Source organism: Barbus barbus (genome assembly GCF_936440315.1).
Source record: "Barbus barbus genome assembly, chromosome: 49".
In the NCBI taxonomy this organism is placed as follows: domain Eukaryota; kingdom Metazoa; phylum Chordata; class Actinopteri; order Cypriniformes; family Cyprinidae; genus Barbus; species Barbus barbus.
This window is the reverse complement of record NC_136727.1, coordinates 19,848,551-19,920,639: the sequence shown is the minus strand read 5'-3', so window position 1 is coordinate 19,920,639 and position 72,089 is coordinate 19,848,551. Positions and strand designations below refer to the sequence as shown.

General features: G+C 37.4%; 1 protein-coding gene across 3 annotated transcripts; it reads left to right on the top strand.

The window, feature by feature from the left end:
* The first annotated feature begins 14,036 nt into the window (after positions 1-14,036).
* On the top strand, positions 14,037-64,756 carry LOC306867563 (ephrin type-B receptor 3-like). 3 transcript variants are annotated; one of them, XM_079413296.1, is made up of 16 exons: positions 14,037-14,584; positions 42,909-42,973; positions 47,234-47,906; positions 50,966-51,121; positions 51,797-52,132; positions 53,885-54,009; positions 54,379-54,541; positions 54,715-54,823; positions 55,811-55,863; positions 55,975-56,097; positions 57,130-57,377; positions 57,754-57,969; positions 58,076-58,225; positions 58,310-58,503; positions 60,225-60,380; positions 61,686-64,756. In XM_079413296.1, exons 1-16 carry the CDS (start codon positions 14,527-14,529, stop codon positions 61,792-61,794), a joined length of 2,934 nt encoding a protein of 977 aa, XP_079269422.1. In that variant the 5' UTR covers positions 14,037-14,526; the 3' UTR covers positions 61,795-64,756. The 3 variants fall into 3 exon arrangements, with proteins under 3 accessions (XP_079269422.1, XP_079269421.1, XP_079269420.1); XM_079413295.1 differs by having other exon boundaries at positions 55,975-56,184; XM_079413294.1 differs by having other exon boundaries at positions 55,811-56,184.
* The last annotated feature ends 7,333 nt before the right edge of the window (positions 64,757-72,089 follow it).

The following is a 72,089-nucleotide window of genomic DNA, read 5'->3' as shown; positions in this document are numbered from 1 at the left end:
TTTTTCTTTCTTCAATAAATGTCATTTTAACAGTTTTGTTTTATATTTCCATGCAACTGTGTGGCTGTTATGTAACCTGGCTAATCTTGTAAATTGAATGAATTATTTTATAACATTAATATTTTTGGTAACACTTTATTTTAAGGTGTCCTTGTTACACATATTACATGTACTTACTATAATTTTAACAATGAATTATGCATAATTACATGCAAGTAACCCTAAACCAAACCCTAATCCTAATCCTAACCATATAGTAAGTACATGTAGTTAATTATTATTACTCAAGTATTTAAAAGTATAATTATGCTGTAACAAGGTACACCTTAAAATAAAGTGTAGCCACTTTTTTTTTATAACTTTCTGTTTTCATTTTAATTCCAGTTCAAATCTTTGTAACTTTGACTAGTCATAAAAGGTCCTCACTATGATATAATTTATTGTATTGTGTTTCTGCATTTTGTTTGTATCACTTGCCTTTGTGGGTTGCACCACATGACTTTAATTTGGTGGGCAAAATTAACAATTATTAACAATAATAGTGTTTCAAATAATAACAAATATTTAGAATTTTGAATCAGCTTTATATATATATATATATATATATTGTGACGAGTCGGCTGCCTCCCCCCTGTCCATCATCACCACCCCGTCCCATATTCGCCGCCCTTCACCAGGCTCCCGACAGGAGTGGGTGTGAGAGAGAGGAGGGGCGCTGAAACAGCCAGGGCTGGCGGCGTGTGATGAGGCGCACCTGACGTGAATAGAGCCTCATCACCGCCGCCGTTAAATGCCGAACGCGCCTCTCCTCGGGAGCCCGGTCTCTCCCCCGTGCATGCACGCTGGTGTCCTCGTGGGTCCAGGAAGGGAGCGTCGAGGAGGACTGCCGCACCCGTTAGGCGGCTGACGGGCCAGGATGCCGGGCCGCCGAATCCCCCAGAAGCGCCGGGATGCCCGAAGATGGACGAAGCCGCGCAAGAGACGCCGCCGCCACTCGCTCCCGGCCCCGAGAGGGGAGCGCGTGCGGCCGGCCACCGGACTCCGCCCCTTCCCTGGCCCCTTCCCTCCTGAACACTGCCCTCCTGCACAGCCCCGCAGCACGACGAGGACACCAGATCCCTGTTTATTTTGGACACTTTTCCCCCTTTGGACACTTTATTTTAATATATTGTTTAATAAAAACCTCTCCGAGGCTTGACGCCACGCCCACTGTGTCTGTCGTTGGCTCCTCCCGCCACTATATATATATATATATATATATATATATATATATACTTTTAGTTAGTTTTTTTGTTTTTTAGTTAAAGGTTTTGTAACGTTGTTGTTGTTTTTTTCATTTACCTTTTTCATTTTTAATAATTTCTAAAATGTCTATTTGATTTTTATTAATATTTATTTCAGTGTTGGTATACTTAGTAAAGCAACTTCAAATGAAAATGGTAAATATTAGCAAGAAACTGAAATAAAACAGGTTTAAGTGTTTTAGATTTGATTAATTTGAGTTAATGTTTATTTAAAATAACATAAATATTTCTAAATATTTTTAGGCAGTTGCACTTTGGAATAGAAATGTAAAATCAGAACTTGTGCACATTTTATGCACACAAATGCAGTTCAAAATACAAGTTTCCGTTCATTTTGTGCATGTAAGGTGAATGTCTAAAAGAAAAATAAATACATATTTTGAAAATGCACACAGTATATCACAAAATTCTCAATCTTCAAATAAGATTTCATCCACTAAAGGGGTTCAAACATCTGTGCAAGGATGAGGCATAGACACATAAGGCCCAGGTTTTTTCCCAGGCAAACTAGTGATGTTTTTCCACTGTTCCTGGTTGTTTTATACATCAGTACCTAATTTGTCAATTTACATTTACAAATGGTATGCAGTTTGCTCCTACTGGTTCTACACTTGTGCTGCACAAAATTAAGTTAATCGTATTCTAAAATAGGTAATTGCCAATACTTTCTGTTTCCTGTCTACTTTTTAAAATCGTGGTGGAGACAGTTGGGCAGCCAGCGCTTGGCTGAATAGGTGTACAACAGAACACAATGGCAGTATTCAAGTGAAGAAAAATAGATTGGAAATCAAGAATGATATGTTGGCAGCACTCAGACACTCTCATGAATAACTAAGTCTGCAGACTTAGGCATTAGAAAGATAGCAGGGCTTGTATCTTGAGGTTGGCTTCAGCCCGGGCTTATTTAGCTGTCGGTGGGCGTGGAAAGTGTCGGAGTGTCGGAGTGGCGCTGAAAGAAACCCAGTATTTATGTGCTGCGTGTCAACAGTGAGGAATGCCAAACACTGAACCGTTCAATCTGTCATGTGACATCATACGGCTGAACCGGGCCAAAAGTGTACCAGCTTAATTCAGGCAACAAATACACCCACTCTTTAGGGAGGATGATGTAAATTTTGACAAATAAAATTTTATTTGAGGGCGTCCTGTTTCCTCTTTCTGTCTGACACTGTAAAAATATTGCAGGTCGAGTTAACTTTTTAATTGGCTTTATTGAGTTGCTTCATACATGTACTTGGCAGAATAAATGGTGACATTAGTGACAGTCTTAGCTAACTTGGTGTATGATGTGAAATAAGAAAAGTAAGAAAGAATCTATATTTTATAAATGTACTAAAATAACTAAAATTGTACATTTATTTAGTACATTTATTATTTCAAAAACTTAAGTTTGTTAAATAATTATACATATATTAATATAATTTATGTAAATATAAATATTTTATATAAATATGTTTATAAATATATTAAAATAAATTGGTAAATTTGTCAAAAAAAAACAAATATATATATATATACACACTGTAGATAACGTTTATATAACATTTATTAAATAAAACACATTTTAATATTATTTACATATTTAGAAGTTAATTTCGAATGCAACAAATTAATTAATTAATTCATTCATTAAAAAAAAAATCTGAGAGAAATGCTCAGTATTAATGAGCATGTCACTTCTGATTACAAGCCAGTCCTCTTTGAGGCGACAGGGACAGCATGTGTCCTTAGTCCGATTCCAGGAAGTCTGTGGCAATCTAGTGGTGTATATCACAGAGAATTTAGACTAAACAAGGTACCAGGTGATGTTTAAAACACCAGGGAAGGGAAAAAGCACATATAAAGCAGTCCAGCCCGCCTGCGGACTGTCACAGCCAGGGTCCACTTTGAAATACCAGGTGCTCGCTTGGTGACGCCAGGCGTCCTGCATGTTTACATTTCAGCATAGGAGCCAAGAGAAACTCCAGACACCCTTGTTCTGTCGATTGAGAGACCTGCAGCAACGCTACACCTTCCCTAAGGTACTGCGGCGGAGATGGCTAAAGACAAAAAGGCATTCTGTCAATGACCACACACGTTCCCATTTTCAACCACTTGACCTCAGCTTGAATCTGACCAAATTGAGCTCGTTGCGAAATCAAAATTCCCAATGTATGTAAGCGTGTTACTGCCACAGAATAATAATACAAATAAATAAAGTGACTCAGTAATTCATAAATGGTAATTAAAAGGTAATTATCTCACAATTCTGACTTTCCCCTCACAAATCGAGTTTATATCTCACAATTCTGACTTTCCCCTCACAAATCGAGTTTATATCTCAATATTCTGACTTTCCCCTCACAAATCGAGTTTATATCTCACAATTCTGACTTTCCCCTCACAAATCGAGTTTATATCTCACAATTCTGGCTTGTTTTCATAAATTGAGTTTACATCTTGCAGTTCTCGCTGTTTTTCTTGCAATTGCGACTTTGTACTCAAATATACGTAAGTTTACATCTTGGAATTCTGACTTCCCTCTCGCAAATTGAGTTTGTCTCGCAATTCTGACTTTTTTTCTTGCAATTACGACTTTTTGTTATTTAGTTTACATCTCAGAATTATATATTTTTCACATAACTGAAAGTTTATATTTAGCAATTCTGACATTTTTTTTTTATTGCAAATTAAGTTTATATCTCACAATTCTATTTTTGCAATTGCGACTTTTTTACTAAAATATGGGTTTATATCTTGTAATTCTGACTTTTTCAAGAAATTTAGTTCACGTCTCCAGAATTTTGTATTTTTTCACATAACTGAAAGTTTATATTTAGCAATTCTGACATTTGGCTTGCAAATTAAGGTTATATGTTACAATTATGTCTTAATTTATTTTTTCTCACTAATTGAGTTTACTTCTTGCATTTGCAACTTTTTCCTCAAATACAAGTTTACAAATCTTGTCATTTTAACTTTTTCTGGAAATTTAGTTTACATCTTGCAATTATGTCTTTTTTCATGTTCATATTTCTCAATTCTGACATTTTTCTTGCAAAGTTTATTCCTCGCAGTTCTGGATTTATTTTTGCAATTGCGCGTTTTTACTCAAATTCAAGTTTACATCTCACAAGTCTCACTTTTTTTTTCTCACAATTGAGAAAATTTTTCCCAAAACTGCAACTTTTTACTCAGAATTGCAAGTTTACATCTTGCAGTTCTCACTTTGTTCCTCAGAATTCAGAATTTCGCTTTCACAATTCTCACACTTTTTTTCAAATTTGAGAGTCTATATTTTGTAATTCTGACTTGTCTTGCAATTTCTAGTTTATATTTTGCAATTCTGACTTATTTTCCCTCCAAATTCTCAGTTTCACAATTATTTTCCCCACAAATTTGTAGTCTCTTGACGTGATCGCATGCACACGTAGAATTAAAAAAAAAAAAAATCAGACTTGCGAAATTCTGATATCTATGTATATATGTATGATACCAGTGCCAAGTATATATTTCAGCTCTGTGACAAACAAATGAACAATAAAGTTAATTATTTATTTATTTTTAATAAAATTAAATACAATTGTGTGGATTGCTATTGACTGCAATTAATGAAAATTCGCCAAGCAACCTTAAATGTGCCTGGAACTTCAGAGGTGAAACAAACTGTAGTGACATTAAATTTTAATTGAAGTTGTTTTCCGCAGCAATTCCGGACTTGTGCACTGACAAACGTTGCTTAAGGGCAGTTTTCTATCAGATTTATTATTTCATAGTTCTCCATCAGCTGCGAGCAGTTAATCTTCAGCGTTTGATGGATTGCTATCTGTCAGTCTCATTTCCAGCACCTGTAAGGCGCACAGAATTGCCGTCCTGGTAGCGTCGGGCAGGGTGTGTGTATATATGGTTGGGGGTATGTGTGGATTACATTCTCTCGCAGGAATCTCACCCTTTTTCTTGGGTTGGAGTTGTGTGTCACAACACGCTCCAGTGAGATTTACAGGCCACACATTCTACAGCTGATATGAACCATAGTTTCCATGCTAATCCCTGAATATGAGAGCCAGAAGCCTACCATTAATGTGTATGTACATGTTATATCAAAAAATATACATTCAGGATGGAGTAGCACATCATTTTTTTAGGCAAATTGTGGTGTTTAAGATAATAGGTTAATGATAATGTTCTGTTTTTTTTTTTTTTTTTTTTTTACTTTTACAATTCAACAAGATATACAGTACAAAGTGTGGTTCTAGCACACATACATTTTAGTATGTTTTAAATGCAAACTAAAATGTACATTATTAACACACAGACCGCATCCAATCTATAAATACATACGATCAGTCTGAGACATGGGTATGTTTATGAAGCATTTTAGGATTGATCATAGGTTAGTTTTATTGTATTAAATACATGACAGTTGGCATTATAACAGTTTGATTCTGTTCTGTGTGATTTCTGCTGGCATATGTATAACTTATTTCAAAGGATTTCATCACTTTACCCAGGACTAAAACTTAAGATGTTAAAATTAATGAAAATTCTGTCACACTTTAATCGTTATTTAATCATTTAATTATTTCACATATCTTACATAAAATAAGAAATGCTGGACTGCAATAATTGTGAAACATTTATTGTATTTTCAGGGCTTGCATTGTTGAAGGCTTCAACATACTTGTATATTTAAGATCAATACACACACACACATATTGTCAGGATCCTACCCTGACAGTCTTGTCCCTGTTCAATGTTTCTTTGTTTGTTTTGTGTCTGAGCACATGGCTCTGTCTCTGTTTGTGTTTGCCACATGCTCCTCTTGTCCAACCTCCCTGTTTCCCATGGTCAGGCCCCCTTGTTTAGTCCTTGTTTGCTTGATTGTGTTCACCTGATCCTCGTGTGCTCTGCTGTTTTATATTGTGTTCCTTTCCCTTGTGTCTTTGCTGGTTCGTTTTGGTGTTTACCTGTTTCTTGGTCCTAAAGATATCCTTTGATCTTGCTCAAGTGATTTTTTTATATCTTATCTTGTTATTTATATCCTCGGTTCCTTTTTGTTTTCTGTAGTTCTGTCTAGTTCTTGTTTTTTTGATTGTGCATTCTTATATAGTTTTGTTTTCTCTTTTGATTTAGATTTTCTTTTGTCTGTCTTGTGTCGTCTTGAGTCTTGTCTTGTTTGTTATCGTGTTTTGCCCTGTCCTGTCTTTTACCCAGATTCCCTGGCCTCTGACCCCTACTACCTGGAAGCAGCCCTCCACTCTCACGAGTCAGGTCTTTGGTTCTGTGAGTCACTACCTGGCGGCTAGACTGGTGCGACTTCTATGATTCACTTCAAGCTACGGGGTCCCTGTCTTCCTGCCTTCCTCTGGAGCTGCTGCCTCCGTGCTTGAGTCCGCTGCCACCTTGGACGGGCTCGGTGGTTATCCCTCCTGCCTGTATTGTGTTGTCTGCCCTACCCCTCTGTTTGGACTGATTCACTTCTCACTCTCCCTGCTGTTTCTAGTCAATGTCTTGTCAATAAATTACCATTGTCCGCTCACTTGCATCTGGGTCCCATTTCTTGCAGATCCCTGACAGAAAAAAACAAGAAAACAAAAAGGAACCGAGGATATAAAATAACAAGATAAGATATCAAAAAAATCACTTGAGCATGATCAAAGGATATCTTTAGGACCAAGAAACAGGTAAACACCAAAACGAACCAGCAAAGACACAATGGAAAGGAACACAATATAAAGCAGCAGAGCACACGAGGTACAGGTGAACACAATCAAGGACTAAACAAGGGGGCCTGACCATGGGAAACAGGGAGGTTGAACAAGAGGAGCAGGTGGCAAACACAAACAGAGACAGAGCCATGTGCTCAGACACAAAACAAAGAAACACTGAACAGGGACAAGACAGACAAGACTGTCAGGGTAGGATCCTGACACATATATATTCAAAATAAAAGTTTTTGTTTACATAATATATGTATGTGTACTGTGCATATTTATTATGTATATATAAATACACACACATGCATGTATATATTTGAGATAAATATGCTAATATTTAATATTAGCATAAATTAAATTAAATATATTTATTTATAATATAAATTATATCAATATAAATATAGACATGAAATATTTTCAAAATATATACTGTATGTGTGTGTATTTATATCAACAATAAATATACACCGAACACACAAATATATTATGCAAACAATTTTTTTAGTTTGACAGCACTAGTGTATATATATATATATATATATATATATTATAAATGTCTTTACTTTTACATTTGATCAATTTAATGCATCATTGCTGAATAAAATTATGAATTTATTTTAAAGCAATTCTGAAAACTCACAGAAATAAATGACATAAAATAAATGACATAAAATAAATATTCATATTTAAGATGTTAAAATAGAAAACAGTTACTTTAAATTGTAATAATATTTCATAATATTACTTTCTTACTGTATTTTCAATTTTTGATTTGGTCTTGGAGAGCATAAGAAAGTTATTTCAAAAACATTTAAAATAAATAAATATATAAATAAATCTATATGAAAACCTGGTAACCAGTAAAATACAACAGCCAGCATCCAAAACATTGTAAGGCATTGGTTTAGTGTTTTTTAGCTTGAGATTTGATTAACTCAATACATCTTCCTGACTGTGGCATATTTATTGAGGTGGATTTCTCTCCGTTTGTAATTTCATGCATCCGCGATGAACTTTATCTGCATTTGGGTTGCGCTCATAAACGTTGCTCAATATCTCCAGGTGTTTGCTATGAAGCAAACTACAATAAGATTAATGAGGCTCCCAAAACAATCCGACACTTGGAGACAAAGAACAATGATCAAGTGTGTGGATGTTTTGTCATGTCGGAATTTCTCCTTCCTGAACGCGTGCATCAGTCAACAGATTCCAGCAAACATCAGCCAGACGCAGGGCTTTTGGGCCTTTTGGCTCTGCCAAAACATCGCCAACGACTCTGGTTCCCATTACCCATGAGCTCTTGAGCCGAGAAATGCGGGTGGTTTGATCACACGCCGCACAGCCATAGGGGAGCATGTTAGAAGTAGCATGGCTCTAATTTGAACCAGACACACTTGTGGAAAGGTGCATTACAGTAAACACTAAAGAGAGCTTTCCGCAAAGGTGCAAGAATGACTTTGCCCGCCATTACGCTGAAAACATTTTAAAACATAAAACAAATTAAATGAGATGACAGATGGGCTTTTAAAGCCTATATATACGTAATGGACTTTTCTGGATGAAGAACTTATCAACTTCCTTGACCTTGGGATCACCTCAATCCCGTAATAACCCAGTGATGATATCCGCAGTGCATTTGGAAATGAAAGTGAATTCCCTCTTGCCCCCAATCGTCCCGCTTCCTCTCAGGCTTTAGAGGCTGTGTTGACATTGACCTATTGTGATCGACTCTTAATAGCCGCTGCTGCTGTACGGGTATCGCAGTGGTAATACGGCAAGTCCGGGCTCGTTTAGAGGAATGTGTACGAGAGGTCAGAGTTCAAATAGGAGAAGGGGAATGAGATTGAAGGGACATCGCTTTGTATTTACATTTGGATTAGACTCTTTATGCAATATTGGTGGCGTTTGAGTGACTATTTATCAGCGTGGTAACAGGCTGAGAGACATTTACCATCACATGATAAAGGCCAATATATACAGTATGTTGTTGTTGTTGATTTAATTTCTTTTTAGAGATTTTATATATATATTTATATATAATTTGTTACACATTTGTTATTTATTATTACATATTATTATTATTATTATTATTATTATAGTAGTAACAAATAAATATATAACAAATAATAATTAAATACATAAATTTACTTTATAAATATCAAGTGTATTATTTTTGTCATTAAAAGTTACACTATATATTTAATATATTTATGTACTATAAATAATATATTAAAAGCAAATATATAAGACAATTAATTATTATAGTATTTGTCCATTGTAGGAAAACTATTATTATTATTAATAATTTAATTAATTAATGCACTTTCAAGTATATATCTGGCACATTTATTTATCTATAATCGTATATTTTTCTTGTCCACTGTCTACACTGTTATATATATATATTGTTGTTTTTTAAGTATTATACTATGACATGACATGACTTTCTGTAAGATCTTTGGCACTGATCTGAAACCTGAATGCAGGCGTTCAGTTCTGGGAACTGTATCAGTGTTGTCTGTTGGCACAGTCGGCTCTCTGTGGCACAGCAATTATGTTTTGTTCTATTAAACAATACATTTCCAAAACCCTGTACTTAAATGGGTGAAACCTGTCAGCCAGCATTTCACGCTCATGCCCTTACGCATATGAGCCCATACATGACAGGTGTGTGTGCACTGTTCGAGATGGTTTATAGGGACACACATTTGTATAATGACATGGGTGTGATAGAGATAGTACAATGTGAATGTGGTTTATGAGGACACTGCCTATATCCCCGTATTTTAAAAGGCTTAAAAAAATACTTAATGGTCTTTTTTTTAATATATTAAAATGCACAAAGTTTTCTGTAAGAGGAAGGTTTAGGTGTAGGGCGATAGAAAATACAGTTTGTACAGTAGAAAAACCATTACACTTATGGAGAGATCCATGTAAACCACCAATATGTGTGTGTGTGTGTGTGTGTGTGTGTGTGTGCGTGTGTTGGAAGGATCAGTACAGTACATAGTACACAGATTAGGCCATTTGAAATGCAGAGCGATGGGAAGAAAGCAACTGAAGGCAATGATAAAGACAAGGGGAGGTTTTCCGGAGGTGTCAGGGCATCAATTAACAGTTTTCCTCCAACGACACCATAAATTACATTTCTACATACAGTAACTTACCCACAAACAAGCACCTCACACATCATAGTCTTGTTTAAAACTGCTACTTCTAGATTTGAAAATATATTTCAGCATCCAAACTCATTTATGTGAGTTCATGCACATGGAGAAAATAAAGTGGCCAGAGCTGCGTTACAGTGCATTGAAATTACAAACGCCATCTATTTTCTGTCATTCTGTCATATTAATAAAATATTAGTTTGTGTCTAATAATTTTAAGAAAACTGTTTACAGAATAATAAGTTTAAGTATACTTTAAACTTTAAAACCTAGGTTTATTTATTATTTTTTTTTACATTAAATTGTCATCCTTCCCATATATATCCTGAGAAAATATTTTAGCAACCACAAAAATGTATTTCAGGAATTTCACGCAAATGGAAATAAGAACATCATGCATAGAGCAAATCAAATTTTTTAACAAGAATTCTGTAATTTATTTTTCTAATATTAATACAATATTTTGTGTATAATAATATAAGTATTATTTACAGAATAATGATAAATTCAATTATATTTTTACAGCTTTAATAGATTTTTTTTTTTTATTTTGTACAAGGAATTAAATGGTTATTAAAGCGTTAAAAAACTGCAAAACATTTAAAGTTGTAACTTCTGCACAACTTTGATTTTGCTTAAAATGCGTGTATATATATATATATATATATATATATATATATGTAGTTTTTTTTTTTTTATCCTACACCCCAGGCCACTGGCATTACTCATTACTGGTTCAAGTCCAGCATGTTTAGGGAGCCAATGCAAAGCCTAATTTTCCAGCCTAGAACCATCTTTTCTTGTCTTCTTTTGAACCTTGCAGAATTCTGCCAAAAGCAGGCACTAACTTCAGTAGACAAAGGCTGTATGTCTCACAGCCTGAAATTCATCTACACATTTTCACTGCATACACCCAGAAGAAAACTATATGCTCATACCCATATTGCTTTAGCTCTACTGTTAGTCCAGCATCAAAGTTAGTGGCGGTGTTGGGCAGGCAGGCAGTAGTGGAAGGGGATCGGGTGTAAGTTTGAGAAATTTCCATATGTCCACATGGCAATAAAATGTCTACCACTTTACTTATTGAGTTTGTAATGAATGCCAGGTGCGTAGTCTGTTTTTTCAAGGCACTCCATGGACAACTAAAAGAATGTTTAAAGAAATCGCGCTGTTAGACCAAAACCAGACTTTTCAGCTATTATAAAATATGCCGAATACTTATTACCATTCATAGGGACAATACAACTGAAAAAAAGAGTTCTCAATGAAATTCAAATAACATTTAACCTTTAAAAACAGTTCACATATAATGACAAATAACCAAGCAATAAAAGTTTTGCAAAACAACACAGAACCTACAGGCAATGAGCCAATCGCTCTATTAACTTGAATTTTCCATTCATGCAAAATAGACCCCAGAGTTTTGTTCAGAGTTTTAGCTCGACCTCATATTTATGGCTTCACACAACACAAACTTTTTTTTTTTTTACTTTAACAAACATTCGTATTAGAAGACTTCCTCAGTGTGCGGCTAATCCCTGTTCTCATGACCCAACCCTCTTGCAGATCGCACATATTATTTCATTAAAACACAAGACTGCCTACACAATAAATCAAATCTCACTTGTGTCTTTATACAAAAGCAGCTCTATAATAAATATATGACAGAAATGTGGAATTACAATTGATACTCTCTTCATTACACAAAATAGATAAATGTGTTGTTTTAATTTTAGAAAGTTCAAATCTAGTGCAACATTCTATTTTTAAACAATCTGGTTTAGCAAATAAATTAAAAACGATGCAGCTCCAGGTTAAGTAATTTATGATGCCAGAATAACTTTGAAGACAAAACGATAATTGATATGGATTCAGCTATATAAACACAACATTGTGCCAAACTCCTGAAGCACTTGGCCTCTCAAGCAGTTAAAATATCTAAATTTGATCTGAAATACTTTTGCTTTTATTGGCAATCAACATTAAGCTAAAACTAAATTGAACATTTGGTGTGAATCAAGGCTCTATACTGGGTCATTTTATATTTAGCCTTTATTTATACCTCAAAACAATATTATATTCTAATATTCTCATGAGAAGTACATGTTATACTGTAGTTACACTTAAAACACACTGCCACAAATATCTAGATATTTCTCTATTTTAGCCATACACTGTATATGTTTCAGTGTATTAAGATTATTAATCATAAATATCACAAAATATTTAGCTAAACAGGGGAATAAAAGAAGTCCAGAAAGAGAAACTGAAACATCTTACCACACTCATTTAAAAACAGCAATGTATTGTGAGAATTACATTAGAAAAGCTTTTTAGTATTTTAAAATCACTTTCATAGTGCATTATCGCAGTTCCTCTCACAAACACACAGATATCGATGCGTGCCTTCATTACTAGCAGACTGAACGGCAGTGCTCCCCTGTAGTCTTTCCAACAAAAGACTAGACCACGAATTATACGAGCTGCTGCAGTGCAAATGAACGAGATCATTCATTATCATTTCACCATTACTTAATTGACTTAAGAGAAATTATAGAATCCCTCAATTCATTTCCCCCCTATATAAATGTATACGTCTTCAATAGTCTGCATGTAAACTAAATCTATAGTCTCCTTTGTCTACTTTTTGTTTAATTTATTTTGTTCATGCAAAGCATATTTCTGAAAGTTGTAAAAGCTGTGTTTTCTTATACAAATACAAGCAGCTACTATATGTACAACTTACATTTATGAAATTGAGGTGTGTGATTCAAAGTTGGTTGCTAAACTAACACTGAAGATAAAGAAATAACATTTAAAAAATTCAATGGAATAGGAAATGAATTTATAGTATTTTTAAGTATAAATTAACCTATTCAAAATATATCAAATGTAATGCCTAGAACTTAAACGCACAGTAACAAAGAAAGGAAATACACATTCATTAGTAATAGTAACAGAGGTAATCATAATAATAATAATAATTTAAAATACAACTGCATTTTACAATTTTACAAAGTGCAATAAGGAAAACAATACTTTTAAGAAAGAACCCATTTCGTTTGGATACAGTTTCAATGTATGGAGGCCTCAAAATTGTTATCTAATACTTTTACCAGAAGTTAGAAAAGGCAGAGAGAAAAAGCGGTGGGATTTGAGTATGCAAAAGAGAGCAACAGCAAGATGAAAATAGCTTTGATGAGTATAGGTCCGCCTGTAAAAGTACAACATATAGTATCTTGGTGTAAACCCCATGTTAAAAGTATTTTTAGTGTCATATCAATCATAACACGAGATAAAAAAATAAAAAAATACAAATCAGACAGGTCAACGTGGCACATCTGAAGCGTTTCGCCAAACCTTTAACAATTTCCTCCTGCTGTGGGCTCAAAACGCAGCGTCCGTATAATTCAAATTCAGGATGTACTGTTAATAATAATAAAAAGATCACAGTGATTATTTACTGAAACATAGTTATGCATGTAAGTATGAAGTATCAATACAAATGAGCAAGTTTTGCTTATACTGTGCAATAGCCTACGTTGAGATAAATCTCGCAATAAATCTAGCTACGCATTCTTACTGTACTAAACGTACAACTCTAATAATTATTAAAATAATACGCGTGTGTACATTGTAACATAAAATGTTTCCAAAACAGCATATACATCAGATTTGTTCGTTTCCAGGAGAGTTTGAAGAGATGCAAGCACTCAAACCCGCAGAGCGGCGCTCTCACCCTGCCAACTGTGCCAGATCGTCAGGGGGCGTGGTCAGCAGAATGACTGACAGCTGATTCTGAGCGAAAACTCCTCCCCCCACCGCCTTTCGCTCTCCCTCTTTCACTCTTTCCCTCTTTCCTTGATTTCAGAGCAGCCGATCTTCATTCCAGTGCATATGGAAAGGCAGAGGAGCAGCGCTCGGAAGGTGAAACGCGCTCAGGGATTTTACGCGTAAAGCAGCTATAAGGTGATTTTTATACGGGACGCGCTTTATTATTGGACTACAACAGAATGATATTTGAGGAGGATTGGACATTTAAACAACTGTTCTCCTTGTAGGGATTTCACTGTGCAACATCTATAAACGGACACACATGTTCTCCACTGATGAAAAATAAACTGGAAGGAGCGTTTACCCGGTGGATGAGTTTTAAAGCTCTTTCAGCGCTGCTTTAGATATTTTGTGCACATTGGATTACATAAACACTGCTGCAATTACGGTTTATGGAAACAGAGCTGAGAAGAAGACAGCTGAAGTTGGAGAAGAGGGTCTCTGAAGCTTGACTGAGGGTCTGAAGGATTTTACAATCTCCTCCTGGAGCTCCACTTTCATGACCGAAGTCTCTGGTTTATAACAATGGATTATTTGCTGTTTTTATGCGGCTTTTTGCTGCCTCTGTCCTCGGCTGTTGAAGGTAAGATTGTTTTTTTTGTTTTTTCCTTGCAATGCTTATCAACCCAAACTAGAGTCCGGGAGGCAAGTCACGGGTCGATATTATTGATGCGCGTCTACAGGAGTTGCGCTTCAGACTCCGTAAATAATAACCGGCTTTTACGGTTTTAGTTTTATGCATTTTAATTAATGCAGAAACACGCGCCGGGTCCGATGCTTTCCTGGGGAATAGATATGGCCATTGAATGACACCAATACACATGCAGCTATACTGCAGAACTTCTCCCTCCTTATTGTTGTTTATTTTCTTTCACCGAGACAATAGTTTCTGTCTTTCGTAAAGGAAATGTCTCTACAGGGAGTCCTACTCCAACAGTCTCTCTGTCAGTCTCTGTCAGTCAAGATGCAAATCCAGGTCTCCTCAAAAGACACATGGTGAATTTTAAGCTTTTTATTTTTCTGAACAAATACAACGACGTTTGGGCAACTCCTAAATTGACCAAAATTGGCATTTTATTAGCTCCTTTGTATCTGGAGGTTGCTCTCGTCTTGTGAATTATGGCCCTTTTGGCGTACGTGTTCCTTTTAATCACAATTATGATTTTTTATTTTTTTTTATTTCATAATGGCTCAGATCGGTAGTTTAGTTGGCTTTTGATTCAATTAATTATTCGAAGTCTGGACCTCCATTAGACTGGGGGACCTTTTGACACCCATAAAGCTGGAAACGAGTGGGCGCTTAACAGATTTTGAGGGAGAACAACAAAGTCGATGTATTTATTTCTTTATTGGTATTTTTAACCATACAATTGGCGACAAGCATGAAATCGTGGACACTTGCTTATTGTACTGCTCCTCAGACGTGTCTATTGTGAGTCTACTAGTGCAATTCTTTTAAACAGCACATATTATTTAATAATACTTTTGATAGTATTAATGTCGAGATATAACTAGCCTTTTTAGCCACAGTTAATCTTTTTTATTATTATTTTTAAAAGATGAAAAAGCTTGCTCAATGTTGGTTTAGTACTATCTGCACACTATTACTAAGTAAATGAGAGGATATGTTGATTCCTTGTTTATTTTATTATTATTTGAATGTTTTAATGAGTGAAGTGGACGGATGTTGAATGCGGGTTGGAGTTGTTTGGAGCTCATACGGGTTGTTTAGTTAATTTTATTTATTAGTTTCCCCCAACCGTGGTGTATATTTCTATATTAGCTTTGTAAAAGTTATTTAAATAAAATGAGATTTATAATTTTGTCCGATAACATATCGGAACAAACTGAGTGAATGTTTATATGAAAGGCGCAGGGCCTCGATTATAGCCTGCATTGTCTGATATATTGTTCTACTCGTTTAGCTCGAAAATCAAGCAGAATATTAGCTGCCAATTGTTGTCAAGTATCATAATTATATTGTTTAATGAAAAGCATAATTTAACAAGTTGTTAGTGATATCAATAAATAACTTAATCAGCGACTCAATATATTGTTTAGGGTTGAAAGTACGACTCACCTTGTGTCCGTTAATAGATTTTACGAGTGTGTACGAATTAAATTAATATTCTAGTGTTCTAGCTGACAGCATACATGCCATATTCTTGGTCCCTGGAGATTTTCCCAGCGCAAGAGCCCACTGAATATATATATATATATATATATATATATATATATATATAAAGGATCAAAGCTGTCCAGCATGCTTTAAAATGTGATTTTTAATGCATTTCTTATTTCTCCAATAGCCTATCTATAGAATTAGTTACGCGTCACACCCTGTTTGATTCTGAAATCACACGCGTTTCCAAGTCTATCCCTCTTCTTGTCCAATCAGTCAAAGGCCTGGTTTTAATTCCCACTTCCCTGCTGTACTTATTATTTAGCACATAACTGCGCGATACACATATTTTATACTCATTCAGAGGTAAATACAGTAATTTAAGGCATATATCTCATCGGTGCTGTGGTAAAACATATAACGCGAGAGCGATGCAGACCATTTGACCTCATCAATCGATGTGCTAAAATACCGAATTTACTCTTGTTTATCTTTTCCCCCACATATTTACAGTATTTTAGTCGTATATTTGCGCCTGTCGGAACATTTCTGCTTTTTTTTGGAGCTTATCTACTCTCTCCATGTCCCATTGAAGTGGTAATTCAAAGGTAAATGCAGTTAACGCAGACAGAGCTCTTACTGATGAAATAACAGATTCATTTTGGGGGGTAAACAGCATTAACATGAGGAACAAGATAATAATTACAGGGCGCATTCACTGCAGAAGAGCCGTAACGTGAGCTTGAAGAAAGGCCTGAACGCGCAGCCTAACCAAAACATTTATTTGTATTTTTAGGAAAAAAAAAAAAAAAAAAAAAAGATTCAATTTACTCTCACATGTGAGGTTTTGGGAAGCTGGGATGTGTCCATTTTATTTAAACTATTTTGCATTTACTGGGAATGTTCGCACTTACCATTTATCAAAGCGCAGGACAGGCCCGTTTAAAAATGGAACTGCTGATGGCAAACAATAAATGATGAAAAACGTAAAAATAATAGTGACAGTCACATCGCATGAAACGTAGCTTAAAACATATATAATTGAAGCTAAAATCTTATTTTTGATGTTTTTGTCAAGTTACATTGTCGTTGTCAACGACTGTAATTTAGGTACATCGCCATTAGCTATTTTTCCGCTGCTATTATTTAAATAGCCTGTAAATATAAGAAAGTAATAATAATAATAAATATTATTATTGATAGCAGTATTAGTATTAGTAATAGTATATAGCCTATTATGACAGCTGTTGAGCGCAACACCCGAATTCTGCAAATCGAAGCGACTTCATCGATCTGTAAAATCTGCGGTCAAAAGAGGTCAAAGCATTGATCTGTTCTTCACACCATACACTCGGCCTACACTCCGCTGAGAGGCTCTTTTCTCAACTTATTCAATTACAGAAAAGCCGTTTTAAACATGAGCACAAGTAAAGTAAATAAACAAAGTAATGCGTAAATTGTTTTGCTAATCTGTGTTCACATCTAACTTAAAATAAAAAAATGCGAATTGTACAGTTTTGAGTATGTATAATATTTATCTATCAATTGATCTAAAATACGTAAAATCAAATGTATGTCTATATCAATTTTTTGACCTGGCCTATCTACTGTATCCATAAATGTAACCAAATATTCAAACTTGGAGAGGCCCAAATGTAAAAAGTTTAAGAAAACCCCATTCTGATTATTTGGTGGGACCTGTTTCCCTGTTTCTGATGGTGGGCCTGTAGTTAATGTATGCGCCACATAACTTGAGTGTGCGGCCTTGTATTCATTCCCTTTGTGTAGTATATATTTAATTGCTTATTCATTTATTTTCATAGATGTTCTTTTTATGAAATAAATATTTTTGTTTTTATATATTAGTCTTGAGCGAGAGCCATGGAAAGGTCATATGTTAAACAGAGGATAGGGTGAACAGATGTCCGCTGGCTTTGTTTCAGACTCTTATAAGGAGCTCAAAGGGGTCTCAGACTCAGGCTTAAAGATGCTATGAAAACCAGGCAGAATCACGAGTGGCTTACTGTGGTGGTCCTAGCCTATAAACATTAGCGCTGATAACCTTTTGAACGCAGGAATGCTTTGGCTGTAAAATTTGACGGCATTCTGAGCCCAGTGTGGAACAATAACATGTGCTGAAGGCCAATATTTAACCAAGTGCTCTGTTAATTGATGAAGAAGTGGACTGGACGCTGACTGGAATGTAGAATTCGCTCCTTTTGGAGTGTCCACTCAAAAGGGCCATCCTGGCAGCTGACGCAAAGGCCTTTACAGAAAAATAGGTCTTTGACACTCACGTCAGTGTGAGGAGAGAATGTGTCTGGGCCCGAACACTGCCAAAATCCCCCCGGTGCTGTCTGCAGCTACTGAAGCGGAATGAGAGAGAGAAATCGAGAGCAAAAGAGAGGCTGAAAGAAAGAGGGATTGAGAGAAAAAGAGACATCGGAGCTTGGTTTCTGTTTTCTGTTGGTCAGGAGCGAGATGGGTGGCGCTGGCAGGGAATATATCTGCTACCAAAACGCCCGTTGAAAAGGGGGGCGGTAGCGCAGAATACCCAAACAAAGTCACATGATGACAGGCACAATCAATTTTTCTTTCCATCCGAATGGTTTTCCCTCTCCAACTCAGCCACAGGGATTTTTAAAAGTTTAAAAATTTTGGAGTCGGACTGCTTGCGTGCATTGGTTCAGTGAATTTACAGTCAGAGCCAATTTGATTAGAAAAAACACAGTGGACAGTTTTTCCCTGCCCAGAAACAACTTTTTTTTAATGCTTTTGAAATTTGTCACATTCGTGCACCATCTATGACTGTTATAAGATGTGTTTTATGGACACCTGAGGATTGTACCTCTGTAAAATCTAAAACTGGCAGCATTTTGTGACATGGTGGCTGTGTAAAACGATTTGCTTCAGTTTCAAACCACCATATCAAAGCAGCTCCATCTTTCTATATGCGTGTAGTATATAAAGTACCTAGAAGTAGCACACGATGTGAGCTCTGACCATACAGATGACATATGATCAGACACACACATGTAGTCTGCTATACTCCTGAGAAATGACTAACACATTTTTTACAAGAATGCCATAGCCATTACTCTATAGTGAAGCCGTTCAGCAAGTAGGAGTTTGGAAAAGCGTCCAGACTTTTTGAGTGTGTTTGATCCTTTGCTGGACAATGTTTATGAGCTTTAAACCAGTCCGACCTGCTCTGCTGATAAAGCAGAAGACATCTTTGATAATAATGAAAGAAATGCAGCTTTTAAACCCAAAAACAAACTGAACGCGTTTATTAAGTGATAGTTCAAGTTCAAGTTTGTTTGTATAGCACTTTTTACGATACAAATCGTTGCAAAGCAGCTCTACAGGAAATTAAGTTTTCACAATATATTTATATATTGCAGAACCTTAACATATTTAACTTATGGCAAAATTTGGTAATTCTGTATGTTTTCTGAGCATTGGCATCCTCTGAGGGGTTGGCATTATCTTTTCTCAGGTGTTCGGTCATCTCAGATCATTTAAGGGTTGGATCCAGACTGAAGCTTCTGTAATTCCTAGTTACCACGGGATGTTAATCCAGTGACAGAAACAGGGAAACAAGTAGAGACATAATTAGCGTAGCTGCTGTTCCATCCAAGCAAAAATGATTTGTTCAACCCAAGCTAAAGAATAATAATAATGTACATTTGATCAGATATAACTGCAGTACAAGATTATAAGATGCATTATGTGAATGCTTGGCTAAAGAGATGTGTCTTTAATCTAGATTTAAACATAGAGAGTGTGTCTGAACCCCGAACGTTATCAGGAAGGCTATTCCAGAGTTTGGGAGCCAAGTGTGAAAAAGCTCTACCTCCTTTAGTGGACTTTGCTATCCTAGGTACTACCAAACGTCCAGAGTTTTGCGACCTTAGGGAGCGGCTTGAATTGTAGCATGGTAGAAGACAAGTTAGGTACGCAGGAGCTAAACCATTTAGGGCCTTATAGGCAAGTAATAATATTTTGTAAATGATACGGAACTTAATAGGTAGCCAGTGCAGAGACTGTAAAATTGGGGTAATATGAGCATATTTTCTTGACCTGGTAAGAACTCTAGCCGCTGCATTTTGGACTATCTGTAGCTTGTTTATTGAAGATGCAGGACAACCAGCTAGCAGTGCATTACAATAGTCCAGTCTAGAGGTCATGAATGCATGAACTAGCTTTTCTGCATCAGAAACAGGTTGCATGTTTCGAAACTTGGCAATGTTTCTAAGATGGAAGAATGCTGTTTTTGTAACATGCAAAATATGATTTTCAAAGGACAAGTTGCTGTCTAATATAACACCCAGATTTTTGACTTTAGAGGACGTGACAGTACATCCGTCTAGTTGCAAATTGTAATCCAAGAGATTCTGTGTACTGTTTTTTGGTCCAATAAGTAATATCTCGGTCTTATCTGAATTTAATAGGAGGAAATTATTGGTCATCCAATCTTTTACATTTTTTACAAATCTATTAGCATAGATAGTTGAGAAGTTTCATCTGGTCTTGTTGAGATGTATAGTTGAGCATCATCAGCATAACAATGAAAACTAATCCTGTATTTTCTAATAATATTACCAAGGGGCAACATGTATATTGAAAATAGCAGAGGACCTAGGACAGATCCTTGTGGTACTCCATACTTTACTGGTGATAATTGAGATGACTCCCCATTTAAATGAACAAAGTGGTAGCGATCGGACAGGTAGGATCTAAACCATCTTAAAGCCTGCCCTTGAATACCAGTATAGTTTTTTAATCGATCTATGAGTATGTCATGGTCTATAGTGTCAAACGCAGCACTAAGATCAAGTAATAATAGCAATGAGATGCAGCCTTGGTCTGAAGCAAGAAGCAAGTAATTTGTAATTTTAACAAGTGCAGTTTCTGTACTATGGTGAGGCCTGAAACCTGACTGAAATTCTTCATCGAGATTTTTTTGTAAGTAGGAACACAATTGAGCAGACACAGCTTTTTCTAAAATTTTAGACATAAATGGAAGATTTGAAATGGGTCTGCAATTTGCCAGTTCATTAGAATCTAGTTGTGGTTTCTTAATAAGAGGCTTAATAACCGCCAGCTTGAATGGTTTTGGGACGTGACCTAAAGATAACGATGAGTTAATAATATTGAGAAGCGGTTCTTATGCTACAGGTAACAACTCTTTCAGTAGTTTAGTGGGTACAGGATCTAATAAACGCGTTGTTGTCAGACCAGGCCTCTAGATGGTTAAAACATGCTCCTAATCTCCACATCAAACACCGAGAGCCCCAGACAGGGGCCCAAAAGCACGCTGGCCCTTTACCCTCTCTGCTAAATCTACACTCGAATTTGCACTTTTGAGCCATGCTGTTCAATTACACATCTGTGGACTTTCCTAGCCATTCATTTTGTTAATACGTTTATCTACAGAAATGAGTTCTGACTGGTTTAATTTTTCCATTTGGGAATATTTGAGGAAGTGGTAAAGGCTGGAATATTTTAATGTTGTGATTTATAAATTTCATGAATCTGTAAAAATACTACACTTACTTTTCTTACTGTAAAATAATTGTAAACTAATATGGTACAATATTTATATTGTGCAAAAAAGCTTTTAGAATATTTGTCAGTCTTTAATTAGAGTCTTTATTTTTTCACAGTTTTATTTTTACAACAACAATTGCAATAACTATATTGGTGGTTGTATAGTGTCCTTGTTACAGTATGATTACACATTTAGTAATATTAATTAACTACATGTACTTAATATCTGGTTAGGATTAGGATGAGGTTTTGGTTTAATTTTATTGTTATTTCTGTAGTAAGTACATGTAACAAGGACACTGTAAAATAAAGCGTTACCAACAATTTTTTTTTTAACTGTGGTATGCTTGTGTAAGCGTAATTTCTTTTAGCTGACAACACAACTGGTGTTAGACAGGAACTCTTTTAATGCTTACGTGATCTGACACCTCTCCATTTGGTGTCCGAGGTGAGAGTTATGGCACTTTGACATGTTGCAAATGCGGGTACTTGTGAAAAAGTTTGTGTCGTAAAAGTCCCTGAAGGCATTGCAAGTCTGTTTTGGCTGTATTTTGAGGGTTTTGAAATTCAGCTCGCTGGAAGTGGATCAGACGATTCATGTAAATGCAAAGCAAGTGCCACGTATGCATGTGCCACACTTTTATTTGGTGAATTCCTTCAAGACGTTGATGGCAATCTCACTGTGAAGATAACATTTTTGTTTGATTATGAACTTAAGATATTGCACAGTGTTCTATGTAATTTATTAATGACTTTGCTTCTGGAAGTATAAGCAGATATGCTTTTTCTCTCTGTTGCTCTAACACCACATTCAGTTTCAGCAGGGCCACCATCCACATCCAATCAGGGATTCTGAATTAATATTTTGTGTCTGATTCATTTATGGCTTTTTTGTCAGGCTTGATTGATCACACTTCCTTCTCACTTAGCCTTTCTGGCAACTGCCCTTTCAAAATGTGCCAAGCCTTCTAGAGCCTCTCATTACCAGCTTTTTAAGAGTGACAGGATAGAAGATCCAATGAGTTAGAATATAGTATCTGTCCAGTGATCTTCCTGTCAACTTCCTGTGTAGCTGGCATAGGCCAGAACTGCCATGGAAAAAGGGAGCTCGTCACGTCTCAAGAGCAACTCTGGAGATGAAATGACATGTTTCTGCAGCGACCTCAGAACTGCCCTTTTCCAGTTGTGTCCCAAGTCTAGAGAACATTAGAGGCACTAGATATAAGGCAGACAGTCATGCTCCTGGCGTTCTACTTTTCAATCAAACCCTTAACTATAGACCCAGCACCTGAACTAGATAATCAATGTTTTGAGTGTTGATTAAAAAAACACAGTTGTGTTACAGCACTAAAGGTAGATCTCCAAGAGGAGGACTGAATACCCCTTGATATAAGGTATACTGAGCACCCCCCCCCCCCCCCCCCCCAGTAACTTGCGAACCCCGACGAGTGGCTTATCTGTTAATAAAATGCCCTCAACCTGAACGGGAGAGATGAGGACATAGGCGAACAAAGGGACAGAAAAAGACAGAGAATTGTCCAGTATCCAAAAGGCACTTGGTACAGTATTGGTTGAGCAGTTCATCTGAAAAGGTGCTGAGAGGAGAGACAATGGAAATATACTGGAGCTGGTTAGATGGGGTTATGGATGCAGTGGGAATTGAGGCAGAGCTCAGGACAGCGAGAGCAGAGAGTTTTCATCTTCGGTCTTGGACAGCTGCCATGGATCTATCTCTGCATCTTAAATTTGACTTGCTCGGCCTAGCTATGCCTGAGAGGAGATCATTGTTTCTGCCTTTTCTCTCTGTCCGTCTTTCTATCTATCACTCTCTTTTTCTGAGCTAGCCTAAGAAACTCTTGATGGGCAAGGAATATGCAAGGGTTTTTAATGAATCTGAAAAGCCAGCGAGCATCAGTCAATGACGGCCTTGAGCCTGCACATGAAATTGGGTCCACCTGACAGCGGGAAAGTAGAAAAGAAGTTTAGAGGCTGCATACAGAATGAAGAAACTCTTGATGCAGGAAAAATAGCTTTCCAATGTAAAAGACAGATGTGATCTCTTATGTCGCAACAGTTGGGGGCTTGAAACTGTCACTCTTTTCATTGGTATGCTCATTTGTAAATCTGCAACACCATCTAGATGCACGTCGACTGTAAAAGGGATGACAACCTGGTGAAAACCCAGAGGACAAGTGTGGGAAGTTCAGAGGCCTCTTCCCCCAACAGGTGGGCTTTATCCAGACAGAGAGGCTAAAGACAATGCACCTCTTTCTCTACTCTGTTTACTGTTCCCTGTTCCACATCCCTGTCACTTCTTTTCTGCTCTTTTCCCACCATCTTTTTACAGCAAACCCCCCCCCCCCCCCCGCTCTCCCAAGGCACCTTATGTGGCCGTTTCTTATCAGGGAGATAATTCTAATTGTGGCATTATTTTCCCTATCTGTTATCTCACCCTTTCAGTGATATCAGAATGCCAGAACAGGTCTAGAAGCTTGGGGACAGGGCCTATTTACCCACCTTTGTTGTATTCAGTCAGTGATAAGATTTGTGACAATGTGTGTGTGTTCCTACAACTCTATCCTGTCACAGTATCCTATGGGAGCTAAGTGGTATGTCTATAAGCAATGTAAGTCAAGCTCTTGCGGGATAGATTTGACAAGTTCAGTCTCTTGATACTTCATTGCCCATGGCTTTTAAGAAAATCTCAGCGCAGGTTCCCACTCTTGACATGTTATGTGAAATAATGAAGGTGCAAAAGCCTCAAACCATCGTCATCCCATGCACGGCTTGGAGGAGAGTCAAGCAGAGGTCTCTAACTAAGAACAGGAGTAAAATCAGCATGCTGACGTGACGCAAAGTCTCGTGGGGTGTGAAAGCAAGCATATTGACGTGAAATGGAGCTGGCACTAGAAACAAATTAAAATATTCCATGGCCAGATGGGGATGGTGAACTGAGGGGCCATATTTGTATCATGGGTGTGAGACGCACCACAGTGAAACAGCTTTATTGCCACTTTTGCCCCGTTGTGTCCTCTGGGAAATGACCTAAAAGGATGGTGATGATTAGCGATTCAATTTAGCCAGCCGTCGGTCAATATGGCAGGCCGAGAGGAGATGGTTGTTGATGCTGCCTTGCCATCGAAATAGGTGGCGATCGAAATGTCTAGGGACTAGATTTCCCTTCCTTGGTTAATTAAGCAAGCAGTTTGTCACTGTTCTTACTTATTCATAAATCTTTCCTTCAATTTGAGACAACTTGGTCTGAAGGAGCTAGCTAAGTAGGAAAGCACTTAAGAGTAATCTATAGAGTTCATCACTGGGCGCAGCTTTGTGCCTGGTTAATTAATCAAGACACTGCAGTGGTGTCATAAACACGAAGACACTTACGTATATCAAGGGGGTAATATCTAGAGATTTTTCTTTTAGCTTAAGCATTTTTGCCACTTTTATTGATTCAGAACAGGAAACGAGCCATGATTTAAAGTGTTGTACAATGTTTGCTAACTGCTATGTCACCACAGCAACTAGAAATGTCCAATCATCCATCCATTCTCCAAACCGCTTATACAATGTAGGGAGCGGGGATGCTGGAGCCCATCCCAGTGTCTCGGGCCAAAGGCAGGGCACCACCCTGGACAGATGGTCAGTCACAGAGCGAGCAACTTGTTTGTTTAAAAGTTTGAGTGTTCCGGAATGCAGAAATGGTTGGAAAATACATATCCTACCACAATAGATTTCTGAAAACCAAATTTGGCGTCAGCGCACTACATACATGTTTATTATTAAAGGATGAGAAATCTGTTTTCTTATTTTTTTGTTCTTTGTGTCATCCGTTTGCATCTTTTATACTCGCCTGTCCTCAGGTTATGAAGTTCAGACTCAGGGAAGCATGTCCATGCATGCACCACTCATAAGTACAGGGTTGTCACCAGTAAATATGGTCATTCCTCCAGTTATGGAACTCCTGTACAGCTGACTTCTTCCTATGAGTAATCTACGCCAAGGTTTAGTACACACCCTGTGGTTCTTTTGATGAGCGCCTCCATGTTGAACTCATCCTGCTTTGAGACCACCAAAAGATGTAAGGTACCTGAAATGCAGAAGTTCACGTGTAGGTTCCAGGCAGTCAAGGTGTGGTTAGCAGGTCTGTAATTAGAGTTGAGGCCACTGTGTCTTCGTGACAGCATGTCTATCTTTGTGTGCGTGCTGGATTTAGTGGATCTTTGTGTGTGTGTGTTCAAGTGTGTGAAAGAGAACAACAGCAGAAAATTCCCAGACTTCTCATTATCTCGATACCTGTCTATTGCATCTCTTAGCACCTATACTTCCTAAAATGAAGGCCGTTCTCACATAAAATTATCTTTCACATTACCGCACAAACCAGCGCTTGTACATTTATACCACAATATAGAGACTTTATTGGTTCAGTGTAGACCCCGTTAAAGCCACCGTGTTTGATTTATCAGTCAATGATTGACTCAAGATTACTATAACCTTCCATGTCACCTGCACTACAAACAGACGCCCAGCAGCAGCCCTACATTTCTCCTCTCTTGTACACTGTTCCTGTTTATTCAACTCTGTTGTCTCATGTGTCTACTTGCCTTGGTTCTTCCATCAGCTTCACTGTCTTCACTGTGCCATTTTAGTGCGATGGCTCCAGATACACCCACATTTGGACTTTATAGATTTGATTATTATTCAGATTATGAGTGGTAAGTGTTTTATAACCCAATATGGGCCTAAAAGTGTTTTAGATATTACATAACCACATAGTGAAAGCATATATTAGAATAAAAAACTGAGTTCTCATGTCCAACTCAGACCTCCCTCCATCCTTCTCTCCCTCCCTCAGCCTGCTCACCAGGCCCTCTACTGAGACCCATAAATCAATGGAGCTCAGTAGCCTGTCGGGGGTTTACCGTCTGTGGGGGGTATCGGTGGCCCAGGTTCCCCAGCCGCTGGCTTTAGTTACACATCAATGAATGGTGAATAATACATTAGTCAGCCCCTGACAGTATAGTTCTAGGCGTGCAGGCAGACTGAGCCTCCCCTGGCCCTTCATCAGCGCATCTCTGTCATAATCAGCCTCTGGAGATATACCTCTTAGCTTTGGCCTACCTCTCTTCCACCTGATTTACTTATTGTGTATGCAAATATTATGATGTTTAAACACCTGCTCTGGGGGTTAAAGGGACAGTTCTCTCTAAAATAAAAACTCTGTCATCTGTTGTTCACCCTCATGTTCATGCAGTCCAAATAGTTGTTAGGATGAACTGTATCTATAGAATATGGCGTGCAGATGGCAGTGTATGTAATGTAATAAATGCAAATAAATTGCACCTTTCCTTTCGTTGAGGCCAGGAGCTGCAAGTGACACCCATAACGTCTAGGTTAATGATTTGAAGCAGGCAGGAAGTATTGCGACTGACCCAGGTCATCCAGCAAAGACTGTGGAGATGGATTGTTGTGGAATAAATGGTCCCAGATCTGTCGCCTACTCAGCACAGTTGCACTGTGTACTGATTCATATCCAGAGGTTTTCAAGTGGCCCTTCCTTGCACGCACAATTATAAAAAAACATTCACATGTATCAAGGCTTTTATTTAATTGTTCGGAGACATTTAGACCCCTGGCCATATGGGGCACCCTAGAATTGGATGTCAACCGTTCTATCAACCTTCTCCAGCATAATTGCCCAGAAATGAACTTCCATTGCTAATACCTTCTGTCACAATCTGTGAGTCAATTTGCTGTAAGTGAAACACTTAAGTGCAAGATCGCCAATGACCTAGACGTCCATGTGTCCTAATCAGGCAGTTGTTTCTTTTTTAATCAACAGTCTCGGGGGTGGAGTCCGTGAATAAATTACTCCAATGACCGTCTTCCATTCACTCTGCCAGCCTGTGTCTGTGCGTTAAAGAGCCGACAACCATTCAGAAAGGTTTAACGAGTCAAGTTATTACTGCAGCCAAGTGTGAGATTAATTAACTGAGCAGCAATTAAGAACATGGCTGAAAATATCTAACAGATAAGCATAGGGAGAATCGCAACCAACATTTTTATTTTTTGCTGTAGCCAACAGGGAGGGTACAAGGAGTAAACAGAAATAACAAGCTATAACCTTCAATTAGAACCCAGTCGCATTGGAAAAACATGCCCGTGGCGACGTTTCTGGAAAGTTATATTACGTTTCTTTTTGTTCGTTTCACGGCACGTTCAAAGTGAAATGTCCAGTTGGTGGCGCTAAAAGTGTGTTCAGGTTTTGCTGAAACAGGTGATATCCGGTAAGTGGTGATTTTATGTTAATGCTTCATTGCATTTTGGATATATATCGCCTCACCTACGCTAAACCTGACACTAAATCTAACCGATGGTGTTTACAAAAGCAAGAGTGATTTTTGTTTGGTTATACAAGTCTTTGAGCTCTTTTATCATGACTCGTGTTTCACAGGACGTATCCAAGCTCTTCTACTACATCAAAAAAAAAAAAAAAAAGCCATACACATAGTGTTGGAATAAATGGTGTTGGTGTTTTTCCATCTCTAGAGTTAATTTCAACTGGAAACTTCAGTGATTTGTATGTACAAGTACATTTTTGTAGTTAGAGGCATGTTTTTAGCGCTTATGTTGCCAAATTAACAAGTAATACAATTATATAATTATACAGTTATTATGATTCACCTAGTTAGGATGTACCTGGATCAGCCAACTTTACCGGTCCCAGAACCAAATTTCCATCAAATTATCAGTTCCCTGTCTTGAGCTGTACAATGTTGATCGAGGAATATGCTTTTTGGAGTAGCATCACCTTGTACTTGTATATGCATGTATATTCAGCTGTGGGAGCTTCTGAAATTTGAATATATCTGCACCCTACTTTCTTTTATTGACATATGTTCAAAGTGCCAGAGCTTGGTAGAAATTTCCAAAAAGAGTGTTCTCAAATATAGCATGAATGATAGCGTCCCTTTCACTCAGGACAGTTCCAAACCATGCTTTAGTCATTGAGCGTATTCAGATGCTCAGTGTGGGTGTGTATTTGTTTTTGTGTGAGTATTTGTCGGCTCAACAGTCATAAAGGCCCTACCCATCCAAATTCTTGTCTGTAACTGCCTAACCTTTCTTTGTTGTTGCAGTTCTGACCTGAATCAGATAATAAGTGGGCAGGTAAACATTAACGATTGGCTTAATGAGCGAACGTGAGAAGAGCTAGATGAAAGAAGCCTGCGCTGCCTCAGGGTAATGTGTCATATGTAGCAATAAATGTAAAAAAAGAAGTCCAAAGAACTTAACATAATAAATCCTATTACGCCGTTGTGTAGTTGAAGCCATTAGACATGTTTTCTTTGTTCTAGCAGGTAAACCACAACATATCCTGATAATTAGCATGCAGCATGATAGCCGAAACTGAGCTACGGATTTGTTCCCATGTCTTCAGGAGTAGCTGCCAATGCTAATATGTGACGGCACTGGGAAGTTAGCAGGGTTCTGGCCCTCACAGCTTGGGTTTTCTTCTCAATAAATGAAAAGGAATCACAACCTCACTGGCTGCTCCAGATGGTATATTTGAAACATTACGAAGCGATCAAAAGCCACTGGAACGCTGGAAATGTGGACCACGTCAGTCCAGTAGCTGCTAACAAACAGCTGTCCCGTGATGCAAAACAGAAATCTCATATTTGACAGCCATTAGAGGTTATTTGTATGTTTGCATAGTAAGACGAGACTGTGTATTTGGCTGATGACTATATCAGGAGTAATTTTACCCAGACATATATCTCATTATATAATTTGAAGCAGAGCCATAAAAAATTCTAACCAAAGCCTTTATGTTTATATATACTACATTTTTAGATCCTTCTGAGAGACTGCAAGGACGAACCCAAGATTTTTATTTTTTATGGTTTTATGGTTAAAAAAATCGGTTCTCGGTCTACTTGATCTGTAATAATCAGTATCGACCCTGAAAAACACATATTGGTCGACCCCTATTTCAAATGTCTTTTATGTAGGCTATATTTGTATGTTTTATAGCTTGCCACACACCTAGACTTCCAATCTTCAAATATGGGAAATCTTAACTTCCAACTTTTTGTATCTTTAAAAAAATGGTCATAGGTAAAGAAACACTGTGATTTTGTGATCCCCATTCACGCTTTTGCATTGTGTGCACGCCATTATCGATCAGAAACCGAGATCTCCGCTTTGACGTCATCCCCAGCGTCCTTTCACAAACATCTTATCTCAAGGTAAAAGTGGTTGGAGAAAATGAGGGTTTGGGGGCATTTCAACATTCGCCCCAGTCTGAAGTACCTCCTTAGTGTTATAGCATGGCAAATGCCTTCCGGTGGTCCTGAGGGATCTTGCCATTACCATATATTTAGCCTAGATATCTGTTGGCTGCCTCTGCAGTGGCATAATGAACGTGTCAAAGGGAGGCGAGTACGGCAAACAGGCTGTTGGAGGATGGAGATGAGTCCCTGGACAGCAGCTACAACAGACAGCTCCTCTCTGCGGCTGACAGGCAAGGCCAGTGGGCAGCGCGGTGCCAAAATACCTCCATAATGAACCTGGAATGGAGGTATGGGGAAGTCAGACATGTCTCCTGCCTCATTCTTTGGATTGGATTACAAAACACAGGAGGGGAATACAAAGATATCTCCAAAACCTAGTTTGAGGAAGGACACAGGGTTCTCTGGAGACCGGGGCTAGTTGTCACATTAGTTTCTCCAGTAAAAAATTCTCAGGGTTGGTTTCTTTTCCAATTTCTAGTTGGACATTTATGTCTTTTTTACAATTATTGCCCATTAAACAAAGATGTGTTGACTTTTCATGGCAACATGCCTCAATAACACTATATGAATAATGCCAGTACACTCAGGTTGTTTTTGATTTATGTAAAACATCTCCATCAGTACCGTCTGCCAGACTTTGGGACATAGCTTGACTGATAATATGAGTTGTGGGGATAATGATGCATTGAGCTCTCTATTGAGCGTGGAGGCATATTTTAGAGTATCATTTTTATTTTTTTTATATTTTTCCTGCAGTATTGGCAGACTAGTATTCCTGGCAGTTTATTACAGCCAGAGTTGAATTTCAACCAGAATGAGAAAATCAATCATAACATAGTTATCGTGATCATAGTCCTTTTAGACTTTTCACTTGAGGAGATGGAGAGGTGTTTGACTGTTGGTTAAAATGTGCTTTCGCTAGTCTGAGTTTATTTATTTATTTATTTTAAATAATAGAGAGATGACACCATGGTGACACCAGAAACATAAACGCATATACATACATACAAAGTTTTTATGTTGCTCAGGAGGTGTTTTTGGATTGAATAGAAAGTATTTCTGTTTGTGGAACACAATGAAGCAAGTTGGCACTTCTGCTGAACCCTTTGCCTGGGTCGCATCACTGTGACCTTTTATGACCTAAACATATGTTTTAGTATTTTCTCAGTGTCATTTACAAAATGCTTGAGGAGTCAAAGTGTGCCTCCTCCTCTTCCAAACCTTCCATAAACCTGTTTGCTCTCACTGGCTTGCAGTTTTCAACTGGCTAGTTGAGTCATCTGTATTTATTCTAGCTGGCCCTGCTCCCCACTGACAGTAATGGAGACCTGGAGAGCATGATGGACAGGGAGAAAAGAGAGAAGGGGTTTCATAGATATGGGGGAATGAGAGAGAATGAAGTGGATGGAAAGGATGGCTGTGATCAGCGTCAGCCTGTCAAAACACTTCCTGTTGACTGATACACCCTCAGACGCTAGGGAAAATAAGACAGAGAAAAGCTGTGAATGAAACATTAAAAAGGCAGAAAGAAAGTGCAGTTGAGACCCCAGCAAAGGATGGCTACTTTGAAGTACCTAAAAATGTAAGATATTTTAGGCTGTTTTAACATTTTTATGGTTGCTACTGTATGTCATTCCATCACCACATTTACATCTGTTTTTACTAATGCTGTCAAACAATTAATAGCGATTCATCGAATCCAAAAGAAGAGTTTTTTTTTATTTCACATAATATATGTGGGTGTACTGTGTATGTTTATTAGGTATATGTAAATAAACACACATGCATGTATATATTTAAGAAAAATATGTTGTTTATATTTTAAATATATAATATAAATTATATGAATATAAATATATACATGTAAGTACATGTAAATATTTTCGAAATATATACTGTATGTGTGTGTATTTATGTAAATATACAGTACACACATGTATATTATGTTAACAAAAACTTTTTGGATGCGATTAATCGCAATTAATCATTCGACAGCACTAGTTCTTGCTAACGTTCTTAAATGCAGAAAATTCAAATAATAAAAATTTATTAAAATAAAATGATTTTTTAATTTGAAAATCTGTGGAAAAATGTATTTCAATGCTTTTGTGTTGTCTGAGCAAAGTTTGTGTTTCCCAGAGTAACTTTGCATTGGTGCGCAAACGTTTTTTTTTTTTTTTTTTTTTCAAGAAATGGTCGCAAAAGTCACAAAATCTTTGCGTTCAATAAAGAAACTTTGCGTTCACCTGCAAAAATTAGCATTTCCCTGAGAAACTTGCAAAGCGTTTGCGTTCCCACAAGAAACTTCACATAATCGCAAAGTTTCTGTGAAGCACAAACGTTTTGCAAGTGACAACTAAGTTTCTAGGGTAAACGCACATCATTTCTGACATAATACAAAAGCATTGAAATATAATTTTTCCCACCATCTCCTTTTTTTTTCCCATCACCATGTCCCTTATGTGTTTAAACTCTCATTCTAGAGTATTCCTTTATAATTATGTACAAAACCCCAAATAGAAAGTCTTACTTAGATGTCATAAACATGTGACCATTATACGATACCGAAATATGACTGTGGGGAGAATCACATGCTCTGATGCATAAATTACGTTATGCTGGTGTTTCAGATGAGGAATCCACATGAAACACATCATACATCATAAAAGTACAGCTGTCGTTCTCTCTGATCAGCAAACACTATCATTACAGTTGTGTAACGATGCCTGAAGAGTTAGCGGTAGCGAAGACGCCATACTGTAACATTTTTAAGGAAGAACTGGAGAACCAAAAAGTACACGAGCTTTTGAATGAAACTCTTGGTAGATATTGATTAGTGGAGAACACGTTTGAGTCATTTCTAACCAAAAAAAAAATAAAAAATAAAATTATAAACACAGATGAGGCCTACACATTCTTGTTTGGCTTGCGGCCATACAATAACTGGCCTCTACAAGAAAAAACATGAACGCATTAATTGGTTGTACTCCTGCAGCAACGTGAGTCTAACAGACGGCTCCCGTTTAGTGTGAAATCTGTAATCGGATCAACGTTCGGTATCAGAATACGCCAGCGTGTTAGCTTAAGTGCTCATTAATAGCTGATCGTGCTTTATCTCCATCTCAATGCGTCTTGTGTCCTGTCTAGCCACAACAGAGTAACTGATGTGCAGTATTGTAACTCTTTCACTAAGTGCTTTAGGGGACACGCGCCGAATTCATGGCGATTGACCACAATGGGCGTAGGTGGTCAGGGCGAAATAGTTTGTGTCATTCTATACCATGGCTTATGGGTTCTTTGGGGCTGTAGCATTTCAAAATTTACTAATATGTACTCTTTAGTTATTAATATATACATTTTAAGGTACTAATAGGCATATTTAGGGGATAATAATTACAAAAGTTACCTTTTAAAAAGGTACTGCCCTGGTGACAGCATTTGTATATAGTGTACAGTGATTTTTGCTAGGAATTTGAAGGCCAAATGTTTTCTATACTGCATAACCATGTAATAATGTCCTTATTACAGTATTATAATACTGTAATACATACTCTAAGAAGAAAAATGCAAACATTGTACCCTTTGAGGTAGAACAGGTTATCCCTTTTCCCATTTCCTTTAAAAGGGACTTTTTTAAATTATTTTTTTATATATATACCTTATCTACCCATAAAAGATTCATATTAGTACTGTTTAAGGTACTAAAATGCACATTTCAGGCGTAAATAAGGTACACAAAATACATATTTTGAAAATGTGCACCCCATGGCAGATTTCGTACCTTTTTTTCTGAGTGCATAGTGTTTTTCCACTAGACCTTTTAATATCAAATGTTGTATATATTGTACAGCCATGTAATAATACATTTATTACAATATAATAATGCTGTAATACATACACTTTAAGAAAAAAAAAGAAAACGTTGTATATTTTGTGGTAGAACAGGTTATCCCTTCTCCCATTTCCTTTAAAATGCATTTTTATCATATCTACCCATTATGGTTCATAGTAGTAGCTTTTAAGGTACTAACATGCATCCCTCAGGTATAAATAAGATCCAAAAATATATCTTTTGAAAAATTCCCAGCCCATGACAGGTTTTGTACCTTTTTTCCTGAGTGTATAATGATTTTCCACTAGAAATATGAATGCCAAATGTTTTCTATATTATATAACCATGTAATAATATATGTATTACAATATTATAATCCTGTAATACATACATTCTAAGCAAAAAAATAAAAATAAAAATAGGGGTAAATAAGGCACCCCAGTGACAGCTTTTGGACCTTTTGTTTTCTGAGCGTGCATTTCTTTTTCACTACAAATTAGAATACCAATTTTTTTTTTTTTTATATATGTTACATAACATGTAATAATGTTTTTATAACAATATTATAATACTGTAAATCCTACACTCTCAGAGAAAAAAAAGTGTACCTTTTGTGATACAACAATTTTATACCATATCTACCCCTAAAATTTTAATAGTAGCACCTTAAGTGTGCGTAATACTACTCTGAGGTATTAATATGTATAAATGTCAGTCGCATATGAAAATACATTACAACCCTCAAGTTATTCACAGGGAGAGGGGGGACATTGGGAAGGTCTCACTGGGTTTAACAGACAACATGATCACCCTACTTTTTCAAGAGCTCTGGACATGCATTTAGACACTGTGAACGCATAGTTGTGAGCACACCTGGTTAGCAGACAGTCGCCCCAGGGGCTGCCTGTTCATCAGATTGACTGCGCTCTGTAATTAAAGGCCTTGGAAAAGGAAAGAAACGAGAATGAATGTGCGTAAGGAGGGGTGCAATGCCCATTTCAAGAGCTGAAGCTGGAACTGGAACGCACTACGGGGTTCATGCAAACACGAACAGTGCTTGAATATTCATCTCGGTCGTGGCTCATCTTTTGCTCGCCGTATGAACCCGGCATGCTCCTCTTTGTGCTGTCTGTGAGCGTGAACAGCATGTCTGACTCTTTTTGATCAAAGCAAACGGGCTCATTTTCCCCAACCCCATTCCCTTGATGTCAACTTCAAAATCAGACCCCCTGATACCTCGCGCCAATCCCGACGTCTTCTAATGTCAGCTGAAGAACTAATTAACACAACAAACAAAAATGTAGCAGACGCACTTATGCTCTTTGTCACCTTCCTGTCAAATGCTGTCATCGTAGCCGGTGTCAAGACTTTTGAAAGAGTCTTTGAGATATGCGCGACGACCACATATAATTCCACAAAATTATGAAATTGGTCAGATTACTCCTCTGTGATAAAATACACATTAGCACTTATTATGGGAAATAATATGTTTTAAAAGAATACGCTTACATTCAAACGGAATGTAATTTTTTGGACACATAATTGCAAGTTTATTTCAAATTTATTATATCTTAAATGTCTTTAAAATGCAATTGGCTGAATTTTAGAGTGTTTTCTTACCCACTTAAGTAGGACTTTAAATTTACTTCTATTGTCTTTAAAATGTGGTTAAAATTTACGATTGAATATACTGCCAAGCATTTTTGGTAAACCATTTTCTTGGACACTTAATAGTATGTTTATTGCAAATTTATTATAGTGTAAATTTATTTAAGATTCAGTTAGCTGAATTTGTGTGTTTTCTGACCCATTAAGTAAGGCTTCAAATGTATTTCTATTGTCTTTGAAAAATTATTAGACATTACTATTTAATATACTGGCAAGCATTTTTGGTAAACTAAAATATACTTTAATGTAATTCCTATTGGAACTAGTATTCATCATGTATTTAAATATATTTGTAATTACACATTTATAATCATGTAGTGTATTTAAATTTAGTAAATTTAACTATTTTAACTTTAAATGTTATATCACATAACACAAACTTAAAATATTATGCTAGTCCACATCGAAATAAGTGTACTTTAAAGCGATGCAAAATATTAAAACAATGACTTAAAATGTATTTTTACGTGTACTTAAGTATTCTCTTTAAGTACACTTAATTGAACTTTCATTTAATTAATATTTTTTATCTAAAAGTGTACAATAAAAAAATACTTTTAAGAATTGAAGTACACTACAAGTGCACATTCAATACAATTAAGCACACTTTTTCGCAAGTAAAATATCTCAAATCTTTGAAGAAATTGATAGCTTGAAATCAAGTAACTTTGAGTAGTAAAAGATGTAACTGTAGCACAAATTTTAAATGTTTTACATGACATAACAATGGTCAAGAGCCAGAAAGCTGCAATTTCCAAAAAAATAAGAGTTTCCACTGTACAATTATGAATTCAGCAAAAAAACGACCGCTACATCTGCAGCATTGACAGTGACACTTGTTAGTAAGTAAATGGCCGGGAGAGTGACAAGCATTGTGCCGTGACTGACGGCAAGTGGATGGATGGGGATGAGGAGGCTCCTTTCATGGGTTTCCCATGGATGATTCAGGTTGTTGGAGATCCAGCCACCTACATCAAGAAGCGTCGACCAATTAGAGGTTGCGCGCCAGCTTGCCAAAAGCAGCCTTCTTCTCTAATCACCACACTCCAGCGTGGCACAAAAGCCCGGGCCGCTCACCACATTTCAATTTAAATAGGATCCCCCTTTCCCCCTCCATCCTCTTTCAACGACTTTCCCCCTCTCTCCCATACTCTCTCCCCCACTTTCTGCTGCTTCACCTAACCCCCCCAAGAGATAATAAAAGCAGCAACAAAAGCACACACAAAGCAATCAGTCTAATAGCTTTAATAAGTTTAATGCAGTGTTTTCCCCACGCTGTTGACACATCTCAGTGTTGGGTGGCAAAACAGAGCTCAAGTGTTTGGAGACAGAGAGTGACATTCTTTTTTTGGTCGTGGGGCCTGCCGTTCGGTACGATTTCACAATGGCGCAGCGGGAGACAAAACTGACGAACCTTTAGACGCAAGATGGAATTGAATATATAATTGTAATTAAATCTATTTTATTGTAAACGGTCACATTATTTTTAGTAGTATTTCATTTATTTAGTAAAATTTTTATTTATTTATTAATATAGAGAAATAAATAAAAGGTTTGTGAATTTCCAGTAAAATGTGTACTTGAGAAATGTTATTTTAATATATATATATATATATATATATATATATATATATATATATATATATATATACACATACATAGTTTCCAATGCATCATTTCTCATTTTAATTTAGCCTGATGTACTAAAATAAATTAAATTAAGAAAAAAAAAAAAAAATATATATATATATATATATATATATATATATATATATATAAAATCAAAAACTACTAAAAATGACAAAAACACACAACAAAACTATTAAAACTAACAAAAAAAAAAGGAAAATATAAAAAAAAAGCTGATTCACAATATTAACAAGATCAATAACAGTATCTCAATGATGCTAAAATAACTAATATATATATATATATATATATATATATATATATATATATATATATATATATATATAATGTATGTGTGTGTGTGTTATGGTTAGCAGATCCACACAGGCAGGAAGACGAGGGTTTCAGGCAAAACAGGTATTTTAATAATATAAATCAAGTCACTGGTACAAAGCTCAAGATAACATTGACACGACAAACTAGACTAAGGAACTCAAGGCTTATAAAGAACCGGAAATAAAGGAGCAAACGAGATAATTAACACAAAACAGGTGAAAGGACTAAACGATGATTAATCATTAACTAAACTAGAACAGGAACTACCAAATAAGGTCAAAACAGAACTGAAAGGAAACCAAACCGTGACTGTGTGCGTTTTTTTTTTTTTTTTTTTTCAATATCTCGACCAGCTTATCACAAAACATTGCCTCAACCAATAGCATGAGTTTGAGGGCAGGGCTTTTTGTTCAACTGACCAATGGCGCAGAGGAGAAAACCGGTTTAACAACATTTCATTTATTTATTTATTTGTTTTGTAGCTCCATTTGGTAATGGTGCAGAAAGTACACCTTTAATTTTCATGAAATGCAAAATTATATGTAAATTCAGTTTACACTGCACTCTCCTGGTCTAGTTTTTCTTACTTTCCACATCTTCTAACCTCCAAACGACAAAAAAAAAAAAAAAATGGGTAAAGCTGAAGCATAAATTGTGCAGTAATCTCTCACCTGTCTGCCCAGACGCCACTGACTCAGTTTCTAAATCCACAGAACATTCTTTGTATCAATAGAGGTGGTTTTGTTCACATACCCCTCTTCAAAACCATTGCTTACTGGAACAAAGAAATATTTAAACGCACTCGTAAACCCACAGAATGTGTGTGAGTGTGTGAGTTGATTCAAGTATTTCTCTGTCTTCCTCTGTTATTAGCACTGCTCTGTTATTAGAGGATTAGAATGGAAGAGCTGACCTTTCTTACGTCAATATGTGTGTGTGTGTGCGATAGATGCTATTTACACTAAGTGCAAAAAGCAATAGATGCTATTTACACTCAGTGTAAATATCATTGGATTATATTTACACTAAGTGAAAATAGCAGTATTTTGTTTAACAATATGCTATTTACACTGTTAAAATAGCAATATTTTCAGCTATTTATACTACTTATTGCAAATAGTGACAATTATCTGCACCTCAGTATTGTAGTCCATTATAAAACAGTACGTAATAATAAAGTATTTAGTATAAATTATAGTTTTAATTCCAATTATTAAATGGATGCCACCTTATTGGGACAATAAAGACCTCCCTACACTCTAACCCTACCCGATACTTTTATTTTCAACTTTTTGATTATTTCCTTAATTTTTATTGAATATGAGATTTGAAAAAGGTTCGCAGAAGGCAGGCTCGAACTCGTGTCAATCGCGTTGAAAAGCACGTGCCTTACCATCTACGCCACTGAAACTGATGCTAAATTTTTGTTGACAAACCCAATCACACATTGGTGGGCAGAGTTAGTGTAAATAGCATTTGCCAACAAAGCTGGCTATTTGCACTTAGTGTAAATAGACACTCCGAATATTTATATTTCCTGAGATTTCTGAGACTGATAAAGTTAACCTTATTCATAAGCCATTAAAATATTTACATTTGTTATAATATGTGAAAAACAAATACTGAAGAAATATAGAATATAACGATAAAAAAATGAACTAAAAATTCAATGTGTGTGTGTATATTATATATATACAACAGTATGTATTGTGGCGGTAGGAGCCAACGACAGACACAGTGGGCGTGGCGTCAAGCCTCGGAGAGGTTTTTATTAAACAAAACATTAAAATAAAGTGTCCAAAGGGGGAAAAAGTGTCCAAAATAAACAGGGATCTGGTGTCCTCGTTGTGCTGCGGGGCTCGTGAAGGAGGGCAGTGTTCAGGAGGGAAGGGTCCAGGTAAGGGGCGGAGTCCGGCGGCCGCACGCGCTCCCGTCTGGAGGTCCCGGGGCGCGGGTGACGGCGGCTTCTATGGCGGCTTCGTCCAACTCCTTGATCCCCGGGTGCTCGACGGGATTCCACGGCCCGGCCCGGCGTCCTCGCCCGACGGCCGTATCGCGGCGGCGGGTAGTTCCCTCTACGCTCCCTTTCCTGGACCCACGAGGACACCAGCGTGCATGCACGGGGAAGAGACCGGTCTCCCGAGAAGAGGCGCGCTCGGTGTTTAAACAGCGGCGGTGATGAGGCTCTATTCACGTCAGGTGCGCCTCATCACACGCCGCCAGCCCTGGCTGTTTCAGCACCCCTCCTCTCTCACACACCCACTCCTGTCGGGAGCCTGGTGAAGGGCGGCGAATACGGGACGGGGTGGTGATGATGGACAGGGGGGAGGCAGTCGACTCGTCACAGTATATATATATATATATATATAATGTGTGTGTGTATATATATAATATACACACACACACATCATTTTTTGTTCAATTCTTTTTTATATGGGTCTCTATATACATATATACTGTACACACACATCAAAATTAAAGCTTTCGCTAAAATAAAGGTGAAATCTGAAAATATATTTTTTTAAAAATTCATTTTTTATTAGTTTCATGATATTTAAATTATAAGTTATTATAAAGTGAGTCCTATTTATAATTTTACACAATAGTACTGAATAAATAGATAAATAGATATATTTATATTATTAAAAATGTTGTTGAAGCATAGGTTATATAGTATATTGTTACTATTTTCTTATACTTCAGTCTTTTTATAGTTAAAAAACAAACAATTGAATTATTTTTATGACCGTTAAGTCAACATGAGGTGAATAAGTAAACCTGCGTTTCATTTTGCAGCAGTTAATTTATGTGTCGGGCCTGTTTTCTCAAGTTTCATAAATGTTCTGCCTCACTGACCAAAGTTTATGGCGTGTGTTTTATGTCACTGAGTTTATAGCTTGAAGTTTGCCCAAGCTTTACACTGAAACATTCAGGTTTTGCAAGGGCGAGTTTTTGTCTCTGCACTCGTCAATCAGGTTCGCCGTCCTGCCAGAAAAGACCCATATTCTTGGGTTTTTCCTCAGAACCGAGAGGAACAGGAAATAAACTGTCGTCTCCCGGCCACCCAAACAAAACTTTCCCTGTCTGGAGCCATTTTAACAGTAGCGAGGCGTAATGGAGGCTTGGTGCCGCTGCTGCAGTGTGAATGAATCGTCGCATTGAGGGCATGGCCTCTCGCCCCCCTTACTGCTGCGGGATGGGGTGCGTTCGCTCTCTCATTGAGCCGGGATCATCTAAACGCACGCTCAGCTGACACAATGCTCGGGTTTGCTGTTTTTCAGCACAGCTTACAAAACACAAACAAAACAGAAGCTCGCTCCCGAATGTTCACGGCTCGCTTGCACTACACTACTTTTCTCTGGGTTTGTCTTGCATTTTATTTGCGCTAGCGTTTTCTCATCTGGCAGCTGACTTGTGGGTTTCTTTAAACGGGTTTGAATATCAGCGGACCTGTCAGTCAGTGACACAATATGACGGTCCGGATGCACCGCATGACATCCCGACAGGAAATCAATGGCCGGTTCTGTCTGAAGAATAAACAGCTGCCTCAGATTCAGTTTCTGCTTCTCGTACAAACACCTACATGTTAGAAACTTCTCAACTTCAGCTTGATATTTCCTGTGGTGGGGATTTATTATTTATTTTTTTAGTGGTACAATCACACGAGTAAACAAAGATGAGTAGAGAAGATACAAATAATGTAAACTTGGTATTAACATCCGTCTCGTGTGATATGATCAAATTAGACTGAGTGCTATGTGTGATTTTGATTGACAGGTGAGTAGGCGGTCATCCGGAACGCATCAGGATGCATTGGCACTGAGCTAATAATGTAAATTGTCTGCGCAATTAATCAAATCAAAATCGCGATACTGTGGTCACAACGACTGCAGTTTAGTTTAAGGGCTCATTTTATTTCCCCCCAAAATGAAAGCTCATTGGTTTAATGTTTGAAAATCAGACAGTCATATATATATTCATGTTGTAATTTTACAGTTGTGTGATTAATCATTATTGTTATTTTTTTCTTAAATGCTATTTTCTTTAATTTATTATACAAGTAGTAGTTTATTGTTTATTTTTAATTATAATGAAAATAATAGGCATCATCATTATTATTATTACTATTATTATTATTATTAATGTTGAGTCATGTTTATTTATTTTATAATTGGAACAAAATTACTCAAGTACACATTTTATTTATTATTTTATTTCAGCTAGTTTCCAAGGCAACATTTCCCATTTTTATTTAAATCACTTGATGTACTAAAAACCTAAAACAAACATTTATTAAAACATATATATATATATATATATATATATATATATATATATATATATATATATATATATATATATATATATATATATATATATATATATTTATTTAAAAACAACAAAAAACTAAAACAAATGTCAAAGATACAAAGAATAAAATGAATAAAACTAACCCGAAAGCAAAAAAATATATATATATATATATATTTATCATAAAAAATATTAACATAACTATAATAGTATCTCATTAACTAACACTGATGTGCAGATACTATTTAGAAGCAAGTCATTCATAGATTGATTTTGGAATCATTATGAAATATCACAATAACAATTATATTATTATTATTATTATTATTATTAACAACAGCCAACTTAGATCTGTTTGGGGGTATTAAATAATAATAATAATCATCCTCATCATCACATTTTTGGCAATAATTGTAATTATTTATTTATTTATATTTATATTTATATTTATATACGCGACGTATAAACAGCCGAAGCAGGTGGCGGAAGGTAAAATGGTTGACTCAATATGTTGGTAGTCTAGGTGAGTGTGCTTTCATTATAATAAAAACAGAGAGCTGCACATATGGCTGCTGGGATAAAAATGGAAAAAAAAACAGACAGGCAGAGCATATTGGGTATTGAGGAAATTGTGAAGATCTTCCTTTTGTGAGTTTTATGGTGCTATTCAAGAACTCCTTTGCTCTGTTATATATCCTCTTGAGTTTTACAGCTGCTAGCTTAAGGGTGCGAGTGTGTGGATGTGTTGTGTGTGTGTGTGTGCGCGCGAGTGTGGGAAGGGGAGCGGGTTGTCTTTCAAAAACACTTAGCTTTTCTTTCCCACCCAGCAAATACATGGCTAATTAAATCTAATTAGAGGAGGGCTGTCATAAATCTTTGACAATGCCTTCTGGATCACCCACAAAGCTGTTTCGCCTTTCTGCCATCTTTTCACTGTTGATTAGCATGATAGCGTTTCTCTGTTCCTGTACCCATGAATTTACCGCAATGCATTAATACCTATTAACAATATGGACAGTGACAGTTATGTGTCGCTAGCTAGTGTGAAATCACTTCCTCCCTAGGTTTTCCATTTAGTTCTCTTTTTCTTTTTTTTGCCGGTTGTTTAGGCTAATATTGTTCCTCAAACTGAGTGGATCTTTATTTTTTTGTTCTGCAGAAACACTGATGGACACCAAATGGGCCACCACTGAACTCGCATGGACCTCACATCCTGAAACTGGGGTGAGTTATTACTTTTGTGTGTACTTTGGTTTACCTGAGGCCATCGTGCTTGCATGATCCGCTCCTTCAGTCAAAAATATCAAATATACAGAGGTGAATCTGCAAAAAATTATCTCCAGGTCACATTTGACCTCAGCAAAAAATAAAGACCAGTATTTTATTATATTTGTTATGGAATTTTATATATTTTTAAAAATATATTTTTTTTATATACAATTTTTATTTTTTTATTTTTTTGGTTTTTACTATTTTATTTTGGTTTCTTTGTTCCCCCTTTTTGTTTTGATTTGTTGTTTTGTTTTATTTAGAATTTATTTAGTTTCATCATTTTATTTTGTTTTTCCTTTTTTGTTGCAACATTTTATTTTCACTGTTTTGTTTCATCGTTTTATGTCCCCCTCCCCCCTTTTTATTTTGCTTATTTTAGTTTTTACTTTATTTTACTATATTTTATATTCTCTTGAGTTTTACAGCTGCTAGCTTTAGGGTGCGAGTGTGTGATTGCTTTGTGTGTGTGTGTGTGTGTGTGTGTGCACGTGTGGGAATTTGTTTGGTTTTGACTTGACTTGTTTTGTTGATTAGTTTTTTATTTATTTATTATTTATTTATTTTTCACAATTTTGTTTCATATACATATAAATATATATATACATACAGTATATGAATTAAAAATAAACTACAAAGCTGCTAGCTATATTTTGTTTTGTAATTTCTTCCCTTTTTGTTCTGGGCATTTTGTAATTATTTCCATGTCAAATAAGCACAGTTCCTCCAAAATTTTCTCTACCATCATAATATGAATAATAATATGAATAAAAATAGAATATATATATATATATATATATATATATATAAATACAGAAATGGCTGAGTTTTTTTTTCCTCCAATCCAGTCATGACACTTATGAAAGGGTTTAATTGTAATTAAAATAATAAAAAAATACAAACTTATAAAATAGGCCTTATTTTCCTTAAGACAAATTCAATTTCGTATTCTTTCCATTGAATATTTCATTTGAGGGTTAAAAATATGTTCATGTGTTCATGACCAGGTTCGTGAGATTTTCTCATAAATGTCATAGTTACCGAACCTTTAAATCAAGAGGTATTATAAGAGGTCCAGTTGCAGTCTTGTTCAAATATAGTCTGTTAAACACAGGAAGCTCTGAGTTTTATCAGATAAAGGCAATGCCCTGATCAGATTTCACCCTACCTGTGTTACATTCATTCTCCAAAAGTGAAATCTGTGGCCACAAGCTTTTGGCAGACACAGCAGAAGTATCCTTCGCTCGGTTTATCTTTCACAGTACCCCGACACTACTGCTTTTCTTAATATTTTCGTTAGGATTTGTCTAATTCTTTGGGGTTTCACCTCTCTTCATTATATCCTGTTCTTCAGGGTCCTGCATGTGTCCTTGCCCCCAGCCACACCATGTCAGCTGTTGAAGTCACCCCTCCCCAAAACCTTTACTTCCGAGTAACTTAGCACCAATGCACCGAGGCACGAGAGAAGCCCCAAAGACACAAATCAACTGGCATTTCACCTTCCCCGTCCATATATTATTCTTGTAAATATCCCTCCCGCCCCCATTAAAGCACTAAAACTCACCAGCACAATGGGCCCAAGAACAACCCCTTTACACCCCAACAGATGCCGCTTTTCAGAACCCAATGCTTTTCCTTCTGCTCTCTGTCATGCACAACGCTATACATTTCACCCACACCAGCCCACTGTATTTTAGGACAGACAGGGGAAATGTGGCAGCAGTGCCTCCTTGCCTTAAATTTCCCAGTGTTCTGGCCACTTTTTATTTCAATCCTCCTTCATTTCCCAAAATAAATGTTATTTCAGACAGAAACTAAAATGAAAAAAAAAAAAAAACTGGATGTTTTGTAAAAAAAAAATTTTTTCACTGCATAAAAATTCAGCATATTTTCCCTCCAAATTGTCATTCTTGTAATGCATTCAGACATTTTACTTTGAATTACTCTCATTGGATTCTCATGACTGCAATACAGTATATGCATTTTTGTTTTTGTTTAAATCTGCAAAAAATAAAGGCTATACACGAAAAACGACCATGATCAATAAATTGTTGAATTTAAATAATATTTATTTCTTCATTTATTTATTGCAGTTATGAGAATTTGGGTGAAGTGGGGGAGTGTGTTGCCTACTTGTCATAATTAATTGTTTATTTTTTTAGCAAAATATAATTTCTCATTTCTGTTGGGGTGAAATGTAATTTCACTTGTTTTTTTTTGTTTTTTTTCAGCCACTGGCTTAATTGGCACCCTCCATATCTTTCTTTCCTACGGCACACTCGTTTCTAATTTTGTGTGACACTAAGTTCAATGGTATGTCGCACCCAGAAAACTGAAATGGGAACTGTGCCCAGATAATAAAAACAGGGGCAAAAAGTTGGAATAAATCCCAGTCTGACTCAGCAGTTCTTTTTCTCTTTTCATTTAATTTGTCACTAAAAAAGAAAACCTCTATTAGTCATTAGCCTGACACCTGTAACCCGAGAAATAAACACAGATAAATACAGACTGTAACACCATTAAGGAAAAATAAACATAACGACCTGCTGTCGCTTAAACCTGACCTGCTAATTCTTCCAAGATAAACAAACTGAGTAAAAAAAAAATCTGTAATGCACTTATATATTTATAAATAAACCGCAGCATCTGCTTCTAAAGTAAATGCATTCATCTTTTTTTTTTTCCTCCAACAAATCAAAGAGATGCAGCAGGGGGAAATTAATGTGCATCACTTTTCACATTGAATCCGAAGTTTGTACTTTCACATATCAACGTTTAATGTGCAGAAGTAGCTTAAAACCTTAAGCTAGGCTTATTTACCTGTAAAATTGAGTTGAAAAGAAATTGATTGGGAAAGATGTATGTTCGGTGCCCAACTATCCCTAAAGGAATGCAATGTGTGGTCCACTTCCTCGTTCCCATCTTCACTCTCTCAGCAATATATTACACTGAACTAAATGCCCATTTACACCTCATTCTTTCTCCTGTCGCATTGACCTGATGCTTATTATTGATCTCAGCACCCTTGGCTCAGAAAGGCAGTGATAAAGCAGAGACTTCTGGAAGCCCTGTCTGCCTCGGGTCCCCAGGGTTCATAGGGATGAATGGCCTGTCCACACAACATCCATATCTATGTGTTAATTAAAGACTTCACCTCTACACAAACACCGCTACTCTCTCAACAAATCTCTTGATGCCGTGCTAGTTTTCTTTTTCCTTTTTTGGCTACAGCTCATTCTACCCTTTAGGATCGCTTTTTCTTGAACTTGCTGTAATCAAAAGAAGTGGGATGGTTTCCCATGGTTGAGCGTGAATCTAATTGTTCCTTTACTGAAATGAATGCGAATCATTCCTTGTTGATATAGTATGCTGTTTGTTTAAACAAGCCGAGGTTGATGTAAAAACCTTCATTAGCTGCCAAGATTGCTAGTAGGCGTTCTTACTCGACCGCAGTCTGCGTAGTTGTCGTGTAACATGGTTTTACCTCAAATGCAATCAACCTCTCACCTGTCTTTTCAAAAAGATGTGTGAGCTTAATTTTGGTAGATAAGGAAGGAAGTGTTTTGGTAGTGCATTGAACGTAGCTTGTTGATCTGCATGAATACAATGTAATCATGATAGTTTAATTGAAAGGTAATTGATTGTGAAGTGATGCAGAGAGTACTCCACACTTGAGGTATACGGTAAACATCCACTCGTCGTTTTTATTTGATGGAGTTCTGACACTCCACGGTAATTTTGATGAATTTGCCAGGCAGGTTTCCTCATTGAACTGGCGAACGTAGATGAAAGACCAGCGTGCAGCTCCCCACTTAATGACACCACGCACAATGTATAATTGAAAAGGCACAAACCAAAAAGCCCAAAATTTAATTTCCCCTCTCTTTCATTCACCCCATCCACTCTTTTCTCAGCTTGCTCCCTCCGTTATATTGTTTCTTAGCTCCGGTGTGTGGGACTGGAGCTGAGCAGCAGCAATTTATTGCCTGCCGTACCTCTGTAGCATAACACCTCAGAGTTCTAAAGTCCTGGATAACATCAAAATGAAAATGGTTTCATTTGTAATACTGACAATAAAACGTATTGTACCGTACTTTTGATAAAGCATGTGTTATTGCTGAGAATCCTCCAGTGCAGTATATATAAAGTGCTATCTCATTCTGAAGGTGAACTTGTGTGACTTAGTGTTCTCTATTTTCCCCTTTTTTTTCTCAGTGGGAGGAAGTTAGCGGTTACGACGATGCCATGAACCCCATCCGAACGTACCAAGTGTGCAACGTTCGTGAGCTTAACCAGAACAACTGGCTTCGCAGCGACTTCATCCCTCGAAAGGACGTTCTCCGTGTATATGTGGAGATGAAGTTCACCGTACGAGATTGCAACAGTATTCCCAACATTCCAGGATCATGTAAAGAGACCTTCAATCTATTCTACTACGAGTCCGACTCTGATTCTGCCACCGCCACCAGTCCTTTTTGGATGGAGAACCCTTATGTTAAGGTGGACACCATTGCTCCAGACGAGAGCTTCTCTATGTTGGAGTCTGGCCGGGTCAACACCAAAATTCGCAGCTTTGGTCCACTTTCCAAGGCTGGCTTCTATCTGGCTTTCCAGGACCTGGGTGCCTGCATGTCTTTAATCTCCGTCCGAGCTTTCTATAAGAAGTGTTCCACGACCATTGCCAATTTTGCCATCTTCCCAGAGACGGCCACAGGAGCCGAGGCTACGTCACTAGTCATTGCCCCTGGCACTTGTGTGCTGAATGCCCTGGAGGTGTCTGTCCCTCTTAAACTCTACTGCAATGGAGATGGAGAGTGGATGGTTCCTGTAGGTTCCTGCACTTGCATGGCTGGGTTCGAGCCTGCAGTTAAGGACACGCAGTGCCAAGGTGAGTGCTGATATATGTGTTTTTCTCACTGTGCAATTTGTCTTATCTCTCGGTATCACATTAAGCCAAATGGACAAATCATCCTGTTTTTTTCATTGAGGTGTTTGGCCTAACAGCAAATTTGGTTATTCGACCTCAATTTAAGCAGAGCAAAGCAATGCATAAGTCTGTTGGTCTATCAGAGTGGAACATTTTGCTGAGAGAAAGGAGCGGTCTTGATGAAAAACATATCATGTTCAGGCTGAGGTGAATTAAGCCAGCGTGTAACATAGCCGCGGTGAAAGTGAGCAGAGTAGACAGCGGGAGGTCAAGGGTCAAATGGAGAGCTGGGAGTGAGAGGAGAACTGGAATCGATTTGCGGAGCAAGGGCAAGGGCTGCAGTGAAACATTAATGAAGAGCACGAGATGGAGAAAGAAAAGTAACCCTGACAGTCAAGGCACCAGAAGTGAAAGGTCGCAAAGAGACAGTTGGTTCCAGCACATTAAAAGAACTACAAAGACAGAGCCACTGAGAAGTAAACCTCTGGGGTAAAGAGCTAAACTGATCAGCAAATAATTTGTGCATAGAGAAAATAAGATTATTGTGGTGTATGAGGCAATCATATCTGTTATGGTAGTTCATGAGGGTTATAGATTTACACAAACGCTTAACCCTGAGTATGAATTGTGTGTAGCTCGCCCTAAACAGTTTGTGCATAACACATACATAAATGCTGCTTTAAACTGTATACTACTAATGATACAGTATATACTACTACTACTACTACTACTAAGCAATGCACTTACAATTTTCAGTTAGGGTTAAGCTTAGAATTAGGGTTAGGGATGATAAAAGGGGGACTAGTATATCTTGAATATGACTTGGGGTAGGCACATTTTAACTTGAGATGGTAAGAAACCAGCTAGCAACCATATAGTATGCAAAAATAAATAAAGCCTTATAAATAGCATTGCAACTCCTTGGCAATCTACCACAGAACCCTAGTAATCGCATTGTACCCTAAAAAGTTAGGAATCGCGTAGCAATGCCATAACAACCATTTAAAACACCTTAGCATAATGAAAGCAAGTTTTGCATCACTCATTTTTATTTTTTTTTCTCAGAAAATATATGTAGTTGTCAAAGCAATGAAGGACTTTTTATACTACTGCCAAGTTGATATCAAATGTGCGTATACCTATAGGGGAAAGTGGGCAGTCCTTTGGAAATCTACTGCCTGATATACAGTTAAAAACTCATTTGTTTGCTTGTGGTGGCTCAAGGTGAAAGCCCTGGCAGCTGTGCCCTGATAAAATGTTCTCTAATCAAGCCAACCGGAAACTAAAGGAGGGATAAATCTCTCTGTCACCTCTTTCTTGCCCGCCTTCAGCTGAAGGCCGCTGGTCTCATTAATACCCTGCCAGAGCACAGTTAGGACATTCACATGAATATTAATCGACAAGACCCTTTTTGTTTTCCTTAGCGCTCCATATTTCCCCTATCCGTTCTTTCCCCTCGCTTCCAATTTCACCACAAATTCTAATCACTCCCTTAAGTCCTATGTTCTGCTTTCAATGAGAGAGGGAGAGAGCGAAGAATTTGGGCAATAGAGTGTGAGCAATAGACTGTACTGGAGAGAGTGTAAAGTAAGAGAAGAACAGGATTTGCATTTCCTTTGCTTTCTTTCACCTCTCCTCTCTCTCTCTCGCTCTGTCAGGAGAGCTGCTAAAGGAAGGATGAGGATGAAAGGAAAGGGCTGACTTCTTACCTTCTTGGAAGCGATTAATCAGCACTTTCAACCCTTCAGAAAACAGCCTGAGTTTTTTGAAGGGGAATTTCAAGCAGTCTTTCATGGGAGCTAGAACTAGATGGTCTCAATTGTCTCTCCAAGATTTTGGTTGATTTATGTACATCTGAAATGTGAGGCAAAACACTGAGAACTCATTAATCTCCAAAGTGATACGTTATGTGCGATAAACCCAAACTCACAAGGCCTATACTCTTTCATTTTTATCTCTGTGTGAACTGTTTTCTATGTTCCTTCTTCACTACCTCTCTCTGGCTTCCCCTGATTAATGGTTAAACAAATTAGCTCCCAAGTTAACCGTATCCCTGCTCTAATGAAGCCTTGTGTCAATATTGCACACTTTGAGATAGGGAACTTGGAAGGTGACCTCTGGAACATCATCGCTGTTGTCCAGAAACCAGATGTTCAATTAATTTTTTTTTCTAAAAAAGCGTAGTGACTGATAAAACAGCTAGGTAGGTTGGGAACTGTCATCATACTCCTTTCCTTGTTTGTAATACACATAAAACTGACTACTTGATTACTTAGACAGTTGAGTGACATTCTGAGCAGAAATATCACACTGGCATTGTGTGCCCGGAGAGCATCTCTGCTTTTATCGTAGATGCAATACAATGTGTACACAATCTCTGTAAATGGTGTCAGAGCTCCACAAAGGCCAAAGACCTGTGAATGACACACTAATCTTTGTATTAATAAGATAACAGCTCACACTTTCCCTTGTAGTCTTTAATATGCTTTGTTTATCTTAGAGGAACACTTCCTGCAGTGCAACATTGACATTCCCTGTGTTTGAGTATTGATTGAAGGAGTTAATTTCCAAAAGTGCTCTTGTTTGGAAGTAACAGACATGTGTTTGTAATTGAAGTTGACGGTTAGCATATGCACATGGGGTTTATGCAAGGCCATGGTATGTAGTTGGAACTCGTCTAGTCATGAGGGGGTTATTTCCCTGGAGGAAAACAAGAGCAAATTACGGTGCCAAACAAATACGTAAGCAAGAACCTGTGCGCCTTCATATTTTACAATGCCAAGATGGAAAGGATTAGACTGCATACTGTGGGTGAGGAAAACAAAAGTAAGAAACTAAATTAAGGCAAGCAGAGCTCACAAAATGCAAATTGCAAAAAAGGAAATTGCTATTGATTTTGCTGCTGAATGCAATGAAAATATACCTAGATGGAAGCATACACAAAAAATGAGTAGCAAAAAAGTAAATATGCTGTTATAGCTATCTCTGACAGTCGAAGTAAACAACTCTTTTATCTTTAGCTTGCAGTCCAGGCACCTTCAAGTCCAAGCAGGGTGAAGGGTTCTGCTCCCCGTGTCCGCCCAACAGTCGGACAAGTTCTGGAGCCGCCAGCATCTGTTCCTGCAGAACCAGCTACTATCGGGCAGACAATGACTCACCTGACTCAGGATGCACCAGTGAGTAATGCCCTCGAATAAACTGCCATTTCACCCATCATGAACTTATCTAAACATAAGGAGTGTTGTTTATTTGCCATGTTCTCTGCTCTCAAAAGCCACATTGATCCAAACACCATATGTACGTTCATATGTTCATCCATATGTAAAGCAATTCCTCCATCCAGCACGCAGAAGACTACTTGGATTGTTTTGAAACTTTTGCCTTTCTCCTGTTTTATATTAGCTCCTCTCTGCTTGTGTTCACTGTCAGCACTCTGAACAGATACATGCAAAAAAAAAAAATTCCCAAGTGAACACCACAGCTATTTCTAGCCATTTTTGATGTTAAATATGAACAGCACAAGTGGGAAAAACAAGGTTTTGCTTAATTTTAGTTACATGAAAGCACTTAATCTGCATTAAGTGTATGTGAAGCCCCATTTGACCAATTTTATTTAAATTTCCTGCTTAAAAAAAAAAACATTTTAAACTAGCCTAATTTGGCCTGATGCTTAGCTGCTTACCAGGTTGGTTTCCTCTGCTCAGGCGCTGCTTAGTTTGGAAGTTTTGTCGGGGGTTTAGGGAACTTGTCACTTGGTCAGCCAAACCAGCTTTGCTAAGGGACCTGCTGGGAAAGCAACTAACCAACTAACCTGCTAACACAACAATATATATAATATTTTATTTTTGCAGCTGTGCCCTCAGCTCCACGCAGCGTCATCTCCAGTGTAAATGAGACGTCTCTTGTACTTGAGTGGAGCGACCCACGTGACCAAGGTGGAAGGGAGGACCTTCTCTACAATGTAATCTGTAAGAAATGTCTGCCTGAACGTGGTACCTGCACAAGATGTGATGACAACGTGGATATCTCTCCCCGCCACCTTGGGCTTACTGAAAGACATGTGACGGTCAGAAACCTTCAGGCTCACACCCAGTACAGCTTTGAGATTCAGGCCGTCAATGGAGTCTCCAACAAGAGTCCTTACGCACCCCAGTTTGCCTCTGTTAACATCACCACCAACCAGGCTGGTGAGTTCAGTGATTTCTTTTGATTTAACACTGTTACCATCTGTCATGGTCCAAAAACTACCTAAACTGTTTTAGTTCTAGAGACTCTAATAACCAGCCTTGACCAGCTAGATCAGCTACCATGTTCCAACAGGATGCAAATATTCTCTTCCATGTGTGTCCTTAAATGTTACAAAAAATGTTTTTCTTCACATGGTCTAGTTTGAAATAATGAAGTGTAATGGCCTCTCTTAAGATATTTCCAACCCACTGCACTCTACCCAAAGAGCTCAGCCCACAGACTGCACCGATGCCAGAGAGCTGTGCTATGAGGCTCGGTACCAAAGCTAAGCTACTCTAGGCTAGAGTGTGCTGGGTTAGTGAGATGTGGAGATGCATTAACCTTGTGAAAAAAGCCACTTATTGTGTGATTTCAAGTTTTGAATTAACACTGGACTTCCCAGGAGAGTTATACATATGCATAACCCTCTCTTTAGCCCTCTATGCTAGCACCCAGTTTCAAGAATGCCTCTGTTTGCTATCATGCACATGAGTCAATCCTGGGGAGACATGAACACCCACACAGCAGTCCAGCCCCATGGTTACAAAAAAATCAGGAGGGTCTGTGATCAGATTATCTGCCAGGACTGTGCTTGAATATTCATCCGCCTTTTAAGACAAAAAATAAATATGGGCCATCAGCTCAAGCGACGTCACGGTTACTTCCACTGTCTCCTCAAGATGAGGCCCCTTAATCCTGGGGTGAGAGTAAGCAAGCGGGCTGCCCAGGGAGCATTGTCTTCAGGGTGAGGCTTTTCTGAGTAAGGCCTGGGTTAGGAGGTTGATGGTGTTGGGTTGGGGGAGAGTGAGCTTTTGGGGGAGGTGGACAAAGAGACAGACAGAATAATAAAGAGCTACTAGGGAAAGGATCAAAGAACCGGACCTGGGGATTAAAACGCTTTTAACAAAGACTGAGTGAAGAGAAAGAGACAGAGGCAAGAAAGTAGAGGATGTTGAGCGCTACTGTAGTGTGTGAACAGAACTTGATAACATCAGAAACCAGAGAAGGCAACATCAGGTCTGAGGACAAATGGGGACGGTACAGATTATGTAAAGCTAGGTGCGAAGATAAGGAAGGAGCTATGGGAGAAGTTGTGTTAACACGGCTATATGGGTAAAACAAATCCCAGGTAATTTTGAATCTTAAAAACAAACAATAGATTATATCTTGCATAGAGGCAGTGTTAAAGGATATGTTAATTACCACAAAATTCTAATTTGTAAATTATATTAAATTAAAGAGAGCACATTTTACACCAACATAATGTAAAAATACTTTACAATTTAAATAATACATCTTTTTCACATAACAATAATTTGGCAAAGAAAGTGTATAATTGTCAAAAAAATATGAGATTATGGAAGACAGACAGTAAGAAGTCGTCATGGGTCATAAAGAGCATAGGGTGCGGACAGAGGGTGTGTGCAGCTATACATATATTTGCATGTGTTTTTAGGTTGTGTAGACTGGATTTGCCAGATACTAAGCCTTCCGGTTTGTCTGTCATGGTACTTTTCACAAGAGACTTTAGAATCCATTCTGTCTGCAGTTTGAGAGGCTGGGGCCCCGAAAGGGCCCAAGACTAAGAGTTGTCTGATGCTTACACATCAAAGCAGCTTTTTGGTAATCCTGAATGTGAGCATGCTCTAAATGTGAAAAAATAGGAATTCAGCTTTCATTAAGATAGGATTTCTCTCATTTTCCCTACACAGCTCCCTCTGCAGTTCCTACCGTCCACCTGATGGGGGCCTCAGCCAACACCATGAGTCTTTCCTGGCTCCCCCCTGAAAAACCAAATGGCATCATCTTGGATTACGAGATTAAATACCATGAGAAGGTAAGAGCCAGTGTAAGTCAATGAAGCGAAGGGCATTCAATCACAATTCCACCACTGTCATCCTCTGCTCTATACATAATCGTTCATCCTGACAACAGCATCAACCCTTCCTCCCTCTCTCTCTCTCTCTCTCGCTCTCTCTCGTACCCTAACACTGATTCATCCCCTTCTTTTGAACGCTGATACCGCAAGGCAGTTGGAGTTTGGCAGGGATGGATGCAGGAGGATTTGCATAGAGGAGAAGAAAGGGCCAGGCATATCTGCTTCGTGTTTGATGTGTTGTACTGACAGATTAAACCAGAGCTGCCAGACGCTTGCTTTTGGGTGCTGGCTGGTTTTATATGGCTTGTTTTATCACTGTTCCCACAGGACCAGGGCGAAGCTATTGCCCACACCATGACAGCCCAGCGTAGCTCGGCACGCATTGAGGGTTTGAAGCCAGGCACACCATACGTTGTGCAGGTTCGAGCCCGAACGGTTGCAGGGTATGGCCGCTACAGCAGCCCTACTGACTTAAGTACCAACCACCAGGGTATGTAAAACAACCTATGCTATCACATAAAAACAATTTTCTTTCAAAGCCTATCAAGCAATTGTGCAAATCTAAGAGTATAAATACCTCTCATAGAAAAAGAAATAAATACCTGAGAAATAAGATTCTCTTGAATACATCCCATGATATCTCTCTTTGTGCCTCTCACACAGCCGATGCAGACAAGACTCTACAGGAGCAATTACCTCTCATTGTGGGTTCTCTGACAGCAGGGCTGGTCTTCATCATTGTTGTTGTGGTTATTTCCATTGTCTGCCTCAGGTAAATGGTTTGATTTTTCACTTACCTTAATGACAATCACAGTAGAAGAAAGAATTAGAAGTCAAATTATACCTATGACTTCTAATTCTTTCTTCTACTGTGACATCAGAATGTTTCGTAGTTCATATGCAATTTAGTTGCTCATAATGCTTCCTTAGAACATATCTGACAATTAATGAAAGCAGTTTGAGAAGCAGATTCATTCTGGGTTGTCAGTTATTTTGGATCTTGTACTTGGTAAATTATAGCCAGTGGAATTAAATGTGCATGTGCCCTACATTGGAATTCCACAGTGTCCGGATGATCGTTGGCACTGGCACTTTCCATCTTGTGGCCACCTTCCCGTTTCCACAGTTGAGGGCAAGGCAGCTGTGTATTTAAAGCCTTATCAAGCAAAATTTCTAAATTTGCACTTTTTTAATTTTAATCAGCACAGTGTGTCTTAGTATCTTAACTTGTCTGCGACTGAAAAAATGTAAGCCTTGGCATATTCCGGAACTGAATTTGAATTGGAAATGAGACAAATCACCAGCGGGTATTATTTGCCCGGTTACTAGTTAGACAACAAAGGGATTGCATTAACATGTACTAGAGGGGGGTTGGCTTTGTTGAAATTGCATTGCATTTAATGGACTGATAGTGGAAAAAGTGTGAAGGAAGGAATTAAGAGACATGAGAGAATTAAACAATGTGGCAGTAAAGATTCCTTAGTATGTAACCGAAGCAAGACAACCAATGCTGCTACTGTTGTTCTTAGCTGTCTTTATGCAGATTTGACTTCTGTCGTGAAGTGACAAGGGTCTCTTGAGGCTGATTCTGTTGTTCTCTTAATTTTCATTTTATTCTCGTTCTTTAATCGACCTCAATTTATGTCCCTAAAGGGGCTGGCAGGGAAAAAAAGGGTCCTTTTAAAAATGCATATTTTCCTACATAAAGATAGGAAATCATCAACCTTTTGTAACTGACTGTATTGTCTTTGGTTCACAGGAAGCAGCGCAATGGCTCAGAATCAGAGTACACAGAAAAACTGCAACAATACAGTAAGTCTCTACAGAGTTTACTTTGTCATCTGATCACTAACAGTGCTATAAATATTGTGTATTATATCAGTGTGATTCATACGGCTATTCGCACTATTGAATCCCCTATAGTCACTCCGGGGATGAAGGTCTACATTGACCCATTCACCTACGAGGACCCGAATGAGGCCATCCGCGAGTTTGCCAAAGAGATTGACGTTTCCTGTGTGAAAATCGAGGAAGTCATTGGTGCAGGTAACCAACAACACAAGCTCCTGAGCAACAGGGGGAAGACAGCTAGGCACACCCAGGCCATACCTTTAGAGGACTTCACACCAAGCGGTACTTCAATCAACTCGCTCCAAAATCCAAATCCTTAGCACCTTACCAATGTCTCTAACAGCTTTACTTACAAAATGGAGCTTCTGAGGTTATCTTCAGAGCTAACTATAAAGCTACCATTGCTACCACCTGCTAACTTACCAAGCCTGTCCTGAGCCTGATGATACCTCTCAGACAATTAAATGTCCTCTTGACCCTGTGACCTGTTAACTTCTCCGTCCATGGTGCTCCTTCCTGCCCTTGAGACCACTCCCCTTTGTTGTGTAAATGTGCTACATGTTAACATTAGCAGTTTAGCCTCTAAAAGCCAAAAAACAAAAAGAAGTAGGATTCTGGTTCAGTACGACTTGTAGCCATGTTGTAATGAGTTGAAGAGCCCCATCTCAGACTCCAAAAATCAAGGCTTTTAACATCTAACTCTGCTACCTGAACCTGTTGTTTTCTAGGTTTGTCTAAAGTGATGAAACCCTACCATGTCCTCCCCTGACCCCTTTGTTTCTTGCACTTGCTTACACATTGGCCTAGACTGCAGACGCAAGCCGTCCAATCCTCCAAAGCTTCTGTCCCCACCTACTTCCCACATTTCTATCCTCACTCCCTCTAGACCCTAGCATTCTCTGATTTTACCCTTTACCCCTTCCTCTATTGTCTTACTTTTCCCATTTCCTCTTTGGTACCCTAACCCCCAACAATCCTCCAAGACCTTTTTCCATTGAAGCATTGCTGATCTCACCCTACCCTTTCCCTCGCCCCCTGGATACACTCCAATAGCATTACCTTTAGCCCTGGCTTCTCTTGCTGTCTCCCCCACTTCCCCCTGGCTCCTTGATTCTAACCAGTAACTGTCCCTCTCCCCTTTCTCTCCCACACTCCTCCACTCTTCCCTCTTCTCTCTCCACTCCACCCTTTCTTCTTCTCTCTCTTGTCTGTCCACTACCTATGTAGGAGAGTTTGGAGAGGTGTGCCGTGGCCGTCTGAAACTCCCTGGACGGCGTGAGATCATTGTGGCCATCAAGACTCTGAAGGCAGGCTACACAGAGCGCCAAAGAAGAGACTTCCTGAGTGAGGCCAGCATCATGGGCCAGTTTGATCATCCTAATATTATCCGACTGGAAGGGGTGGTGACGAAGAGTCGGCCAGTTATGATTGTTACTGAGTTCATGGAGAACGGAGCGCTGGATTCCTTTCTCCGGGTTAGAGATGCTTAAGACTATAAAATCAATGTTTTTTTTTTTTAAGTTTGATGCCTGGATTCTTATTGTGGGATATGTATGGAAATGCAAGTAATACTTAAAGTGATATACTTCATGAAACAAATACCATCATTGTTGCAGTTTAGCATAAGTTTTAGCCGCCCATTAGTTTTCTAATATAGAGATGTTCTCACCTGTCCCCTTGAAAAACATCCTAAACTTTCTAAACAGCATGACAAATAGCTTAGCTGCTAGCTGTGACTTTGAGAGATGAATCATCTGGCTGATGAGTCACATCCTGAAAAGTTAAAAACACTTAGACAGTGGACATTTCTGTTATGAATGGGTCTGTGATTTTTCCCACTCTCTCCAACAGCTAAATGATGGCCAGTTCACAGTCATCCAGCTCGTTGGTATGTTGAGAGGCATTGCAGCTGGCATGAAATATCTGTCCGACATGAACTATGTGCACCGTGATTTGGCTGCCCGTAACATTCTGGTCAACAGCAACCTGGTGTGTAAGGTGTCCGATTTTGGCCTTTCTCGTTTCTTGGAGGATGATCCCAATGACCCCACCTACACCAGCTCATTGGTCAGCATTCAAGTCTTGATCCTTTAATATTTATAGAACAATGTCCAGCTCCCATTTGACATTTAAAAAAAAACAAAAAAAACATTGTATGCTCTTGCATCTGTAGGGAGGAAAGATCCCTATTCGCTGGACAGCACCAGAGGCTATTGCTTATAGGAAGTTCACCTCAGCCAGTGATGTCTGGAGCTACGGCATTGTGATGTGGGAGGTGATGTCGTATGGCGAGCGCCCATACTGGGACATGAGCAACCAAGATGTAAGTTTTCTCTCTACTTTGCATCTGTTCAACTCATTTTGAAGGTAAACTAACACCAAACAATAATTATTTTTTCATCAACAGGTGATCAATGCAGTCGAGCAGGACTACCGACTGCCCCCACCTATGGACTGCCCTACTGCCTTGCATCAACTCATGCTAGACTGCTGGGTGAAAGAAAGAAACTTGAGACCCAAGTTCTCCCAGATCGTCAATACCTTGGACAAACTTATTCGCAATGCCGCCAGCCTTAAGGTGGTCACCAGCACACATTCTGGGTAAGGGCATATATGGATATATTTGCATGTTAGTTAACATGTTTGCATCTCCTCAACTAACCAACTTGTTCACTCATTTTAAATTCAGAATTAGGCCAAAGTTACAGAGGCATTTGAATTAAGAGCCTATTGATTCCAGATCATTTTCAATTGACAAACAATATTGTAAGCTGAGTAACTCTGACGTTATGGAAATTAAGATGACCTTCAGTCAATAAAACATTTGGTTTAATTGCACCATCACAGGGCTATCGATTGTTTTGCCTGAGATGCTTGTTCTGGTCTACACTTACTAGAGCCTTTTCTGTTTGAGATATTTAATTACATCAGCTGCCTTCCAGATGAAGTCACTATGTTACAGAATTTTGCTCATTGATCAGCATTTTGCACAGATTTGATTGTTTCAGTTAGAGACACTAATAATTGTTAGCCAAAAGCTTCAGGAAGATTTTGACCCACCTCAGGGTGCCTGCCTCTAGGCTCTAGGTCCTGGGGGAGGGCCTCTAACAACCAGGAAACAGTGGGAGACACTTTGTCTACTCTCCAGTGATCAGAGGATAAAGGAAGAATCATTAGTTAATGTAATTCAGAGATGGGAATGGTTTTAATTAGCAAGTAATACAATTTTAAAAGGGCCTATGGAGAGGTGGCCTGCCTGCTGAGTCTAATGAAAGACTGAGAGATGGGGCTCCTGTTGTTGCAACATTTAATGCTCTGTGTACTATCTTCAGTGATCAATTTCTTAACTAAACTAAGGAGAGTTTAATTAGTTAATAGTTTCTCTCAATGCTGAGTTAAGGGTAGTTTAGTTATGCTTGTGTTCTTTTAGTTTCCTCACAGTTTCCCTGTGTTGCACTTAAAGTCAACGTCCCTAAGATGTGAGAGCCAGACCAGCTCTAACAATGCTCCATTAAGAAAAGCTGCCTTCCAGGTTAATGACCACAAACCCTTCAGCCCTTAAGGCAGGAGCTTATTAAAAAATCACTCTTCCCATCCATCTACAAACCTTGTCCTCAATAGAGCCTCTGTTCCATTCTTATTAACTTTTTTCTTATGTTTTTAATTGTTAATTAATCTAATGTCATCAAAAGACAGCTAGGTTCAGCAGAGCAGAGAGCTCGCAGACAGAAGTGTCTTTGCTCTAAAACTTTACCTCCCTATCCCCACTGCCCAGACCTCACTGTTAGTTATTAAGACCCCAATCTGCTCATAGATCAAGTCTGGTCTCTGTTGGTTTTGTGTGATCTAATTTAAACTGGCTGCTTTTATGCAAGACATTAAATTTAGTTGCACTATAGTGCAAGAAGGATCTTTTTGGGTGTGTGCAGGCAAATGTGATTTAACTGAAAGAAATGTTTCTTTTGGACCAATAAAGGAAGCGGTCAACCTACTTGTCCTATTGGATTAATCAAGTCATGCACAAGCAAGCGATTTTTGTAGAATTAATGTAGAATTGGAGCATGCCAAGTATCAATACATCTTAAGTCCAGACATTTGCTTTCTTGTACGGACCCACACCCAAAGCATAATTACAGTTCTCTCTGGTGGGCCCCTCAACGTCTCCAGCCAGTAAGCCACAGTGGCAGGTTCAGGCCCTACAGGCCAGGAGAGGTGGTGGTGGTGGGGGGTTTGGGGGTGAGGTTTCGGTGGTGGAGGCCTGGCGTGACCTAACCCTCTCTCTCTCTCTCTCTTTTTATCTCCACTCCTCTCTTTCTCTGTAGGGCCTCCCAGCCGCTCCTCGACCGCTGTGTGCCTGACTACACCACCTTCACCACCGTGGGCGACTGGCTGGATGCCATCAAGATGAGCCGCTACCGAGACAACTTCCTTAATGCTGGCTTTGCTTCTTTTGACTTGGTGGCCCAGATGACTGCGGAGTGAGTGTCCGGTTCATTTTTTGGATTGCTCGTTAAGTTTCAAGGCACTGTACACTTGTGCAACTTCTAATTGTTACAAAGAAAAAAAATAAGTAAGGGTAGTTTCATAATGATGCTTTTGGTGTGGACCAGCTGTGTAGAATCGAACTCTGATTCGGACCAAGCTACCTAAAACAGAAAGAGACAATAGGGAAATTCATTATTGTAGTGATAAGATTGGGGTTAGTGATAGAGCTCTTGAGCATGTGATTATTCCCCTCATCTCGCTTTAATTTATTGCAACATGTCATCGTCAGAAAATGTCACCAACAAAGTACCTTACAAAGGTCACATTCCAGAAAAAAATCCATGATTTGTTGCTATGTTAAATGTCTAGACAGATGTGAAGAGAGCGGTTGGGATCAAATAAACTAATAAAGAAAAAAATTATAAATTCATCACACCCATTAAAGTGTAATAAAGGATGGAGGCAGGGGTAATTTGTTTCAATTTGGCAACTTGACAGGTGGACCAGTCAGTGGTTTTCTCGTGCTCTTAACGACTAGTAATTCTCCTAATGGGCTCCATTTATTATCATTTTATCCAACATTGTTGGCTTGATGGGACCAACAGAGGAAAAAGAGAGAAAACATTTTTACATTGTGTGAAATTACTCTGCTAATGTCATGCGATTGTAGAGATGAGAAGGGCAGACAGACTGGGGGCCGTCACGTGGCGCTTGCTCCCTGACAACGTCCTATTTGCTTATTGGAAGGTGAAAAAAAAAAAAGTAAACGACATGAGTCTGCGCTAGCTTTTAGCCACACGTGTTGCTGTGTAAACTAAAACCTCATGAAGGGATTAGATTACCTCAGCCAATGAAACAACAGGAAGCATTTTTATCATAAAGCCTGTGGTAAACTTTACACCACACTCATTCTAAAGTATAATGACTGTCTGTTGTGAAGTGAAATATTATTCCAAGTCACATCTTTGGTTACACTAATAGCACTTTCTTCACGGGAAATCTGACATGTGGTAGCCTTAGGTGCAATACCTTGCAAATCATTGACCAGCACTTGACCTATTTCCAGTTTGAGAACTGGCTTTGCACCACAAACTTGTCTCAGTTCAGTAGCCAAAGGGTGGGGTTGTTCTATTTGCTCAACCTAGCGACAATTTGCTAATGGATTTGCTCACCTGGCTACATTCCCATGGGATTTTATCGCTTCAATAACATCAATTCTGTCCTCTCTTTCAGAAACCACTGCGTTATTTATTGTATAACAGTCGCAATAAGATTTTTCCTCTTCTTGTTTTCTACAGAGACCTGTTACGGATAGGTGTAACATTAGCCGGCCACCAAAAGAAGATTCTCGGCAGCATTCAAGACATGAGACTGCAAATGAACCAAACGCTGCCCGTCCAGGTCTGAGATGAGGGCGGAACTGTTTTAAAGCGAACTAACAGACGACCCCAGATCATCTCCACTAATCAGATGAAACTGGCTCGCAGTGCCTCGGACAACTTTTTCTTTTCCATTTTCCTGTTTTCCTGTAACGACTGTATTATTTTACACCCGACAGGATTAGATAAGATTATTTTGTACTTATTTTTAAGAACGGAGAGGAAAGCCTATATCCCATGCATTGGTGCGGGGTAGGCGATTGCATGCGTGTGGTATTTTCTTTCGTGAGGCTGGCTGGGAAGCCTCCCATAATGCATTTCTCCTTGAAACTGACTCTGAGGGACGGACTCTCCCAGATGGACATTGCTCATGGAAGAGATACTCCTCTAATAGTACACATAACTTGAATATAAAAAGACAAAAAAAAACTAGACGTGAATATAAATTCACAAAGCGTGTGGACACGATTGCGCAGAAATCCCTCCAATGCTAGCAGATGTTCTATTGTGCGTGTGATTTTGTGCTTATTCCCCATCTTCATATTGAAGGTGTTTTATTTAAGGGCACATGCCTCAAACGGACAGGAGGGAGAGGCACAGCCGAGGGTGAAAGATCACGGATGTCACAGGACCGGATTTGAGGAAGTTGCATTTGTCCACCAGGTTTAAACTGACAAAAGGACTTCTTAGAATATACCTGGTGAACTCAGGATGCTTTCATAGTTTCAAATAATGGATTCTCAACTGCGTTTTCACAATTTCAATTGATGTTTTCTTTTATTCTATTCTGTTGTTTTCCCTCACCCTGTTAGTTTCTGTTCCATGATGAGTTGACATTTAGCTGGTCATCAGTCATTATATCAGGATTCTTTAGTAGTTAAAAAAGAGAAGGACTGTGATAACCTGTACTACACTGCAAGAAATCATACATATATATATATTTTTTTAAATCCGTAAATTTGTCTTTTACCAGGACAAATATCGTAACATTCTTGAAACAAGATGAATTTGTAAAATCATGCAATATATTAAAAATTAACAATTAACTTTTTATTCTTTGTCAAATTCTTAAGCATAAATCTAACAAAATTCACAGTTTTATGCTTTAGACATAAAAAAATGAAGTTTTGCTTAATACATTTTCATCTTGTTTTGAGAATGTTAACAAAATACTGATTTAAAAAAATATATATATATATTTTTCCAGTGTAAATCACTGGTCATCTCTTCAATGAGTGAGTGTGTGTAATTTCAGTATGACTATGTTGTAGTGTGTGTGCTTCTATGTGTGTATGTGTATAAAGCAAAGGGAGAGTATAAGGATTATGCACACATTCTGTACATGAACGTTTCAGTTGTGTTCCCCAGCGGAGCACCAATGCATGAAAAGATTTGTGACAAGGAGCTCCAGTTATATGTGGATCAATAATAGTATGTGGAGAGATAACAATATATTGTTTATTTCATGATTTTATTTTAACATATCCCTAAAGGAACGATTCATTTATTTAAAGATCTGATATAAATTTGAATGCTGACATTCAAAAAAGTTGGTAAAGAAATTTTTGGAATGCCATCATGATGGAAAAAAAATGCAGAGGAAGTGTATTGTAATTGGTTTAAGAGAAATGAATAGAAGTGTTGAACATCTCATCAATGTTGGGCAGATCCCTAGTAAATCTTTTCAATATTAAAGCTAAGCCTTTCCGTCACCACCACAAAGAGAAACTGTTCGTACCAATTGTAAAGCTCACTCACCAAGCGTTTTGTTCATTTCTTGCAATCATATTTTAGAATTACAGGATTTCCGGGGGCGTCTTCAAATTAGATCCTGAACCACAATGGTAATTCACGATAATGCTATGCGGTAGGCAGGATACGTTGTACTTCCTGAAACTGTCGTGTTGTCTTCCACATTTCTTTGCCTTCACCTCTTTTTCTTGGACGTAGGCTTGAAGAAACATCGCACCATGTGCTTGGGCCCGTCATCACAGCCTGCCAGTCTGATTAACACTAGGCTGATCTTGCGGGCAAATGTTTAGAAACAGATGACCGACCCATGATTGTTTGCCTTCAGGTTTTGAATGGCTCTTGTCTTCTGTTCTGGTCTGCTCTGATTAGTTTTCCCCTCGCCAAACAAGAAAGACGTAAAATATGCAAAACGATAGCATGTTTGATGGGTTAAGAAGCCAGTGCAGGATGTTCTGTTAACCAAACTCTGTATCTAGACTAGTTTCAGTGCTTATATACTGCACTATGGGAAACGGTACTGCATATATTCTGCACAGTACTCATCTGTTTGTGGTTTTGTTTCATTCCTAATTTGACAATTACAAGAGCTCCATGTAATATAACGCGCTAACGCGATTTAGCCTTTTTCTTATATGACAGATCTTGATGTATACGAACCCTGTTCCTTAAAGTTCCTAACTTACAGAGCCGTTCGAGAACTAAACATAGCTGCTTTTGACACGTTCAACTTGTCTGATGGTATATTCTCTCATAATTGGATTTGAGTGTGTGTATGTTTGTACGTATGACTGTATTTGGTGCTATTGTCATTGTTTTTTAATCAAAGCCGTTTTTGGAACATAACTTGCATGATTTTGGTTCAATAACTCTGTGCCAATGGTCGCTCTCCATCTCGGACTCTCTCTTTCCTCCACTCCTCTCTGTGATAGTTTTCCTGAGTTTTGAAGTTACTCTTTTTATAGTAAGAATCAAGCAAAAATAAATAAATAAATATTTCCAAGCAGTCTTCTCATCAGATCACAAATCACTGACGTGCAAAAGCGAAATGTCTGCTGAGTGCTGTACTTATATCGAGAAAAGCAAGACACATTTCAAGACTTTTTCTTCTTGTTCTTTTTGTTTTGTTTTGGAAAGCATTGAGATGTATTTAATGGTGAAGACAAAAAAAAACAGCGATTAAATAATGCATTCTTGTAGAAATATTTTTTAAAAAACCCTTTTGCAATTAAATTATTTAAGAAATGCCTGCGTTTGCTGTCTGATTTCTTTATGGCCGCTGTTGAAAGTTATTGAGTATCGACATGTTCAATTGTTGTCCTTTCTCAGGCATGTTGGGGCCACAAACTCTTGCTTAATTGAAAAGCCTGAGGAGTTTTAAGACCGTCCTCCTCTTCTATAAAACATTCGGGCCTGTATTTGCGTGGGGAAAGCTTTGAAGGGAACCTGCCTTGCATACGGACTGTGAAAGTATGTGGAGTTCATGTGCTGTTCAGACTGATCTGGACTTTACAAAATGAAGGATCTTCATGGTCAGGCATAACTGTAGAGATATTGGCCTTGATGTTTTATTACTTAAGTTTTCATTGTGTATCTATGCAATATGTGGTTTTACAGTCTTCATATGCTTACCACTAGTAAATAGAGGGGGGTATATTATAAACAATTTATAATGGCCTCCAGGAATTCATACACTTAAAAAGTTTTAATGTAATAATAATAATAATTAGTAATAATAATTATTTTTAAATGTACAACCACCAAGTAAAAATCTAACACTGGCAAAGTTTATTTATTTTTTATTTTTCTCCCAAATATCAAATATAATTTCTGTAAATCAAGTTTTTGGGAAGTTGCATCACATGATATTTTATAATTCAATGGACTAATTGGTTTTTAACACATGGCTATTGGGGTCTCCAGGGGTCCTCTAGGATATCATTGCTCGTTTAAAATTTTTGTTTTCTGTATTTTTTTCATGCATTTTATTTGTTTTGTGCCTTGTTTTTGTGTTTTTATTATTATTTTATTTTGTTGTTTATGGTTTTTTTTTTTTGTTAGTTTCATTTCATTTAGTTTTTTGTTTATATTTCTGATTGTTAGTTTTGTCATTTTGTTTTGCGTTTCATTTATGCATTTAATTTGATGCTTGTAATTTTTGTTTTGTTTTTAATTGCATTTTGTTTTATATTGTTGCATGTTGGTTTTGTGTTTTGTTTATATTTCTGCAAGTTGGTTTTATTATGTTTTTATTTTTTCATTTTGATTATAGTTATGCATGTTGGTGTTGTGTTTTTTGTTGTTGTTTAGTTTCTTTTTTATTTATTTATATTTCTGCATATTGTTTTGTGTTTTGATATTTCTGCATGATGGTTTTCTGTTTTATTTTGTTTTGTATATCTGCCTGTCGGTTGAACCATACAATTTAACAGACACAAATGTGACTGTAAAACATTGATAAGCATTAAGCAAATTATTTTTTTAATTAAAACAGAAAAAAATAAATGTCATGCCACTGATTTAGATAAAAAATATTACACCATTATTAAAACAATTATTCGAACAATTATGACATTAAATAACAAATGATGAAAACAAGTTGTGTATGCAGACAAATGGTGCAAGTTTGATTCTAGCCCTTGGGAAAAAAAGAAAATTAGGAAAATATACAAACAATTTCTTAGCTTTTGCATACCTAGGCCTGTGCACCAGCATTTATCTCCTTTTCTTGTTGTCAAGGATCTGTGCGCTGTTGCATGTTTCCTTCAAGACTGCAGCGATATGCTCAGAGGTCCTTAAAAGGAGGATTTCTTGTTTGTTGCCTGCACAGAATGGAGAGCGGGAGAGAGAGAATACAAAGGAACTGTTACCACACCAAACCCCATCTGCAACCGTTCCTTGGCCGTGCCAGATAATAGATTCAGTTAAGCAAGCCCTGACAGATATTATGTGGCAGGAATGTGATGACACAGTGCTTGTATTGTGTGCTATCTCTTGATTTGCAATGGCAACCAGTCTCTGTCAGTCTCTGCGGTGAGAGCCGTGACATTACAGTGGCTGGTGCACTCAAAAGAGCTGTTGTCACATTGGAAAGGGAAACAGAGGTGTTTCCAGACGGGGCAACCGCACATCCTATACGGCAAAATGTTTTGACAACAGCAGACGTGAAAGCTTCTTTTGACACAGATAACGTTTGCAAAGATGTATGTGCTTACAGAGCACTATTGCTTTCCATTTGCATCGTTTCAATAGTTTCTTTGCTAAAGCAAGCCTCACTGTTATTATCATCAGAAATCACACATGCTATTTCACTTTATTGGGTGTACTTTCCTTTTGATAAATCCTAACTATTACTATAGGTTTTTCGATTTAAAAACTTTTAATTTTAAATATTTTAACCCTCTGGGGTCTGAGGTCATTTTTTGACATGCCCTGACATTTGTGCTCATTTCAGCTACTTATAACACACTTTTGGTCAACATGTAATTATTTATTGATTTATTTTTATTTTTTTTTTGTATTCAGCACAAACTGTGCTACAATAATATGTGGGAAAGATGGATGTAAATGTCTGCATTTTTTTTTTTATTAAAATAAATAAATATATATATATATATATATATATATATATATATATATATATATATATAAACACAGGTACATCTAAAAAATTAGAATATCGTGAAAAACCTAACATATATGAAAGTTTCACTTTTCGAAATAAGTTACAAGAAAAACGTTTTTCACGATATTCTAATTATTTTAGATGTACCTGTATATTATGTGTGGTTTGTAAGTTTGTGTAACAAGAATTCGCTGAGTTACTGTTCATTTTCAGACGCGTTTCAGAATGGACCCCCCCCCCAAAAAAAATTAAAAATAAATAAAAATAGACACTTAAAAGTTTTAATAGATGTGTAACACTTATCTGTATGACCAAAATCGATGGCGTATTTTTAATGTCTTTCGCACTGATGAGAAAAAAAAACGAGCTCGTCGCACCAGCGTGAGTTAATAATTGAACATCACATTGACATATTTATGGTTCTCTGATTTTAATGAATGGACAAATGGCATCCAGGTGAAAATATTTAATATTTAAATCTCTCTCTCTCGCTCTCTCTCTCTCTCTCTCTCTCTCTATATATATATATATATATACACATATACATACACACACACATTATTATTATTATTATTATTATTATTATTATTATTATTATTATTATCATTTTACAATTATACATTTCATTTCATTTTATTTTACATTTTATGATTTTACAAGTAAACAAACAAACAAACAAACTGCAAAAGCATATACACACATTAAATACACAAGCAACAAATATAATTAAAATATAATATATAATGGATATATGCATGCATGTATAAAACAAAAACAAACAAGCAAATGCAGACAGCAATCCCAGAGTCCTCTGTGACAATCTCAGTGACAATTGAAATACATTTTTAAAAAGGTGGAAGAGAGAAAAATGTTGATCGTAATTATATATTTATTTGCATATTTCATTTAATACCCATAAGTATCATTAAAATAACTTTCTAAGCGACTCTACTTATTTGCTGTTTTTATGCTAATTAATTTAACTAAAATAATTAATAATTTAGAGTACCGTGTTGTTATCTTAGCAGCATGCTAACATCAAACTCTCTCGTGCACATTATGATATTTTTGCACGAGAACCTACAAAATGATTATAAGATGTATTGAAAAGGCTTTTTCGAATACAAGGCGATGCATTACGTCAACCTCCATAATGCATTATACACGCAGGCTTCACAGACAGCACTGACTATTTTAATAGACCGAGCTTTACCCAGCGTGCTTTGATGAATATTGTGCCCCATGTTTTTGTTAAAGAAATGATCAGTACAGCCTCAGAACATACAGAAAGTACAGAGAGCGAGAGCAGCCTTCCACCTTCCTCCCGGCAAAGCCTTTCTATGTGTTCTTTTCTCTTATTCCCATTAGATTCGCCTCGTTCTCCACCCACTCCTCTCCCCCTCACCCTGTTTTCATCCATGACCATCTCCTCCGCTCTAATCCCTTTTTTCTTTCTCTCGCGTGGTGCAGAGGTTCGCCTAATTGGTCACGTCTGTGCTGTGACACAGGGACCTGACATAATTGTTGGACAAATAGTGTGCCGTTTAGCATCAGGCCTGTCTCGGCTAAGCAACATGCAGACAGCAACTGACTGGAAACGCTAATTACAGACCCAGCACCACAACGTTTAATTGGAAGAGGGCTCCCACAAGAATGGGGGTGTTTGTGTGCTCATGCGTGCAGTTCAGAGGAGCTGACAGCGGACTGTGTTCACAGTAGAGGCCGATGCCAAGACCGGGTAGAAAATACATGCTGCTCCTTAAGGGAAATTAATACACAAGCATGACATATCTGTGCCAGTAAAGGTTTGAAGTGTTTTTCCTGTGGTCATCTGATGGATGGTCACAAATCACAGGTCTTATTGTGCTTTGTGTTGTTGTATCTTATTTCATTTGCATCATATTTTGTTGTGTTTGTCTTGTGTTTTGTTTAGTTTGTTTACTGTTTTATTATGTTGTGATTTTTTTTTATATATATATTTTTTATTATTCTTATTTGTTGTGTTGCGCTTTAATTTTATTGTTTTGTTTTGCTTGTTTGTATGTGTTTTTTTTATTGTTGTGTTGTGTTTTTTCTTTGTTTTGAGCTGTTTTTACGTGTTGTGCTTTAATTTTGTTGTTTTGTATCATTTTGTTTTGTTTGATTGATTTTTGTTTTGTATTTTTCTTCACTTTGTTGTGTTTGGTTGAATTTTGTGTTTTATTTTACTTATTTTTTTTGTGTTTTTTTCACTGTTTTTATTGTATTTGTTTTATTGTGTTGTCCAGGTTTGTGTTTTGACTTATTTTTTTTGTGTGTGTGTGTTTAATTTTCTGTGTTGTGTTTTGATTTGCTTGTTTGGTGTTTTTCATGTGATGTGTTATGCTTTGTTTTACTTGCTTTTTGTTTTATTTTCAGATTGTTTTGTGTTGTGTGTATATATATATATATATATATATATGTTGTGATTGGTTAAATTGTATTGTGCTTTGTTTTGACTGGGGTTTTTTTGTATTGTGTAATTAAATTTTTTTATTTGTTTTTGTGTTTGATTTGTTATGTTGTTTTGTTCAATTTTTTGTTTTATTTACTGTGCTGTTTTGTTTGAATTGTTTTTTATTTGTTGTGTTGTCACTTGTGTTTGATTTACTTGTTTTGTTTTTCTGTTTTGTTTTACTTTACGAACAACCAGCATCAAACTTGTGCTTGCAAGAAAATGAGGCAAAAACAAAAACAATTCCTTTGTCTTTACATAACATTGCCTGTGTCTGCAGAGTGCATTCACAGCTGAGGCCGATGCCAAGATCTGAAAATGCATACTGTTCCATAAGGGAAATTAATACACAAGAATGACATATCTGTGTCATTAAAGGTTTTAATTGTTTTTCCAGTGGTCATTCATTGAACAGTCATAAATCACAGGTCTTATTATGCACCATTTCATATAGTGTTTCATTATGATTTCTGACTGCATCCTGATACAGCAACCGCAATCTTACCAGGGGACTTATAAAACCTGTTTTATTAATTCTCGTCATGTCTTCAGTTCTGTATTTACAGTGATTAATGAGCTTGAATACGTATTTTGGAGTACTGAACGCTTCCTGTTGATTAAATATAAGTTAAATTGCAGAGGGTGTTGGCGACATTACATTGTCTTCTGGTTTCCCATGTCACTGAGTGTAAAAAGTCGAAAAACAGGGCTTTAGCGTAGAAGGGGTTGCTAGAAGCGAGGCTTTTCTCCATTTTGACTCCACTGTACATTCCCAACCACGTCAATACGGATTATCCCATTCCAACCTCCAGCCCCCCAAAGAAATGCTGTTCGCCTTGACTGATCCATCCAAAATGGCAGCCTGCAAGAACAGTGGTCCAACAAGCAGGTCTTTGTTGAGATCTTTGAGCGCAGCTGCTCACGCCAGACTGGATTAGTGCACCATGCACTGTCTGTGTCATAACTCAAACAATACATTAATTACCATCTACCGTAAAGTCTCAAATTTGTCAAGCAGCCTGTGTTGTGTTATTATGAAGTGCAAGAGTACACAAGATAGCGAAGGACAGACGACCTTGGATGAATTTGTTGTTGAGATTGTTGTTTATTTCATAAATTTAGCTTCCTGGTCTTTAGAGGTTTTCGCTTTAGGCAACTTTTTAAAAAATACTCAGCAACAATTCAAGCTATTAACACAATGTAATCAACTACATCACTTTGTATACAAAAACAAACCAACAAATAAATAAATAAATACAATTTAGGTTTACCAAATGAACTTTTAAAACAAACAAACAACAATGTTGTGTTTTGCTTTGTTTAGTTGGCTTTGTAGTGCTTTATTTGACCTTTTTGTTATATTTTTTTTATACTTTTTTTTGTTTTATTTGGTGTGTTATGCTTTTTGTTTTATTTTATGTTTGTTTTGTGTTCTTTTTCATATGGTGTGTTTGGTTTAATTTTATTGTGTTTTGTTTTGCTTTATTTGTGTGTGTGTGTGTGTTTTATGCTGTTTTGTTTTATTTGTTGTTTGTGTTGTTTAGTTTTGTTTGACTTGTTTTTATATGTTTTGTTGTTTAGTTTTTGTGTTGCTATCTTATGTAATTTGTATTACATTTGTATTACTTTTGTCTATTTGTATCAAAGGCAAGGAGACATTTAAGTATAAAAAAATAAAGCGTTGTTTATTACACAAATTTAGCTTCCCTATTAGGCTTGATAGCTTTGGCTTTATGAGTAAATGTAAAATATATGTACAAAAAAAGTACTTAGCAACCAACACTTACCCAGAGTTACAAAAAACATATGCATCAAGTACATTTGTGACCCTGGACCACAAAACCAGTCTTAAGTCGCTGGGGTATATTTGTAGCAATAGCCAAAAATACATTGCATGGGTCAATTTTATCGATTTTTCTTTTATGCCAAAAATCATTAGGATATTAAGTAAAGATCATGTTCCATGAATATATTTTGTAAATTTCCTACTGTAAATATATTAAAACTTAATTTCTGATTAGTAATATGCATTGCTAAGAACTTCATTTGGACAACTTTAAAGGCGATTTTCTCCGATCCTAACAAACCATACAACAATGGAAAGCTTATCTATTCAGCTTTCAGTTGATGTATAAATCTCAATTTCGAAAGATTGACCCTTATGACTGGTTTTGTGGTCCAGGGTCACATTTTATTAAATACATTTAAGTAAATTTCATGTATGTTTCACAAGTTCACTTTATAAGTATACTCAAATCAGTTTATACTTTGTGTACTACTGTGATATTTGTGACTAAATTAGCCCACTTTTTTAGTCCATGAAAGTACACTTTTTTTTAAGTGTAAAGTAAGTATAACACTGTATACTTTCAGTGTACAGCTAGTTTATGTCTAAGTTTTTATTTTATTTTTTTAATGGCATGGCATGAAATATAAAGACCGGGCAGAAAATATATTTTTCCAGTGGTCATCTGTT

Excerpts from the sequence above, each read along its gene's own strand:
- LOC306867563 (XM_079413294.1), top strand. The coding sequence starts at position 14,527 with ATGGATTATTTGCTGTTTTTATGCGGCTTTTTGCTGCCTCTGTCCTCG. Across the intron at positions 47,907-50,965 it reads TAAGGACACGCAGTGCCAAG|CTTGCAGTCCAGGCACCTTC; the intron begins GTGAGTGCTGAT and ends TTTTATCTTTAG. Across the intron at positions 60,381-61,685 it reads GTGGCCCAGATGACTGCGGA|AGACCTGTTACGGATAGGTG; the intron begins GTGAGTGTCCGG and ends TGTTTTCTACAG.